The following is a 60948-nucleotide window of genomic DNA, read 5'->3' as shown; positions in this document are numbered from 1 at the left end:
AATGAATCAAATCTTATATTCAAGAGATACTTGGAAAATAGTTTGCCTTTGGTTAGATTGTGGACAAGCTGTAGAGAGAAACACTTCCTTAGGACTTAAAATTTTTAACCTTTAACACCTTTCTTTCAGTAAACACCCTGACCAACATTGGTGAGTAAAAGGGTGTTTGACTTATTTGATTTTTGAAGTTGTGTTATACATGTCAACTGACATGTTTGAGCTCAAAGTACTGGCAATATTGAACTGCAAAGTGTTTCACAATTTCTAAAGATATTATCAAACTTTTGATAAATGCCCATTTTCTTTGTAAAGGATTAACACTTAATAAAGAGTTAATGAGAGGCAAGGAAGAGGGGAGGGAAGAATCACAAATGAAATAGTTTTTTATGAGTTGCAGAATCATCTAGTGAACCCATTTCAAGCACTTCTAGCTAGTTGCACTTATAAACTTGCCCATCTCTGCAATACACGACAGACAAAAGCACATTGGGAAAAGCACATTTGTGTGTGCAAGTTGGGAATTAGGCACTAATGTCATCCTTCCTGTCAAGAGTAACATTTCTGCCTATGAAATGTAATCTATGTAAAATCTTCCATGAAACAGTACAATCTGACATCTTAATATAAAAATGTATACTTTTGTTACATTAAAGTATGGTAATGTTTTGTTCCTGTAATACAAGCTGAATAAATGGAATTATAATACAAAATATTTTAATAGTCTTTCATTTGTGAATAACCTAATAACTCATTAAGATTTTGAAATTATGACAAACCATTTAATTTTTCCAGGGACACATGCTCTTCAGCTTTGTTAATAAATTAATTTTAAAATGCAGATATCACCTAGGTTTGAAGAGCCATCACAAATGGCCACAAACAGCAGAATCATTACTTCCAGTTGGAGAGTGATCACTTGATTGATACTGGCAAAAAAAAAACATCAAGCTTAAGAACTGTGTATATTCTAGTCACACGTGAAATGCTTAAAATGGCAATCTTTGGATTTACTTACTTTGTGCAGATTTACTAGTTGCAACCAGTCCAACTAGCAGAAAGTAATAATTTCAGTATGATACAATCTGCAACTTACTGTTCAAATACCTTAGCATCACCAAATCTAACACTTTTCTATTATAGATGCAAGATGAAAAACATCTCTATTCTTTTGAGCTTTGTTTTACGATACTCTTCTGTAAACTATCCTGGGATATTCTTCTTCCATAAAAAATGGTTATATTAAAATAAACTGGATGTAATAGCCATAAAAAATAAACTTGAATTGCTTTCGCCAACCTGTTTTGACACTACACTTTGCTTAACATGACAAGGTGTTATGTTCATGTTTGACATCTGCTAAATGTGTACTCAGAAAGCAAGGCAGTTTTCATCAATAGGCAATAATTCCAAATTTTAGAACTTACGTTCAAAAGCCGCATCCTCCATAATCCTCATTCTTCAGGGAGAAAACCGAAGAGTTTTTATTCCCATTTTGCATCCAATGGATACGAGGCTTTCAAGATTATGGAAGGTTATACAGTACTTCAATTGTTTCTACTGGTCAGAGAGTGCCAAGGTTTATCATAAAATTACAGTTTAAAGGTCTTCATTCTACTTGGAAGAAATTCTATGCCACATGTCACTACTAAAGTGAAATTTACAAGTCAGTTTGAAAGGGATTTCAGAAGAAAAACAAACTTATTTTATAACTTAATAAGTGGATTTGGATTGACTGGTAAAAATAACACCAACGTTAATAACTGAAGAACAGGAACAAAAATAGATGTTCTCTTAGCTACAAGTGAATTTCATTCTGAAACCTAATGGATAGTAGAAAGTATTTTGACCCAAGAAGGACAAAAACTTTTTAGCAAACTTCCATATTTGGCAAAGAAAGTCACAACTCAGGCTGAAAATAAAACTCACAATAACATTGTGCTCAGATTATTCATTCAATGCAGCGGTGTACAAAATGAACAATGCTAGGTACAAGACCCATTTCACAAACATAGAATGTTTTAAATTTGATTTGATTTTTAGAATGCAATTTCCTATCAAGGTCCACCTCCCCCTATACAATTGCAGTCACAAATGTTAGAGCTAGTTGGGATGTATTAACTTATATTGGTGAATTTGAATTTTAATGTATAATATTTCACTTCAAAATTGAAAAATTATACGTAAATCAAATACACAATTAGGTTTTTAAATCACAAAGTCACGCTGAAAGCTGTGTAACTGAATGAGCACATGAATAACCTTAAAGGCAAACTGTTTTGTCTAAAAGCATTGTCACCAATTTATTACAACCAGTGAGTTTAACTAATGGAAAGTCTGAACAGTTCAAGTACTCCACCAACATGAGGTTAGATGGAGAAGTGCATTCTTTTCAGCCTCTGTACTATTAAAGCATTCATTTCAGCCTCTGTACTATTACAGCATTCAGCAGATTGGCATCTTTTAGGGTTTCGTTCTCATTTGTCAGCTCTTTACTAGGGAAGGTAGTCATCAGCACAAAAGGAGTATAAGCCAAAGCTGGGCGGGCGTCGATAATAAAATGTCGAACATCCTGAATCCTGTAGACAAGAAAACATCTGTCAGGTTTCTTAAAATAAGGCATAAAAATCAAATTTCAGACTCTCTAGGGTGAATTCTTCAAAATTTCCAGAGAGTACCATCATGTCCCTATTGTTATTGTGTCAACAAATCTAACCTTAACTAAATTACAATGAGTAATTAACTCTCACCCCCCCTTCTATATGTAAATAGAACACCTCATTTACTATACAAAGAAATCCCAATACAGATGGGTTTTGAAATTGCACAGCTTTTTTTTAATATTTAAAGTGGCATGCTGCTAGATTTACACCACAATTTTAATTGCATAAATCCTTTGAAAAAAAATCCATGAATCAGAATTATCCCATCTCACAGACAGAACTATCCACTGGGCTGACATCAGGGATTGGTTGTAACTGATTTTGGAACTCCGAATATAGGAGGAGAAACATATTCAGCCTGAGTTCTGACCTAGGAAACCAGTCATTTTCTAAAGGTTATAAAAGAAATCCAACTGAATATTCAAACACTAAGTACCAATATATTAAGAGTCAAATAGTTCAATCAAAATCCTAAACCTGAGATGCTGACTTGAGGGCTTATTCAAAAATAAAGAATGATGAACAGACTCTGCAATTGCAATACTTAGTAACCAGACTACCTTTACAGTGCCCCAAGCAACATCATTTCCGCAAGATGGCACTGTGAGAACCAAGATTTACACCATGGGAAGATTGCATTTGCCGATCCAAGATGCTTTTCATGAAATCACCTCTGCATTTCATGAACAGAATTTTGATAAAGTGCTAATAAAATAAAATTATTTCATTCTAATCTCAACTGTTATATTTAAAAACCAAGTTACGCTTTTTCTTGCATTGGGATTCAAATACAAACAAAACTTTGCTTAGAACTTTAGCAATTAGGTCTAACAACATGATAATTATTGAAAGGGAAAAGGAAAGTATGCATGCCTCTTCCTACAACTTTATAAAATTCACTATTTTCCTATAATCTGAATAAGGCACATGCTTGCTACATAGATCAATATAAGAAATTTGGTTTCCTTTTTGTGCTGACGTATGATGGAGATACAGTACTACTTGCCTTAAATCTAAAGGGCAGAGAGATACATGAATGCTGTGATGTCTTCCACATGAAGCTCAGTATGTGTTATTGATCAAACCATACCCAACGCAGGACATGCCAGCAATCAAGGTTAAACTGACACTGAAATTATGGGTCCTCTTTAAGTACCAGTTGGCCTTCAGTACCAGAAATATACAGTTAAGAGTCGGCGCTTTTAATAGAGAGGTAGAAAGAAAAATAAACCAATTTTTTTTCCCCTGATGAAAGCTTCCCATGCAATGGCAAAGCCAACCAAATGTAATTTTCTATATAACATGAGGTAATACAGGAGAGATATGGGAACTAACAGGATACAATTTTATACATAGGCTAATATAAGACATTAACTCACTTACAAAATCGAGAAATGGCCTTCAAAATAACATTAGCTTCCATCATCTTACCTATGCGTATGATTAAACTTCTGAACAAGACGGCCTCCATCTGCAAGTCGAATCTGGATACTGGTGGTTGGTTCTGATTCATTTAGATTTACAGAAGAACTGGCCTTTGCTTCATTTTCCGCTTGCTGCGCTGGAGTAGTTGTAGTTACTAGCTGGGGTGTGGCACTGCAAAATAAAAACAGGGTTGTTTACTGTGTAGATCACACCTACTTAATACTAATGCAAAAATAGCAACTTCTCAATTAAGGGGCATTAAACAGAAATTTTACGCAAGTATGCTTTTTTAAATCTAGTCTAAAATGTAAAATAATAGAGCTCCAAAAAGGTTTAAGCTCAAATATCCCACAACTAAGATGTCCTTCATTCTGGTCCCACAGCAACAAAACAATTAGCAGCTACTTCTGGCAGAAAAATAAAGCAAGGAATGCCATGTTCTGATGAACAGATTTGACCTCTTACAATGTACACATTCAAATGAAAGGTGTACTTTCACCATGAAAGTTGAGCATTACACTCTTCTGGAATTGGAGCTGCAGCACAATCAGGGAACCGGTAGAGCAGTAATCCTCATATGAACAAAGCATGACATAAGAGTACAGAAAGGGAAGAATGGGTGGGTAATAAGATAAAGTGACTTGATTCTTCAGGAAGCTCTATTAGAGAATATGTTTCCCAACCGCTCTGACTAGAAATATGTTGTGCAATAAAAAATTCTGGATTTGCTGTTGACTATTAAATCAAAAGAATGGAGATTACTGCAAGTGTTCAAATAGACAGATCATGCCAATAGGGATTTTAACCAACCTACTATAAACTGGGAAATCCCAAGTGGTATGGAATCTCAACGAGTAAATGTTATGCATGACTGCTTTCCGTGCCAATGTGCGAGGGACTCCAGGAGAGACATCTTTATCTAGTGAATAGCAAATGAATCAAACAGTACATTATGAATGGAAGTAGTGGCATCCCATGGAGAAAGCAACCATAACATGATTATATTTTTAAAAAATTGGAATAGAACTAATATTAAGTGCATGTTTAAGAAGGATCAACTTCAGGGAAATAATTATAAAATCAGTAAACCTCAGCTGGGATTAATCAGATAAACTTAAGAATGCAACTGTTATGAATACAGCATGTGCTTATGTATACTGAATGAGGCAACACTATGATGAAGCCAGCCAGTGGTGTAATGCCATCAGCGCTGGACCTTCAAGCCCAATGGTCCCAGATTTGAATCCAGCCGGCTCTTTGCATGTTTTCCATCCATGCTGGGCTGAGTGTCAAGCGAGCAGCTCGCTCTTGTAAAAAAAGAAAATCAGACAAATGCTAAAGAAATTGCAAAAAAAATGCCACCCCATGCACCACAATAAGGGAAATATCATGGCTCTCACTCATGACAAAGCTTCTTTCTGGTGTGCTCAGATTTGTTTGCAAATCTTAAACTGGAACTGCAACTAATGCAGTGACAATTATTTATTCATTTGTTTTGTAAAGCACCTTAGCAATTAAGGTACATTTTCATATTTTTGGCTAAATAGTGCAATTTGTAGTCACAGGCATAACTAACCACAGTATTACTTGCGTCTTCCACTGAATGACAAATCACTGAAGCTCAACAACTGTTGATCCTTGAACTTGTATACATTTGGTACTAATTAGATCAGGCAGGATTAAATAAAAACCAGTATTTCAAGTTACACTACTATTACTTTGAAAGAAATATAAGCACCTACGAATGAAAGGCAATTTATTCACCTTCAACAAGATTAATGGCTGGAATATCCTATGTTAGATTTGTTGAAATAGCAACACGAATTTACATGTTTTTGGTTGCAGAAAGGGTGGGTGTAGAGCTACTCAGTTTTCATAAAAACAAACACCCTCCCTTCTACATTATTAGAACGTCTTTGACAGAGGGTCTTGTATATGCATGCAAAGATTGACAGGATTAGAAAAAAAAACATTCTGCAACTTTCTCTCTCCTCCTCCTACTAACCACCGACTTAGCCCTAGAGGTCATCTCATGACAACTTAATTGCACGTTACACCACAATCTCACATTCAATCTTTCTTGCTAACCAGCTCTGATAATTCCTTAAACTTTTATTGAGTACAACTATAACTTACAGAAAAAAATATATAAAACAAGCAGTGATCAAGATTAGGCAAACTAGGAATAGAAACAGATGAAAGAGGTACTGCAGATGCTGGAAACCTAGAGCAATAAAAACAATGCACTCGAGGAGCTGAGCAGGTCAGGAAGCATCTATAGATGGAAATAAACAGTTGGTGCTTCAGGTAAGACCCTTCATCAGGATCCGATGAAGGGGCTCAACCAAAAACGTCAACTGCTTATCCCTATCCATAGATGCTACCTGACCTACTGAGCTCCTCCAGCATATTGTGTGCATTGTGCTAGGAATAGAAGCACATATACTGAACCCAATACTATCCAAACCAAATTTCTTCCTAGAATCCAGAGACTCTAAAGATATATATCTAGCAATCTGATATTTAGTTGGTGTTTAGATGTTGACATTATACAGATACAGGTGGCTGTACTTTTAACAGAGCTATGTGGGAAATACATTAGGCAGAAGGTAAGGAGGTAATTTGGCTTTTCATGAACAGAAGCAAGCAGATAGTTGAGAACTTTTGAAGAGGTGAAAAGCTCCTGCTACAGGAGTAGATGCAGAGGATTACAGTACTACTAACATTATACAATATTTAAAATGGGAGAAATGGATAACTAATTATAAGCCAATTAGTTTAATTTCAGTGGCAGCAAATTCATGGAATCAATTCATCAATTTAGACATGCAAAGGTTAATAAGTTCAGTCAGCATATACCTGTTAAATAAAACAAAAACTGCAGATGCTGGTAATCAGAAATAAAAACAGAAAACACTGGAGGTACACAGAAGGTCAGGCCACATCAGCAGGAACAAAAAGAGAGTCATTTTTTCCAGATTGAAGACCTTTGGTGCAAACTAAGTGTCTTCAACCTGAAAGTTTATTTTAAGTTTTATTCTTGTAGATTGGCTCAACCTGTATTTAACAAATAAAAACACTTTGTTTTTATTTATTAATTGCAGATTGCAACTGAATAACCTAATAGGGTTTTGTTAGGAGATTACAAAGGGTGGATAACAACAGTACACTTGGCATAATCTACACTGAGTTTTAGCAAGGCTTTTAAAAGTTCATACTTCCAAGGTTGATAAGAAAACATAAAAGCTCACGAGATTCATAGGAAAGTGGTACCTTGGATCCAAAACTGGCTCAGTAGCAAAGAGTAATGCTGTTTTTCTGACTGGGAATATATTAATAAGAGTGAATAATCATCGTTTGATTATTGCAGGGGCGTGCGAAAGATTCCATTATACAAAAACTGGTTCTGTGCTAACAGCAAGGAGCAAAACTATAGTTAGATATAAATGATCACTTTTGCAGAAATAGAAAATCACTAATCCAGAAAAATGGAAGATAATGTATTTAGAGAATTGCAAAGATTAGGGAATGCAAAATAATTGAGAACAAACAGAGAGGTATAGAGAAACAAAAAGCATTTGAAAGTACATCCATGCATTATTAGAAGCAGTAGAACATCAGATGAATAAGGCAATTAGTAAGACATGCAGAATGTTTCCCTTTATTAGCCAAAGCACAGAGCACAGAATACTAAAACTTGATATCACACTTGACTAGATAGTCCATGACGGGACCACTGCATACAATTCTGTTCACATTATAGGAAAGAAGCACTTCCATTAAAGCAAGCAAAAAGGGAATGAATAACAAGTTGTTAGTGTTGAAAGCTGCAGCTATGAAGATAAACTGGATCGGCAGGAATTGTTTTCCTTGTAACAGAGAAGGCCAATAAAAAATTTTACTGGAGTAGTAAAGTGAATAGATAGGATAAATAGGAAGGGCCCATTTCTATAAGTAAAATGATCAAAAATTATGGGGGCTAGATCTAAACTAACTGATAATTATCCAAAGAAGTTTGGAACTCACTGTTGGAAAGTGTGGTAGACGCAAATCCTTACCCCACTTAAAACAATATTTTGATATACACTTAAAGAATCATAACATACAAGGACCTGGACCAAGTACTGAAAAATTAGATTAAGCTGGTTAGTGTTTCTCATTCCACTACGTGTCAGACATAATGGGCTAAATTACCTTCTCCTGAGTCTTAATTTTCTATGATTAAGGAAAACACTGGAATTGTTGTCTTGGGAGACATAGATCAAATGGCAGAGCGTATACCCCATCTATATGGGGAAAGGCAAAGAAATGGGAAAGTAACATGGTGCTTACAGCAAAGGCTGAATTCAATAAAGGCTTATGATTTGAACATTTTCTTTTGTCTTTCCAGGTGCTTCGGTATAACTTGTAAAGCTGACCAGTGTAGTATGAGCACTTTATTTCTATATATAATGTGCTATTAAGCTCCTGCCAACGTACCATCAGGAAGGATACTGCATTAGTTTACTCAATTTCTCAAAGAAAGAAGAATTCCTTAAATGCTCACCATCTGTTACATAATTATTCCCCCAGAACATATTGCATAAATCTGCTGGAGAAATTTATAGTGACTTCTAAATTAAATCCATTTAAAACAGTGTTTAAATTATTGACTTTTTAAAGAAATGTGTGCAAATGACTACCATTACCTCCCCAATTTTTGTCCTTCACCTCCAAATGCCTTAAATATAGGCTTAGACTTTACATATTCTTGATCCCGATGATCTTCCATGTCCAGATTTACCTGTCCACCTCGAGCCAATCGCCGCAGCTCCAGTGGAATCTCACTGCAAAGGGCAAAATGCAGAGATACTTATTCCAAAATATTCAAATGTGAATCAACATAAATAACTAAAACTTACCTTCTGTACTCAATGCTCCATGCAAATAAAAATAAATGCCTGGATTTTTGCAGTAGTAATAAAAAATAAATTACTCTTAAATTGATAGCTCAAGCATGGTTTAGAAGTTGTGATTTAATGCAGTTCCACTACCTGCAGTCTGCTCCAAAGGAATCAAAGGAAATCACTTGAACCAATGTTATAAGTTAAGCATTGTTAAACTATTAAACATAAACACATTGAGTGACATGAATGCCTCCATACACAAAAACACAAAAGAAATTCAGCAGGTAAATGGAATGCTGTATTAAAGTGCAAAGGGAAAGGTGGGTGGAGTAACAAACTCTTGCTGAACTGTATAGAGTTCTGGTGAGACCATACCTGGAAAGATGAATTATACAGTAGTTCTTCCCTTCTATTTAATAATGAAAATATCTGTGGAGCAAATCTGAAATGAAGTATCCCTCCTTAGAAGAAAGTACATTAAACAGCCTTAAACCCCCAGGAGTTAAGAATGAGATGCCCAATTTGAAATACGTGAGATTTGAAGAGGCTTGATAGAAGATACTGTGACTGTCCATCCATTGGTGGCTCCATCTAGGACTGAAAGCATGGTCTCTGGATTTGAAATCAATGACTTAAAAACAAAATAAATCCTCCTAATTGTGACTCTTTGGAATTCTTCAACCTAGAAAATATGGCTGTTGGTTCAAGTTCAAGGTTCAGATAGCTTTTACGTGTACAAGAGAATCAGGAGTCAGACAAGAAAGTGAAGTTCCAAACAAATCATCCAGGGGTTCTTGTTTCTAAGATAGTTATGTACAAACTAATTCTACAAGAAAATATTCTTACACCAGCTTTAAGTTTTTATATGGCATACTGCACCATAATTACTGCTCATCAAATTGTCTGCCCTAAACTAATTTTATGTATGGCAATTGCCTCATGAAATATTTTGAAATGAATGATATGAATTTTAATTTGTTAATCTAAGACAGTAGATGGAGTTCATTATGAAATGACTGTTGGATTAATTCACACCTGCAAGAGCAAGCAGCACAACGACCTGCAAAAAAAAATTCAACCTCATGCATGTCCTCTAATTGCCACTAGATGGCCCATATTTGCAAAATGCCCCTTTTATAACAAACCAAAAGCATTTTTACCAGATTAGATGAATTTCAGACATTTAGCTCCTGCATCCAGAATTTATCTATTACCAATTATCTCAGAGAAGTTACTTTGTACAAGAGTCATTTGTAACCAAACTACAGCAAGAAACCACTTACCCTCTCCTAATAGATTCTAAAAACTGAGCATTTGTGGGGTCAGTGTAATTCCTCAGCTCACCATCATCAACACTGAAACCACTTTTCCAAAGCTTCAGTACAACGTGAACCTGTTGAATAACATTCAAATATAAACTGAATTCAGTAAAATCAACTTTTAAATTAATACCTAAATCATCATTAGCTTTAAGGCAAACTGATCCCTTCTCTAAACATTGGTCATTTATTTATTGACTTAAAGATTCCCAATGAGTCAGAACGTACCTATACTTAACCCTAGCTTAACCAAAGGAAAATTTACAAAGACCAGTTAACATACTAGCCTGTACATCTTTGGACTGTGGGAGGAAACCAGAACTGTGGGAAAAAGATACCCTCGCAGGGATGACAGTGGAACAACAATGGCAGGTACTTCTGGGAATAACACAGAAGGTGCAGGATCAGTTCATTCCAAAGAGGAAGAAAGAATCTAAGGGGAGTAAGGGGTGACCGTGGCTGACAAGGGAAGTCAAGGACAGTATAAAAATAAAAGAGAAGAAGTATAACATAGCAAAGGTGAGTGGGGAGCTAGAGGATTGGGAAACTTTTAAAGAGCAACAGAGGATAATTAAAAAGGCAATACGGGGAGAAAAGATGAGATACGAAGGCAAGCTAGCCAAGAATATAAAGGAGGATAATAAAAGCTTCTTTAGGTATGTGAAGAGGAAAAAATCAGTTAAGACCAAAGTTGGGCCCTTGAAGACAGAAACCGGTGAATTTATTATGAGGAACAAGGAAATGGCAGACGAGTTGAACAGGTACTTTGGATCTGTCTTCACTAGGGAAGACACAAATAATCTCCCAGATGTAATAGTGGCCAGAGGACCTAGGGTAACAGAGGAACTAAAGGAGATTCACATAAGGCAGAAAATGGTGTTGGATAGACTGATGGGACTGAAGGCTGATAAATCCCCAGGGCCTGATGGTCTGCACCCCAGGATACTTAAGGAGGTGGCTCTAGAAATCATGGACGCATTGGTAATTATTTTCCAATGTTTTATAGATTCAGGATCAGTTCATGAGGACTGGAGAGTAGCTAATGTTATCCCACTTTTTAAGAAAGGAGAGAGAGAGAAAACAAGGAATTATAGACCAGTTAGCCTGACATCAGTGGTGGGGAAGATGCTGGAGTCAATTATAAAGAATGAAATAGCGGCACATTTGAATAGCAGTAACAGGATCGGTCAAGTCAGCATGGATTTACGAAGGGGAAATCATGCTTGACTAATCTTCTGGAATTTTTTGAGGATGTAACTATGAAAATGGACAAGGGACAGCCAGTGGATGTAGTGTACCTGGACTTTCAGAAAGCCTTTGATAAGGTCTCACATAGGAGATTAGTGGGCAAAATTAGAGCACATGGTATTGGGGGTCGGATACTGACATGAATAGAAAATTGGTTGACAGACAGGGAACAAAGGGTAGGGATTAATGGGTCCCTTTCAGAATGGCAGGCAGTGACTAGTGGGGTACCACAAGGCTCAGTGCTGGGACTGCAGCTATTTACAAAATACATTAATGATTTAGATGAAGGGATTAAAAGTAACATTAGCAAATTTGCAGATGACACAAAGCTGGGTGGCAGTGTGAGATGTACGGAGGATGTTAAGATAACGCAGGATGACTTGGACAGGTTGGTGGGTGGGCAGATGTATGGCAGATGCAGTTTAATGTAGGTAAATGTGAGGTTATCCACTTTGGTGGCAAGAACAGGAAGGCAGATTACTATTTGAATGGTGTCAAGTTAGGAAAAAGGAAAGTACAACGAGATCTAAGTGTCCTTGTTCATCAGTCACTGAAAGTAAGCATGCAGGTACAGCAGGCAGTGAAGAAAGCTAATGGCATGTTGGCCTTCATAACAAGGGGAGTTGAGTATAGGAGCAAAGAGGTCATTCTGCAGTTGTACAGGGCCCTGGTGAGACCACACCTGGAGTACCGTGTACAGTTTTGGTCTCCAAATTTGAGGAAGGACATTCTTGCTATTGAGGGAGTGCAGCGGAGGTTCACTAGGTTAATTCCCGGGATGGCAGGACTGTCATATGTTGAAAGATTAGAGCGACTGGGCTTGTATACACTGGAATTTAGAAGAATGAGAGGGGATCTGATTGAAACATATAAGATTATTAAGGGATTGGACACGCTAGAGGCAGGAAACATGTTTCCGATGTTGGGGGAGTCCAGAACCAGAGGCCACAATTTGAGGATAAGGGGTAGGCTATTTAGAATGGAGTTGAGGAAAAACTTTTTCACCCAGAGAGTTGTGGATCTGTGGAATGCTCTGCCTCAGAAGGCAGTGAAGGCCAACTCTCTGGATGCTTGTTAGAGAGAGCTTTTAATGATAGCGGAGTCAAGGGATATGGGGAGAAGGCAGGAACAGGGTACTGATTGTGGATGTTCAGCCACGATCACAGTGAATGGTGGTGCTGGGTTGAAGGGCCGAATGGCCTACTCCTGCTCCTATTGTCTATTAACACCTGAAGGAAACCCACGTGGTCACAGAGAGAACGTACAAACTCCTTACAGACAGCGCTGTAACAGCGTCACACAACCGCTACACTACTGTGGCACCTATACTAATGAATTCCAAGTACCTACCTTCAGTGAAGGCTACAAACCTACTTCCTTAAGATGTCACACAAGTCAAACCCCAGTAGCGTGCTAAATAATAGCCGATTTAGCTCAAAGGATGCTAATAATAATGTTGGAAATTTTAAAAATGTAAGAATGTTTAACAAAGTCCTCATGAAGTACAGATATTTGGGAAAAGACTACCTAATGTTCTGTTTTGAACAACAGTTTTCTTTCCGTGAATGACTTTGAATACAATATTTATTTCTAGTTCCTTAAAGCTTCAGCTGACTTTAAAGGGTTTTAATATTCATTCTAAGTTTCTTATTGATCGGAAGCTAAAAATGCACTTGAAAGCAACTAGCCTCTTTGCTACTCTATTTATAAGGATCCTGTATCTTTGTAGTTATAGCAACCCAGGGGTAATGGGTTCAAAATTAAGCAAATCTGATAAATGTAATTGGTTTATTCGTTTAGAGACAGTTCTTCCACTGCTACCTGATTTTGCTTCTCGTGACTCAAAATCAAACTATGCAGTTAGGTAGAAATATCTCCACTTCAGTGGTGGGGGTGGGGTAATAAATTCTGTCTATACATGTGCCTGTCTAATACAACAATAAAGTATACAGAAATACGCACTAGTTCTGAAGGTGTGGAGAACACCTGACTTAACTCCCACTGGAAATTTGTTTAGTGTTATTTGATGTTATCATGTAAATTGCTCTATAGAATCGACCTTTTATTGGGACAATACTTTTCAGATTATACACAAATAGCAAAGCAAAGATTGACATATACAAATTATGTTTCAAAGTTATCCATATATATCATTATCTATTCACACCATTGTTACCAAGAAAATGACAAATACCATTGTTTCCATTGTAGTTTCCACTATCAAGCAGAAATACTGGTATTACTTAAGACAACATGCATTTTCTTGGAACACTTACATCTTGTGCTGTTTCAGGTCTCCGCTCTCCTGTAACATATGCAGACTGTTCTCCCTCAGCTGCACCCAAACGGTAACCACCACCACCAAATGGCTTTAGAAAAGACAGAAAATAAAATTTCACAGCTTAATGAAAAAAATTAAATACACTAATATTTTTATTGTAGACAAAACCAATGTATTAACTCTCTCAAACAACATAGGTTAATAACACTTCTAAAACTGAAACTGCAAGCAAGCATGATACCAGAACCAAGCAACAAGAAATCCTCTGAGTCAATGGTGAAATATAAACCCTGTAGTATAGGACTGATTTAATTTAGTTGTTAAGGTGCTAAAATTGGTCTCAGCAGCACCTGGCTGGAAGGTGTTTCAGAGGAGACTGAAATGCCCATGTAATGAATGTTTAATGATAAAGCTTGACTGCAATGCCCAGCAAGAATATCCCATAGCTGAAAATAAAGAATAAAAATTGACACACTTGTGAGAACAGAAAGTGCACATGTACTGCAAATAGTCTGAATCTCCAAGTCATTAAAACAAAAGTTACAAAAATTATTTTCTAGATACTACCCCAGTATCAATAAATCAAAAATTCCAGAAAGGACAGAAGCATAACAGACGTCCCCAAGGTCTTTGATAGGGTTAATGTCAGAATGCTTCCATGTCAGTAAAATGAGGACAAATACCAGTTAGTCAATAATCAGTCTAATAGCAATGTGATACGAAACCCCTTTACTTAGAGGTTAAAATGTGAAAAATCACTTAATAACTTCTTGAATGGACAATGCACCCACATTTTTCTTTCGTTTTTGTTCTCTTTTTGCTCTGCTTAATTAAATTTCTATATACATTTCCTTATTGCAATCTGGAGTTTTTTTTATTATGTATTACACTGTACTGTTGCTAAAAAAAAATTTCATGATATATAGTCATAGTCATACTTTATTGATCCCGGGGGAAATTGGTTTTTGTTACAGTTGCACCATAAATAATTAAATAGTAATAAAACCATAAATAATTAAATAGTAATATGTAAATTATGCCAGGAAATAAGTCCAGGACCAGCCTATTCGCGCAGGGTGTCTGACCCTCCAAGGGCGGAGTTGTAAAGTTTGATGGCCACAGGCAGGAATAACTTCCTATGACGCTCTGTGTTGCATCTCGGTGGAATGAGTCTCTGGCTGAATGTACTCCTGTGCCCAACCAGTACATTATGTAGTGGATGGGAGACATTGTCCAAGATGGCATGTAACTTAGACAGCATCTTCTTTCCAAACACCACCGTGAGAGAGTCCAGTTCCATCCCCACAACATTACTGGCCTTACGAATGAGTTTGTTGATTCTATTGGTTTCTGCTACCCTCAGCCTGCTGCCCCAGCACACAACAGCAAACATGATCGCAATGGCCACCACAGACTCGTAGAACATCCTCAGCATCGTCCGGCAGATGTTAAAGGACCTCAGTCTCCTCAGGAAATAGAGACGGCTCTGACCCTTCTTCTAGACAACCTCAGTGTTCTTTGACCAGTCCAGTTTATTGTCAATTCGTATCCCCAGGTACTTGTAATCCTCCACCATGTCCACACTGACCCCCTGAATGGAAACAGGGGTCACCGGTACCTTAGCTCTCCCTCAGGTCCACCACCAGCTCCTTAGTCTTTTTCACATTAAGTTGCAGATAATTCTGCTCACACCATGTGACAAAGTTTCCTACCGTAGCCCTGTACTCAGCCTCATCTCCCCTGCTGATGCATCCAACTATGGCAGAGTCATCAGAAAACTTCTGAAGATGACAAGCCTCTGTACAATAGTTGAAGTCCGAGGTGTAAATGGTGAAGAGAAAGGGAGACAAGACAGTCCCCTGTGGAGCCCCAGTGCTGCTGATCACTCTGTCGGACACACAATCATATGCCAGTGATATTAACCCTGATTCTGATTCTAAAAAAGATGGGGGTAATTTTACCCTAGAATCAGATGCAGACAAGAAAAATAAATTGGATGAAGTACTATAGAACTTAGAAGATCACTAAAAATGAAAGCCCACTATTAGAATTTATGAGGAAGGTAAAAAACAAAGCATTTAAGATATACTAATATGCATCAAAATCATTAACTTAAATCCCTTTACTGATTTGATATTTGCATGAAATGAAATAAGTGAACAGTTTATTATCCAGGGAACAGGGCAAATTCTTGAAGTAGATCTAATCAAATTCTGCTTCAAAATATTGTTTCTAAGGTACACTCGTCCACAAATTGGAGATAAACATTTTTTAAAATATCCCCCTGAAAAAACAACTTTCAAATTTTAATGTGAAATAATATATTTTACTTCTCCAATCATAGTACACAAAGAAAAACTGCCAGAAGATAGCATAATGCACAGCTGCTGGGAGATAAAATTTACAACACTGCCTATTCTACTCATAGTCCAGCACAGGTATATAATTGAACACTACTATAAAAATCAGCATTTGTATAGTATTGGTACAATTGTAGGGCACCATAACTGGTGGAAACATACATTATTCACAACCACCAACTTTGACTTGGGGTTCACTACAATAGATGGGTCTGACGTGATGACGTTTTATGCCAAGTACTGTTACCATGCTTTGTGTTCAGTTTTTTTTAAAAAGAGTACAATAAATGAGTTGTTACGGTTTTTCTTAAACATAAAACAACCTCACGCTGTTTTATTTCTGAAAACCTATACTGGTCTCCCTGATACTCTATGACAATTCCAGAGTTATTGAATATTTTGGCCAACACAGTCACTTTGAAACTGGCAGAGCTCTGGAAGCAAACTGCCGTTGTTTGGCTTGTACAAGTCGAGGCCCAATTCGCGCTGCAAGAAATCACCACCAACACCACCAAATATTTCTATGTAGTAGTGTCACTCAGTAACTCCACGGCTGCGAGAGTGGTGAATCCACTAGAACATCCGTCTGAACCTGATAAACACCAACTGCTGAAAAGTCACCTTTTACTGATTTTTGGACTACCAGAGTCTGAACGCGCCTAACAGTTGCTCTGCTTGTCTCTGTTCGGTGATGCTAAGTCTTCAGAGCTAACGGACGACATGCTGTCTCTTCTGGTAAATTACCATCCTTGTTTTATTGTTAATGAACTCTTAATGGAGCAAATGCCTGATTAAGTTTACATAGCCCTCACTAATGCACTCATAAAGATTATAGGCAGTTTGCTAAAATGATTGATAGTCTACACTCAGTGCGCAGTGGTACATCATTCCTCTTCCTTTTTCTACCTCAATAAGCCCAGTCAGCAAAGCCAACATACAGATGCCTGCAGTTGAGAAACAGACAATGCTGGGCTTGTGTTTTTACCACGCTTGCTTTGGTACCAATGCTAGGAAGTGCCAACCGCATTGCAGCTTTGATAGTGGCAGAACGGATCATCAGAAGTCTGTGAACACCATGGGGTCCAGCTGCCAGTGTCATCTACTGTTCATTACGGACACCTTTTCAGGGCGACGCACCCTGTGAGACTCGGGTGCTTAAGTGAGTGTGCTGCATCGCCTATTGTTGAGAAGGCAAAGAGCGACAAAACCTTGCTGGAGGATGCCAACGGCAGCAGGATCCAAACTTATGGGACACGACTGGTGACGTTCTGCTTCAGTGGGCAATGTTACACATGGGACTTCGTCCTGGCTAAAGCAGCTATATCTCTGCTTGGTGCAGATTTCCTGTGTGCCCAAGGGCTATTAGTTGATCTTAAGAACTGCCAGATTGTGGATGTCAAGGTCTTTTGGTCATTACCCTGCTCACCCAGCAAGTTCCTCACAACGACTCTGGCAAATGTGTGCACAACTGCAGGTGAGTTTTCTCTACTGCTGGGCGAATTTCCAAACCTCACGAAGCCCACATTCTCCACTAGTCACTAGACATGGAGCCGTGCGCCACATTTCTACAACTGGCCCGCCAGTCCATGCCCACACATGTAGACTGGACTCAGAAATGCTGGCAACCGTGAAGGCTGAGTTTGCCAACTTGGAAAGACTTAGCATTGTACGTTGGTCAAATATAGCTCCTAGGCTTCTCCGCTCCATATGGTCTCTAGGACCGCTGGTGGTTGTCGCTCATGTGGCTATTACCAGTGCTTTAACGAGGTCATCACCCCCGATTGTTCCCTGGTCCCACACATGTAGGACTTTTCAGCACATTTAGATCACAAGATCACAAGACAAAGGAGCAGAAGTAGGCCATTTGGCCCATCGAGTCTGCTCCACAGATCCCCCAGGAGCTAAACTATTCACCCATCTAGTTCTAATTTCCGGCTTTTTTCCCATATCCCTTGATACCCTGACTAATTAGATACCTGTCAATCTCCTCCTTAAACACCCTCAATGATCAGGCCTCCACAGCTGCAGGTGGCAACGAATTCCACAAATCCACGACCCTCTGGCTAAAAAAATTTCTCCTCATCTCTGTTTTAACTGGGTACCCTCTAATTCTAAGACCATGGCCTCTTGCCCTGGACTCACCCACCAAGGGAAACAACCTTTCCACATCTATTCTGTCCAACCCTTTCAACATTCGAAATGCTTCTGTGAGATCCCCTGTGTGCTTGGAGGACATTCCCAAAATGGCTGTGGTAACCCCATTTGGCCTCTGAGATTCTGCACATGCCATATGGGCTGAAAAATGCAGCACAAACTTTCCAAGGGTTGATGGACTCTGCATTAGAAGACGTAGATTTTCTTTTTGTTTCCCTGGATGTTGCCAGTGCATCCAAATCTGAACATGCATCTCATCTCCGCGCACTTTGAGAGCTTAAGCCAACATAGATTGATTATTAACCCTGCTAAGTGCTAGTTTGGATTGTCAACAATTGACTTTCTCACCCATCACATCTCTGCAGAAGGTGCAAAACTCCCTCCATCAAAAGTAGCCACTATGACGGATTTCCCACCGCTCCGCAATACTAAAAAAAACTACAGCAGTTTTTAGACATGATGAATTTCTATCACCTCTTTATTCTGAAAGCTACAGAACTTATGCTCCCTCCTGTATAGTGCACTTAAAGACAGTACCCTTAATCATGTCCTTGACTGGTTAGCGAGCATGGCAAGAGCATTTGATGACATCAAACAAGCTCTTTCCAACACAATCCTACTGGCACACTTGCTTTCCAAAGCACCTATAGCCATTACTACTGACACTTCAGACTATGCTGTGGGTGCTGTGCACAAACAGTTGGTTGAAGGCATGTGGCAGCTGCTCCCCTTCTTCAGTCAGCAGCACCATGCCCCCGAAAAGAGATACAGCACGTGTGACCATGGGCTTCTCAGTTTCTATCTAGCCACCCGCCATTTTTTTTGTCATCCAGAAACCCAATTTCACAGTGTTCGTTGACCACAAACCTCTCATGCACACAATGGCCAGAATATCAGACCCTTGGTCTGCACGGCAGTAACACCAACTGGCCTACATATCAGTGTTTATAACTGATACACAACATATCAAGGGGATAAATAATGCTGTGGCTGATCGCCTCTCACACCAAGCCATTGAGGCCATACACAAAGGCTGACTATGACAGCATGGCAGCCGACCAAGCTATTGACCCAGAGATCCAGATTTACCGAATAGCAGTCATGGGCCTGCAGTTGGCTGACAACAAGTTCGAGGAAGCTGGGGTTTCCCTCCTATCCAGTTGCCCTTACCCATACTGCGCACAAACTGGAGGTGGACTGTTTTTGATTCCATAAATGGCTCCTCACATTCGGGCCGGAAGGCCTCACAGAAACTGACTGCACGAAGGTTTGTGTGGCATGGCCTTAGAAAGGACATGCGTGATTGGACTACAGTCTGAGTGGAGTACCAGCAGGCCAAAATTAACCATCATGTTCAGGTGCTACTGGCACCTTTTGAGGTCCCTGAATGACAGCTTAGCTATGTCAACATGTACAGTGGCATGCAAAAGTTTGGGCATCCCTGGTCAACATTTCTGTTACTGTGAACAGTTAATTGGGTAGAAGATGAACTGATCTCCAAAAGTCATAGAGTTAAAGATGAGACATCCTTTTCGACATTTTAAGCAAGATTAATGTATTATTTTTGTTTTGTACAATTTTAGAGTGAAAAAAAAGAGGGGAGCACCATGCAAAAGTTTGGGCACCTCAAGAGATCTGAGCTCTCAGATAACTTTTACCAAGGTCTCAGGCCTTAATTAGCTTGTTAGGGCTATGGCTTGTTCACAGTCATCATTAGGAAAGGCCAGGTGATGCAAATTTCAAAGCTTTATAAATACCCTGACTCCTCAAACCTTGTCCCAATAATCAGCAGCCATGGGCTCCTCTAAGCAGCTGCCGAGCACTCTGAAAATTAAAATAATTGATGCCCACAAAGCAGAAGGCTATAAGGAGATAGCAAAGCGCTTTCAGGTAGCCGTTTCCTCAGTTTGTAATGTAATTAAGAAATGGCAGTTAACAGGAACGGTGAAGGTTAAGTTGAGGTCTGGAAGACCAAGAAAACTTTCCGAGAGAACTGCTCGTAGGATTGCTAGAAAGGCAAATCAAAACCCCCATTTGACTGCAAAAGACCTTCAGGAAGATTTAGCAGACTCTGGAGTGGTGGTGCACTGTTCTACTGTGCAGCAACACCTGCACAAATATGACCTTCATGGAAGAGTCATCAGAAGAAAACCTTTCCTGCGTCCTCACCACAAAATTCAGTGTCAGAAGTTTGAAAAGGAACATCTAAACAAACCTGATGCATTTTGGAAACAAGTCCTGTGGACTGATGAAGTTAAAATAGAACTTTTTGGCTGCAATGAGCAAAGGTATGTTTGGAGAAAAAAGGGTGCAGAATTTCATGAAAAGAACACCTCTCCAACTGTTAAGCACGGGGGTGGAACGATCATGCTTTGGGGTTGTGTTGCAGCCAGTGGCACGGGGAACATTTCACTGGTAGAGGAAAGAATGAATTTAATTAAATACCAGCAAATTCTGGAAGCAAACATCACACCATGTGTAAAAAAGCCGAAGACGAAAAGAGGATGGCTTCTACAACAGGATAATGATCCCAAACACACCTCAAAATCCACAATGGACTACCTCAAGAGGCGCAAGCTGAGGTTTTGCCATGGCCCTCACAGTCCCCCGACCTAAACATCATCGAAAATCTGTGGATAGACCTCAAAAGAGCAGTGCATGCAAGACGGCCCAAGAATCTCACAGAACTAGAAGCCTTTTTTAAGGAAGAATGGACGAAAATCCCCCAAACAAGAATTGAAAGACTCTTAGCTGGCTACAGAAAGCGTTTACAAGCTGTGATACTTGCCAAAGGGGGTGTTACTAAGTACTGACTATGCAGGGTGCCCAAACTTTTGCTTTGGCCCCTTTTCCTTTTTTCTTATTTTGAAACTGTAAAAGATGGAAGTAATCTTGCTTAAAATATTAAAGAAATGTGTCATCTTTAACCTCATGCCTTTTGGAAATCAGGTCATCTTTTACTCGCTTACAGTAACAGAAATTTTGACCAAGGTGTCCAAACTTTTGCATGCCACTATAACTTCCTCTCCACCACCCCCACCCCCCAACAGTTTCACACACATCCTTACCATGGTGTATCATACCACCAGTGGCGAGAGGTCATTCCTCTAACATCGAAAATGACTGCTGATGTGGCTCAGGTGTTTATCAGCACCTGGATTGCTAAGTTTGGCACCGCATCAGATATTTCCTCTGACCATGGTCCCTAGTTCATATCAGATCTCTGGGCTGTGTTAGGCTACATCACACCATGGCAAATCACCCACAGTCCAATAGCCTATGTGAGTGCTTTCACTGCTCCTTAAAGGCTGCTCTGAGGGCTTCCCTGATGGATGAGTGTTAGCATGAGTCTCCCGTGGGTCCTGCTGAGGCTCAGAACAGCTTCAAAAGAGGACCTGCATTTGGAGGATTCTGTTACCACGCCCGTCATCATGACATGACCATGAATGTCAACACACCTCTGGATGAGCCAGAAGCCTCTGCTGTTCCTCCACTCATGGAACATAGGACTCGAGCAGAACGGCTCGTCCAAGCGCAAGAGAGGCTCACAACGCTGGTTATAGTGAATTCTGGGAGTGGGGGGGAGTCCTGTGTAGGGTAATGTAATTGGTGGAAACATACACAATTCTCAAAAATTTGCAACCATTGACATTGAGTTAGAGTTCATTTTAAGAGACTGGTCCGACTTTGATGTTGTAATTATCTAAAGTATTATTACTGCTGCTTGTGTTCAGTTTTTTTGGAGTACAATAAATGAGTTGTTACTGTTTGTCTTAAACAAAACAGCTCATTTATTTGCAAAAACCTACACACTTACTATGATAACTGTCTAGCCAATCAGAAACCTACAAGGCACTTATAGACCGGGAAACTTAATGTGCATACCTTAGGTTTACTGGTTTCTCCAGGACTTCTGCCAGCTCGTTCAACAGCAACTGCACCATGTTCCTTTGCTCCTTTAAAAAGGTCTTCTACAACTTCATTTGAATTCTTCTTTTTAGGAGGACCAACAATTTGTTGTCCACTTCTTTCTGAACCACCGGCATAAAATCTTTGAAACAGAGAACATATCTCAAATCATTTGTTATGTACTGGTGACTTACAGAAAAATTAAAATTTCCTTGTATTCTAATGATCAATTGTATCTCACTTAATAAGGCCAAAAATATTCAGCAACCACAAACCGTTGCATTAAAAAAAAATCCAGAATTGGATAGCTATTTGATTTCCCGGTACAGATTTAGCTTCAATGAGCCCAAACCGCATGCTATGCTCCAATAAAAGGTAAAGTTAATAAAACATCATCATCATGTGCCACATTGTATGAAGTGGGCGATCATGGTCTTCCATCTGTCGTTAATCTAAGCATTCCCAACGGGGAAGACACCCTTCACACTGTTGTTCTTATTCTTTTCTCTATCTATGACCATGATTGTTCCTGACAAATTTTTCCACAGAAGTGGTTAGCTGCTCCCTTCTTCTGGGCAGTGACTTTTTTAAGATGGGTGACCCCAGCCATTATCAATACTCTTCAGAGATTGTCTGGCTGGTGTCAGTGGTTGCATAACTAGGACTTGTGACATCCACCACCTGCTTCCATAGCTTCACATGACCCTGACCGGGGGGTGAGGGCTAAGGAGGCGCTAAACCTTGCCTAAGGGTGACCTGCAGGCTCACAGAGGGAAGAAGCACCATCCTTTGTTAACGATGTATCGCCACCCTGACACTCAGTTAATAAAACAGAGGTACATAATCAAGCATCATATAAGCACCGAACCCCATCTCCACACCACAGTAAGCAAGCCAAACAGTGTGCTTAAACATATTCAATGCATACAATGGAAGCTCCATTCAAGAGAATACTAATTTCAATGGTTGCAAAAGAAAATCATGAAAAGCTAATATTCTATCCCTTTGAGCAAACTAATCTACACATTGTTATTTTCACTAAAAGATTTTTAGTTTAAAGAGTTGTACAGTTCAAAATAAACTCATCTGTGCCTTTGAATATATAATTAAGACTGAAAGTAGTAATTTTGATGACCAGTTGAAGTAGCATGCATGCATATAATCAAATGAAATAGGCAATAAGCATCAGAGGTCATGGACTTGGTACCTAGTTGGGCAGATGCTGTTCATCGGCAGAATTCAATTGCCTATTTAAAGTGTTTGCATATTTTAAAACTATTACCTTCTTCCACTTCAAAAGAGCACAGCTCCATGCCTCACCAAATTTTAAAATTCCCCACCCATAGATAACTAAAACCCCTTCAGGTTAAACTTTGAAAGCTACATTATTCCACTCATTTTTGAGGTCAGACTGAATACTCCACAAGTGTTGAGTCTCAGCAGTGGAAACATCCCCCAAAATATGAAGAGAAGAGCACAATTAAAAAGACTAATAAAAACAACTGCAACTCAATTGTCAAGAGCACGAAGGTATTGACTGCCTGTATCTCACCCATAAATCACACACAAGAGTCCACGTTGGCTTTTCTGTACAGCTCACTACTTTTGTTCTAGAACTGTAATGTTTTCATCTCACTGCAGATATCCATTTAATTATGCAAGTCCAGACAGTTAGAAACTGAAAACATAGAATTCAAAAGAAAATCTGAAATAAAAAGAGGCTGGTGGTATTCAACAGACCAGGCAGCATCTCTTTCCACAGAATTCAATCTGTCTGCTGAGTAGTCCCAGCATTTATTTTTTTTTAAATTATAAATGAAAACATGTTTCCATCAGAGGATTTTAATGCAGAATACAAATACCAGAATTTTTTGAGATTATTTATTTTACAAACCTTTGGCCTTCATCCTCCTCTTCATCCTTCTCTTCATTCCACAAATCTCTGAATGAGGTTACTCGGGCATCACTACAATTGCAACCAACACTTTACATCAATTATGTAAAGGACACTTACAATAATCTGCACACTGTTTTATCAAACAAATGATTTAATCATATGCCTATCCTCCTTTAAATGAAGTAATATTCATTATTAGTTACTTCTCTGAGGGAATATGAAGTTAACCAATGCACAGAACACTATCATATATTATAGCAGTGAATGATAAACAGAAATTAAAATAATAAAACATTTTACTTAGCAAAACTCAGTGGGAAAAAATACAGGTTCTTATAAAGCATTGATGTAATATTATAAGTGATTATAGTAGGTTGCCAGTACATTTACTCTACAGCCAATTCACAATATACGCACTTATAAAGAAAACTTCTCTCTGCTGTTAAATAGGAATTGATTTGAGGTACATTATTTATAATGGGATTGTATCAATTTCTTTTCCTTTTAGTTCTCTTGCAGATGAACTCTTAAGTTCATTGAGCTTTGTACGCATTTGGCCTGATTAAATGGGGTTTATTGTTCCATTCTCCCATAGGCTTTACTCAACATAGCAACTGACAATTCCCCAGTGATGAGCTTGTTTTTATTCAAAATCAAAATACATCACACTATATCCCAAGAAGCAATAAGAAGCATCAAAGTTCTCTCTGGATGGGCCTCCGGCTCAGTGAGAAGATGCAAAAAAAAAAGTGACACCGGCAAACAGAGTGGCAGGTGTAGATAGAACAGTCTAAAATAAGAAAGATGTCAATATAACATACAAAAGCAATTAAGTAATTCATGCTCTCAACATTACCACTGACTAATATTGTTACAATGTTTAACTCAGAGAATTTCTTTTTGCATTATGCAGGGGCTGGGAAAAATTCTGATGTTGTTTTGTCACTCCGTGTCAAATATTATCACTCACAAAACTGGCCACAACATAATTTGGAAGCACTGAAGCAACAGAGCATTGGAACAGTTTTAAGCTAACTTATATTCCCGTAAAGATATAGCTATAGATTCAACATTCAGATCTTGGAAAACTAACTCTAATTTCACTTTTTATATTTGTTTGCCTATAACCAAAGTGTCCGAAAGGGAAATTAAACACATTTTCAATACCTGATACTCACTGTAAGCAAACAGTATCCCAAGGGCAAAAAACCTCAAATCATAGCTGTTAGTTCACTAAGGATAAGCATAACTTACAATACCAGCAAAAGAAAGGACAATGTTATTTTGCATGACCACTATAAATTTCAAATGTCTAGTCATCATCCAAAAATTGCAAATATTGGATTTAAACTTTCAGCACTAACTATATATGCATCTAGGGGTAAAAACACCAATAATAATGGCACATTACTAACAAATAGAAAAGAACAGAGGGGACCTGAAGTGTACATCCACAAATCTCTGAACGTAGGTCAAATAGTTAGGTAATTAAGAAGAAATACAGGTAATTGCCTCCATTGGTCGATGCATAGAATACATAAGCAAGAGTGCCATGATAGAACGTCACATTAGTTAGATTAGGGTTAGAACACCATATACATTTTGCAGCACCACACTACAGGAAGGATATGATAGCACAAAAGAGGATGCAGGGGAGATTTGAGGAGGTGGCCAGGCTGGGGAAGTGCAATTACATGTAGAGACTGTCAAGGCCAAAGTTGCTCTCTTTGGGAGAAGAAAGGGACCAAGGAGAGATTATATTGGAGGCAGAGGCAGAAGAACAATTACCATTAGCTGCAAAGTCAATAACCGGGATGGAAAGTTTTGGATTAATTGAGAAAATAATTAATCATTGAAAAGTGAAAATTGGATTGTTGCCAGAAGGAAAGTCAGAAACAAAATTCTCAATCACAAGTGAACTCAAAAGACCAGAAACAACAAAGTTAAGGGTTAAAAGCCGAGAAGAAAGATTATGTCAGAGTATATTCAGCCAGCATGAACCTATTGGGCAAAATGACTTCCTTCTATACCACCAAACTCTATGAACGGTCAAAAAAACTGATATATGTGGCATATCAATGCTTCAATAGGTATCGATGACTAAAAGACATAAGAGAATAGCACAGGGGTGGGTAAGGTTAAAGAATCACAGAAGAGTACATTAATGCTCTCACCTCGGCACATTTCTGGAACCGCTGCTAGATTCAGGCTGAGGTAGCGTTATGACATCATCACCACCATCTTCAAAAAAGCTTCCCAGTGCCAGCTATAAATATTCAGAAGCACACAATACTACATTAACTTTCTTGGAGGATCAAATTAACTTACTGATAGTTTAAAAAAATCACCAATTTTATTTTAAAAGTGGCATCAGGATCAGTCATGAGCCTATTAATCCTTTAAGTCGTACAACACAGTATTATGAGATAGGTATTTCAATGGCGATAAAAAGATTAGAAAATCCTGCACAGTTGGAACCTTGTCCAAAGTCCAGCAAACACAAATCAGTATATTAGCAATTAAAACCAGAATGAGCTCATTCAAACATATCAACATTTTGAAGTCCTAAGCATTGCAACTTTGCAAGCATACCTTTTAAAAATTAAGATAATTGAATCCGCTTCCACCACTCTTTCTCGCAGTGATATCCACATTATAACTACCTAGTGGGTGTAAACATTTTGCCCCATGTTACAGCTTTCTTCTTTTATAAATTACCTTTCACTGATATTGTAGCATCTATTTTACTTTACCCAGGTCCCTCACAAAATTCAAAATATCGTTAATCCTAAACTTGTATCTTTGGTGAATAACCCAAGCTTCTGTGGCACGTCCATGTAATTGTTCTTCCTTTCCAAGGGGCGATTTTAACAATTTCTTTCTTGGTCCTTCACATTCCCTGAGGGTCCAGCCAGCATTGACAGTGCAACTACTTTTTGTTTCATAGAGGTTAAACATTGCATTCTTGTGTTTATGCTTCCATTTATAAAGTCCAGGATGCTAAGAATTACACTATTCACAATTGCAAGAAGGTACCAGCAGAATTCACTGTACTGCTGTATTGTTTGCTGCACACCAGCATGAACCTCTCACACTCATGCACTCAAGACCATGTGAATTACCTACACTAAACAAGACTACTCTCAATTAAGGATAACTTTATTAAAAACTGGATAAATTAAACCATAAAGCCAATTGATCAATGTACTTTGCATGCAAAACTTCAACTTATAGTGCTAGTAAGGAGTTGCTATTGATCTACACCAGCAAGAAGAAAGTTCGTTCATGGCTTCTGATCTTCAACTCTATCAAGAGACTTCTGCTAGAAGCTGTGAAACTAGATCAAAACAAAGGACAGTTCATCCGTGATTTTGACTATATCAGAATACATTAGTAATATTGACTTCGTAAACTAACAATTGAAGAACAGCCATTTGACAGAAATAGCAAGAAAACAGCTGATGTTATGGAATTAAAAGTCTATGGATCACCATGACTCAGCAATGGAAAAGGTCATTACCAGAACAGAACAGGACCAACTCTTAGACTGGCATGGATCAGCATTACCTTTAATGTGTTTAGTTCTCAAACTGTCTAAAATGTTTCATTCAGATGAATCATTAGCTTTACCACATACTGTTAATACATTCAAAACAGGAGGGGGCAAATGAATTCTGTGACTGTTCCACTCACCATGACTGTAACTGCTCATTATCTTTGGAAGTGCACAAAGTATGAAAATATTTGCAATCTCAATGGTCACAGTTTGCATCAAACATCGACACCACCACCAAATTTATTTTTTCTTCACTGCAGCATTATCTTCCTTTGTGTTTTCTCATCAATTTCATAGATTTCCCCTTCAAGGTTTAATATTCACTTTCAATTTTTTTTTCCCATTTGGTAAGGAAAGCACAGAAATTACATCAAACATGGAAACAATTTATAACTTGAACTGTCAACTCTAATTTTATTTCACTTGCTTATATCATTTTGTTTCTGTCAAGTGGTTATCAATCTCTCTTTGGTAATGACAAACTTGTTAGAGTCCAATTGCAAATTAAATATAGTTTGAAACTTTCACTTTCACTTTGCAGTTACCAAGTTTAAACCTCCCTGTTATGCTTTCAATTTTTAGGTATATAGATTTTGAAAACCTCTACTTGATCCCTTTTTAATTTAAGTTTCATTAAAAGTTACGTAACTATACATTATCAGTTGAATTATTATTCTGACTTAGAAATAAAATTTCCTTTCTTCATTACCAACTGAGTCAAAAAGACAAAATCATTTTAACCAATAATAGTGTGGCAACTTCACCACACAGAATGCAGTTCTTCAACGTAATTACTCACTATTGTACCACCTTCCTGAGGCAATTAGTACTAGGTTTGCTCACAATGTCCACAGCATACAATAAATATTACACCCCAAAAAAAATCGGTTATTGTATCATTGCAATTTCAACCCTTGTTAAAACAATTATTGGCATTCAGGAATCTGCTTTACCCAAGCAGCAGACTACATGGTCACCACACCACTCTCAAGGGATAACCACCCACTCTATTAAAACTGTGATCCAGCATTTGGGTATTACAAAATACTCCTCTTACTAAACAAGTAAACTACATACTCTTGTCACAGTATTTGGCTCATAGACTTAATAGAAGAAGGTGAGAAATAGAACTTCATATCCATCAAGAAAGACTAAAATTCTCCAAGAGAAAAATAAACTGAGAGGTGACTTCAATAACATGGTGGTTTTTGGTTAGGATAATCATTCCAGCCAGAGACCAGAAATATGGATGCTAAATGTAGGATAGAAATCAATCAAAAGTACGTAATTTAAGATAAAAGACGAAGGGTCTCGGCCTGAAACGTCGACTGCACCTCTTCCTAGAGATGCTGCCTGGCCTGCTGTGTTCACCAGCAACTTTTAAGTGTGTTGCTTGAATTTCCAGCATCTGCAGAATTTCTGTTGTTTGAATTTAAGATAAACTTCGTTTCCTGCTATATAGTGTGATTGACATGTAAAATTTGTAACAGCTCTCTGTAACTGCAACTTGCAAAGCAGGACTTGGGGGAAATCACAGAAAAAATCAAAGGGTAAAAACACTGAAAGCCTCAACATAAACAAGGGACTCGCGGGACTGACTTGTAGAATGGAAGGCCCTGTCCCGTGCGGCAAATGCTATAATGCTACGTACCCACCATTTCAAGGACGATAATGGAATCAAATCAGGTGTGCAAGACCTTGCACTTTTCCATCTACAATCATCCCCCAGCTCAGAACCACCTAGGCATCAAACCTAGATCTGCCGCGACAGGGGTCCTTGGGCCTGGATCCCATAATGCCCCTGATATTGCTGAATCACCACGCCATCCTCAACCTCTCCCCGGGAGAAGTGGGAGATGAAAACGGCGAGCATCACCCTACCCCGAAGGGGGATCAAATTCAGGGAGAACCGCACTAACCCGGCGCCATTTAGCGGTACACTACTACAGGCCCAAACGCCAGCCTAAGCCGGCAGAGCCCTGATTGCGGCAACCTACAGCCATCTTCCCTCCACCCCTCGGACACCGGCCTTACCTCCAAGTCCCAATCCGCGGACTCTAAATAGAACCGCGCCCGCTCCTCCTCTGCGCCCGTTACGGTCACGAACTCACGAATAGCTTCCTGCTCCGGCAACGCCATCTCCCTGTGGCACAACCGTACTGTTCCCTCCGTCCCCCCACACGTAAAAGCTCACGCTAAAAGTTCCGTGGGAAACAAATGATCCATCTACGAACAGAGTACTGTACACAAGGAGCTCGGACGAATGACTGCAACATTGTGTATGCAATTGTCATTGGTAACGTCCTCAGCTGTGATGCAAATAAAACAGGTCCAAAAACTTGCAGTCGCAGATGATCCCTTTGCTGGTTGCTTGCTGTTAAATCATTATATTCAATTTAAATAATCAGTTTATACAGTACAAAGAAATGAGTTAGATGTACTAATTTTTTTTATAAATACAATTATGATGTACACTAATTTTCACAGTCGGAAATGCATGGTGAGAACCTCCGTTTACAAGATTGGTGGGATGTTGTGGGACTCATTGGCGTTGTTATTGTAAAAGTGCATCGGGTTGGATTCAAGATTCTTCACTACATGAGTGTAAAGGAAAACGAAGTGTTTGTTGCTCAGGATCCGACGCAGCACCGCCAGAGGGGTGTAAGTGATGTGGATTTTCTTGAAATAGATGAACATCTCCTTTGTCTTATTGGCATTGAGGAAGATGTTATTTGCCTGGCACCAGGCCTTGTGCCCTTCCACCTCCTCTCTGTGGGTTGTCTCATCATTGTTGGCGATAGGCCCCGCCATCAGTGAAATTGGCAATGTCATTGCTTGGGTCTTTGGCCGTGCAGCCTTGTGTGAGCAGAGTATACAGTATAGCATTAGGCTCAGCACTCAGCCCTGACGGGCACTCACGTTAAGGCTGATGGGGAGAGAGGAGTGGTTGTGCATCCTAACTGTCTGAGATCTGTGGGTTAGGAAGTATAACATGTAGTTGTACATTAGACCAGGGAGTATGAGTTTATTTGCCAAGATCTGTGGGACAATAATCTTGAATGCTGAACTGAAATCCAGGAACAGTATTTTGACATGTGTCCTTGTTTGTCAGGTGTGGCAGGGCCAGGTATATGATAGATGCTATGGCATCTGTCACAGAACAGTTCTGTCTGTAAGCAAACAAGACAAAATCTACAGATGCTGGCAATCAAAGCAATATGCACAAAGTGCTGGAGGAACTCAGCAGGCCAAGCAGCATCAATGGAAACCAGTAACAGTCACTGTTTAGGGACGAGAATCTCCAGCAGGACCGATGAAGAGTCTTGGCCTGAAAGGTCAACCATTTTCTCTTTTCCATAGATGCTGCCTGGCCTGCTGAGTTCCTGCAGTATTTTGTGTACATTGCCGTCAGTAAGCATTTGTGGCAGTAAGCATCATTGAAAGTGGTGTCACAGGTAGATAGGGCCGTAAAGAAAGCCTTCATAAATCAAAGTATTGAGTACAGGAGATGGGATGTTATCTTGAAGTTGTATAAGACTTTGTTGGTGAGGCCTAATTTAGAGTATTGCAATTTTGGTCACCTACCCTATAGGAAAGATGTAAATAAGTTTGAAAAAGGTACAGAGAAAATCTACAAAGATGTTAGCACGGCTGGAGGAAATGAGTTGTAAGGAAAGATTGAATAGGTTAGGACTTTATTCCTTGGAATGCTGAAGATTGAGGGGATAGGAATATATGAAATTATGCAGGGTTTAGATAGGGTAAATGTAAACAGGCTTTTTCCACTGAGGTTGGGGGTGTGCCCTATGTGTCAGGTATGGAGTTTTTGAGCTGTACCCATACCAGCCGTTCAAAGCACTTTATGATGATTGGTGTCAGTGCCACCAGGCAGTAGTGGTTTAGTTCTGAAACTGTAGAGTTCTTTGGTACAGGATCATGATGGCTGATTTGAAGCACGCAGTGACAGTAACCAAGATAAGGTGAAGTGCTGAAGATGTCTCTGATGGGACATTTTTTTTTGGGAGGGTCAATAATGGAGTTGGGCAGTGTGTCATGTATGGTAGGGAGGTGCGGTATATGTCAAAGATGCATGCATATCCACAGTCTGAGATGAACTTTAAATATACTAGGCCAGCCTTGGAAAGTGCTCCATATTTAGAGGCTTCCATGTACTTGAGCTCTTTTTGTTTTCCACATACTAATCTGTATTTACTGAATGCTTCCTTGCTGAAAATTAATAATAGATAAGGACCTAAACCTTGTTTTGTGGAGAAGAATGGTGTGAAAAAGAATTGAAGCTACCCAAGGTAACAGAGCTGTAGAATGCATTTAATATTGCTATGCATATGAGGCTGAAAATTCACAATCAGCCATGTAAATTTATCCTTTGGACTTGAAACGACAGGATTTAAGTTCAGACTTGAGGAAGGAGAAATAAAGAGAAGTGCATGTGAATTGCCAAGTATCTTGTAAATTTTAAAGTTGCAACAACAAAGTCGTAGAAAAGTACAGCAAGAAACAGGCCCTTCAGCCCATCTAATCCATGCTAAACAATTTAAACTGCTTATTCTCATCGACCTGCACCCGGAGCATAACTCTCCATACCCCTACCATCCATGTACCTACCCAAACTTCTCTTAAATGTTGAAATCAAGCTCGCTGGCAGCTCATTCCACACTCTCACGACCCTCTGAGTGAAGAAGTTTCTCCTCATGTTCCCCTGAAACTTTTCACCTTCCACCCCTTAACCCATGATGTCATACCCAACCTCAGTGGAAAAAGCCTGTTTACATTTACCCTATCTAAACCCCTCATAATTTCATATATTCCTATCCCCTCAATCTTCAGCATTCCAAGGAATAAAGTCCTAACCTATTCAATCTTTCCTTACAACTCATATCCTCCAGTCGTGCTAATATCTTTGCAGATTTTCTCTGTACCTTTTTCAAACTTATTTACATCTTTCCTGTAGGGTAGGTGACCAAAATTGCAATACTCTAAATTAGGCCTCACCAACAAAGTCTTATACAATTTCAAGGTAACATCCCATCTCCTGTACTCAATACCTTAATTTATGAAGGCTTTCTTTACGGCCATATCTACCTGTGACACCACTTTCAATGAATTATGGACCTGTACTCCCAGATCCTTTTGTTGTACGACACTCCTCAGTGCCTACCGTTCACTGTGTAAGGCCTACCCTGACTGGTCCTACCAAAGTGCAACACCTTGCAGATGTCAGTATTAAATTCCTTCTGCCATTTTTCATCTGATCCAGATCCCACTGCAACTCGGGTAGTCTTCCTGACTGTCCATTACACCCGCAATCTTGGTGTCAATATTAAATTCCATCTGCCATTTTTCATCTGGTCCAGATCCCACTGCAACTCTGGTAGTCTTCCTGACTGTCCATTACACCTGCAATCTTGGTGTCATCTATAAATCTGCTGATCCAGTTAATCACGTTATGATCCAGATCATTGATATAGATGACAGACATCAACGGACTCAACACCAATTCCTACAGCACTCCACTAGTCACAGGACTCCAGGGTCAGAGAGGCAACCATCTGGCTTCCCTCACAAAGCCAATGTTTAATCCAGTTTACTACCTCATCTTGAATGCTAAGTGGTTGAACCTTCTTGACCAACCTCCCATGCGGGACCTTATCAAATGCCTTATCTACTGCCTTGCCTTCATCAACTTCCTGGTAACTTTCTTGAAAAGCTCTATAATGTTGATTAGACACAACCTACCATGCACAAAGCCATGCTGACTATCCCTAATCAGTCCATGTCTTTCCAAGTAACTCATATATCCAGTTGCTTGTAATACCTTCCAAGATCTTTCCCTCTACAGATGTCAGGCTCACCAGTATATAATTTCCTAGTTTATTTTTAGAGCCTTTCTTAAACAGTGGAACAATATTAGCTAACCTCCAATCCTCTGGTACCTCACATGTCACTACGAATGATTAGATATCTCTGCTAGTGCACTCTGCAATTTCTGCACTTGCCTCCCACAGGGTATGAGTGAACACCTTGCCAGACCCTGGGGATTTTCCACCCTAATTTGCCTCAAGACACAAATACCTCTTCCTCTCTAATCTGTATAGGTTCCATGACCTTGCTGCTGCTTTGCCTCACTTCTACAGACTCTGTGTCCATCTCCTGAGTAAATACAGATGCAAAAATCCATTAAGATCTCCGCCATCTTTTTTGGTTCCACACATAGATCACCATTTTGACTTTCCAGAGGACCAATTTTATCCCTAGCAATCCTTTTACTCTATCCCTTGGGATTTTCCTTCACCTTGTCTGTTACGGCAATCTCATGCCCTCCTGATTTCTTTCTTGCAGTTCTTATATTCCATAAGTACCTCATTTGTTCCAACCTGCCTATACTTGAAATGTCCTCCTCTTTTTTAACCAGGGCCTCAATATGTCTTGAAAGCCAAGGTTCCCTAAACCTTTTATTCTGATAGGCACATACGGGCTTTATACTCCCGAAATTTTACTTTTGAAGGCCTCACACTTCCCAAGTACACTTTTGCCCTAAAACAGCCTGTCCTAATGCACACTTGCCAGATCTTTTCTGATGTCATGACAATTGGCTTTTCTCCAATTTAGAATTTCAACCTGCAGACCAGACCTATCTCTTTCTGTCACCTGCCCTGTCTCATTCCCTATTAGAAGATCAAGAATCGCACATTCTCTCATTGGGACTTCTATGTACTAATTTAGGAATCTTTCCTGAATACGTTAGACAATCTGTATCCCATCTACTCCTTTTACAGTATGGGAGTCCCACTCAATATGTAGAAGGTTAGTATCACCTACTATAACAATCTTGTGTTTCTTGTGACAGCTTGCGATCTCTCTACAAAGTTGTTCTGCTAAATCCCACAGACTATTGGGTGGTCTTTAATATAGCCTCATTATTGTGGTTATATTCCTCATTTGCACCCATAATGCCTCAGTAGATGAGCTCTCCAGTCGGAGCATTGCTGTAAAATTTTCCCTGACCAGTGAAGCCACCCCTCTCCTTTAATCCCTCCCACTCTGACATGTCTAAAACAACAGAATATTGAGTTGTCAGTCCTGCCCCTCCTGCAACTAAGTCTCAATAATGGCTACAACATCATAATTCTAGATGTTGATCCATGTCCTGAGCTCATCGGCCTTTCCTACAACTTGCATTGAAATATATGCAGAACATTAGTCAAACATACCCAACCTTTTGTCTGAGCTCTTAACAACATCTATCTCCACAATCTTCAGAGAGTGAAGAGGTTGTGGAGACAGATGTTGTTCAGATGTCTCAATTTTAACACCACATCAACTGCCTCTACTTTAGCGCTCCTCTCTCCAATTCTAACCTCACTCCCTCTGAACATGCTGTGCTCCACTCTCTCTGCATTAATCGCAACCGCACCATCAAACCTGCAGATGAGAGGGGTGCTGTAGTAGTCTGGCACACTGACCTCTACTTTGCCGAGACTAGGCAGCAACTCCCTGACATCTCCTCTTACATACTCCTTGAACAGGACCCCACCAAGAAGCACATAGCCTTTGTTTTCTGCACCGTCACTGACCTTACCAACTCTAGGGATCTCGCATCCACTACCACCAACCTCATAGTTCCTTTACCCAGCACCTCCTACCCAAGATCCACAAACCTGACCATCCAGGTAGACCCATTGTTTCAGCCTGCTCCTGCCCCACTGAACTTGTGTCTGCATACCTCGATTCTTGTTTTATCCATCTTAGTAAGGTCCCTCCCTACCTACATCCATGACACTTGACACAGTTTTGATCTTTTCAATGATTTTAGGTTCCCTGGCCCTGATCATCTCATTTTCACTCTAGATGTCCAGTCCCTATATACTTCTGTCTCCCATCAGGAGGGCCTTTGGCTCTCCGCTTCTTTCTAGGCAACACACCCAACCAGTTCCCCTCCACAACCACTCTCCTCCATCTGGCAGAACTGGTCCTCATCCTCAACAATCCCTCTTTCAACCCTTTCCACTTCCTTCAAACCATGGGCACTCTCACGGGTCCTGGCTATGCCTGCCTCTTTACTGGCTACATGGAATAGTCCATGTTTCAAGCCTACGCCGGCATTGCTCCCCAGCTCTTCCTACGCTACATCGATGACCGCATTGGTGCTGCTTCCTGCTCCCATGCTGAGCTCGTCTACTTCATTAACTTTGCCTCCAACTTCCACCCTGCCCTCAAATTTACCTGGTCCATTTCTGACACCTCCCTCCCCTTTCTTGATCTCTCTGTCTCTGTTGCTAGAGTCTACCTACTGATATCTTTTATAAACCTACCAACTCTCACAACTATCTGGACTGTACCTCTTCCCACCCGGTCTCTTGTAAAAATGCCATTCCTTCTTTCAGTTTCTCTGTCTCTCCCTCTCCCTCATCTGCTCTCAGGATGAGCCGAACATTACAAAACAGCTGAGATGCCCTCCTTCCTCAAAGAAAGGGGCTTCCCTTCTTTCACCATCAACACTGCTCTCACCCACATCTCTTCCATTTCACACATATCTGCCCTCACCCCATGCTCCCGCCGCCACACCAGGGATAGGGCTCCTCTTGTCCTCACCTACCACCCGAATAGCCTCCGCGTCCAGCACATAATTCTCTGTAACTTCCGTCATCGCCAAAGAGATCCCAGCACCAAGCACATCTTTCTCGCCCCTCCGCTTTCTGTTTTTCTCAGGGATTGTCCCCTACACGACTCCCTTGTCCACTTGTCCCTCCCTACTGATCTCCCACTGAAAGAGTAATCTTGCCTGGTCATCTGCCTGTCCTTCCCCAAACTAGTGAGCCAAATGACATTTTGCATATTTTCTGAGTTGAATGCTATTGGGTAATTTAGTGAGGCCAGCTAATTCAAAAGGAAAAGTAAGACTGAGTGGATGGTAAGTTTATGATGAAACAGTTTGCAAGAGACTAGATGGAGTTGGCAGGATGCAGAGAAAAGGGGGGGGGGCTGGGATTCAGCAACTGTTTGAGGCAGATTCTTGCAAACTGAAACGAAATTGACTTAATTTTTGCAAAAGGTGTGTGTTACATGGATGGCAGGGTAGAGATATGTTTCTACCAAAGGAGGTGGAAGGAGCTCCTTCCTTCCTCTAGCCTGCAGGTCATCCTTGGGCAAAGTGTAGTACCTGCTTAGCCCCCACCCCCTGATCAGGGCCACTTGAAGCCATGGGTGCATGTGGTGGATGGTTGTGTGAGCAGCTGGTACATATCACTAGTCCTGGTTATGACACCAGGCAGACAATCTCTGAGTATTGAAAATGGCTGGGGTCACCCATCTTGTAAAGACACTGCCCAGTAAAAGGCAATGGGAAACCATTTTTGTAGCAAAATTTGCAAAGTGCAGTCATGGTCATGCATCCTCCAATGCGCTGAATATAACTAGTAATTAAATGCCTATCTGAAATATCAGCCCCGGCTGGATCACCTGGAGGAGGTTGTATGATGTTGAAAGACCCGAAACACCCGATGATTCCAGGAACGTCACTGAAGATGTGTCCAGAAGCATCAATAGATGTATGTACACAGCTTACACCGAGTTCATCAGTGACACCCAGGAAAGACTGGGTGACAACCGCGAAAAGAGTGGTGACGACTGGTACTGGTACTGTGCCATTCAGAATTAGGTTTGTATGTGGCAATATTTCTGTTAGCTGAAGACAGAATGTAGATCCATTTAAGATGTGAATGATATAAAGTAAGATACCAAAAGTTTTTCCCGTTATATAAAAAGGGTAACGGAGGTGAGGGTTGATATCGGACAACTGGAAAATGATGCTGGTGAGGTAGTAATGGGGAACAAAGAAATGACAGATGAAATTAAGGGGCACTTTGCCTCAGTCTTCACTTTGGAAGATATTAGCAGTGTGCCAAAGGTCCCTGGGTGTCAGGGAGCAGGAGTGAATGCCATTGCTATTACAGAGGTAAAAGCGCTAGGAAAATTCAAAGGTCTTAAGGTGGATAAGTCACCTGGACCTGATGGACTACGTTCCAGAGTCCCGAGAGAGGTTGCTGAAGAGATAACAGATGCATTGGTCATGATCTTTCAAGAATCATTTGGTTCCGGCATGGTCCCAGAGGACTGGAAGATTGCAAATGTCACTGCACTCTTTAGGAAGGGAGGAAGGCAAAAGAAAGGAAATTATAGGCCAGTTAGCCTATCCTCTGGTTGGGAAAAGAGTTGGAGTCTATTATTAAGGATGAGGTTTCAGGGTACTTGGAGACTAATGATAAAATAAGCATGGTCAGCATGGTTTCTGTAAAGGGAAATCTTGCCTGATAAATCTGTTCAAATTCTTTGAGGAAGTAACAAGCAGGGTGGACAAAAGAGAGGCAGTGGATGTCATTTACTTGGATCTTCAGAAAGTATCTGATAGAATGCCACATATGAGGCTGCTTATTATAAAATCTTATGGCATTATGGGGAAAGATACTGGCATGGATAGCGGAATGCCTGGCAGACAGGAGGCAGTGAGTGGGAATAAAAAGGGTCCTTTTCTGGTTGGTTGCCAGTGACTAGTGGTGTTCCTCAGGGGTTAGTATTGGGACCACTGCTTTTCACCTTGTCAATGATTTGGATAATGGAATTGATGGTTTTGTGGCAAAGTTTTCAGATAATACAAAGATGGGGAGGGGTAGATAGTGAGGTGGAAGCAATGTGTTTGCAGCAGGATTTTGACAAATTGGAAGAATGGGCAAAAAAGTGGCAGATGGAAAACAGTGTTAGTATATATTTGATAATGCATTTAGGTAAAAGAAACAGTAATGCAGACTATTACCTAAATGAGGAGAAGGTTCAAACATCAGAGCTGCAGAGTGACTTAGGATTTCTTGTGCAAGACTTCCAGAAGGTTAATTTAAAGGTTGAGTCTATGGTAAAGTAGGCAAATGCAATGTTGGCATTTATTTCAAGGAGAATAGAATATAAGAGATAGGAGATAATTCTGAGCATTTATAAGATTGTAGTCACGCTGCACTTGGAGGATGGTCAACAGTTTTGTGCCTGAAATGGCCTAATTCTGCTGCTACATCTTATAATTTATGTAGTCTGAGGCCCCACACTTAGAGTTGCAAGTTGTGTACAAGGGCAGGATCCAGAATGGGGAAGCTGATTTGTTCAGACTTAACTGCTTTGCATTGAGGAATGGTGTCAGCATTATCTACGGAGGCTTGTATTTGGATGTGGAGATAATAGTGGTGCATGAACATTTTTATTTCTAGGACTGATTCATGAATTACTATGAACTCTGAATATTGAGGTGTGTGTTTTCCCCTTAAGGAAGTACTTACCGGAAATGGAATGTTTGGGAATAAACCACAAACACAAATATACTAACCCATTCTGCCATGCAATACTCTGAAAGAGATTGACAGAACACTTATGAAGAATATTTTCTTCTTGGTGTGGGATCAAAACTAGGGGAGCAGTGAGGAGTGGTACGGGGCAGGATGTGCACAGATGTTATCATCTCTGGGAAGGGAGTCTGTCAATCAAGACTGAGATGGAAAGCTTAGGATTTCTCCACCTTTTCAGTGGTTTGGGTGCTCTGATGTTATGAATATGATACTTGGAGACAATGGAGTGTTAGGAAATATGGTGATCAGGCAAGAAAGTGGAGACGACTTGGGAACAGCCATGACCTTATTAAATGGTGGAGAAGGCAGCGGTGATCGTATGGCTTATTCCAGCCTTTGTTCCTTACCTCTTAAACAAGTTTCGGGTTTCTCAGGAGTTTTTCCTGTATTGCTCTATCAGAAATACTGGTTGTGAATGAAATAGTGTGTGTGAGTGAGTGAGTATAATATATATATACACACACACACACACACACACACACACACACACATATACACACACACATACAGTAATTCACATTTTTTCTATTTATTGCATTGTACTACTGCTGTAAAGTTAACAAATGTCACTACATATCCCTGTGATATTAAATCTGATTGTGATTAGTGTCCAGACCTAAATTTAATCTTAAACAGTCACCTAATATTTTTGTTATTTCTCATTTGCAATGAAGTTTTGAAGTCTGGATAGCCCCTGATTTATGCTACCAGAGAAAGCCCTCCCTTGACCTTCAGTGCTTTTCTCAGTTATATTAAAACATAGTTAGAAACCATACACTTTGTTCCAGGGTTGGCGTCACATATTGGCCACACCTGATAAGGATCGTAAGATCCCCTCAAGGGCATGAGTGAACTAGGCTGGATTTTAATGACAATCCAATTGCTCATTACCTGCTTCCAGCTTTTTTAAAATAAAAAGTATAGTGTTTTTTTTAAACTCTTCACCTCTAAATTATTAACCCAAACCACTTAGTCTTTTAGTCTTTTATTGAAAGTAGTCACTGTAAAACCTTTTGTATTATGTTACTAACCAATACAATGCAAATTCAAACTGTAGGTTGAATTTAGCTAGACAGATCATATATAATATTGATTATAATTCAGATGCCTTAATTTCTTTACAATGGTTATCATGTCCATTCTCTAAAAACCAAAACAGAAAGATATTTTCTCACAACAGGTATTGATCTTTAATTTAAAAAGTAGCAAAACAGCAACTTGCAAACTTATTATATAATTACAAAAGATCTGTCTTAAGAAAACAGATACTTAAAAACAATTACAAAACATCAGAAAGAATTAATATAGTTTTAGCTCAAGATGAAATATTAATGCTACAACAAAAAAGGTAATACTAATTTCTGAAATTTGAGACACAGCAGATTAATGTCTAAGATAGGAATTATTTTCATATTTAGGCTAACCTTCAGGAGGATGATCTGTTTGTACCCTTTGGTTTATCCTGTCTTTTCCCTAAAATATCAATAACCTGTGTACATTTATTTTATATTTGCTACTGTTAAGTATTCAAACAGAAGTAAATTTACACAGTTATCCTATTTCAGATTATTTGTAATGATCTTATAAATCAAGGAAGATCTACTTTTCTTTTAAATCACACAAGTCCTTCAGTTTATCTCAACAGACAGAAAATATTTTAAGTGAAATTGTGCAGTCTTATTTTCACAGTGTAGGATAAAGACAGCCCTTTAAAAAAGTTTAAACAGCCTTTTAAAAATAGGCAGCCAATGGCAGTAATGAACAATAAAGCTCAAGTTTCACAGAATGCAAATGAAATGACAAATGCCACACCAAAGATAAGATTATGAAGTCTCAGTTCATGCTTCTTCTCCATTGTCCTAGTATCTTCTGCCTTAAACAGGTGAAACTCTCTGTGATTCCTTTGCTTCCCTGCAGCTGTACAACCATTTAATGACTCTGGCATTGCGTTCAATGATGGAGATCCCATATGGAATGCGCTCATTTGGCTTCTCTTCAATTGCATTACTGCACTGAGAAGGACCATACTCAGAGCTGAGGTTACTAGCACTGTAGAGTTTTAGGGACACTATGTCAGAGCTGGCTCGGGCCAAGCATTCCATCCCCATGTTCTCCAGCTCCTCAGGATCCAGACCACAATAGTTGAAGAATCGCTCCAGGTTGGCACTAACTCGTGAGTAGCGGTCACTGAGATCAGATTTGGACCTGTGCAGTGAGACTTGTTGTCGATTGGTCATATCGGGGTGAAGTTTCCCTGATGAAGCCCTGGAACTGGAAGATGGAAGTCTTGACTTGGGAAGGGAAGGGCATGGCGGACTCCTGACACGCCTGCTCACACTGGGGCGCACATCCACCCGCCTTACTGCTGCATTGTGGGCTGGCGCAAGGATGTTGTTGCGTAGCTCAGACCCAAAGTGACTCACAGGCTCCTGGCCACCGTGGTTCTGTAGGTCTCCACAGCCTGAAACCTTAGCCTGTTCAGCAGAGCTAGACTGTTTTGTTGGTGAGTTTGGTGACTCATAAATGAGGATTAAATTTCTTAAGGTCTCCAGGTTTAAAGCTCCTCTCCAATCAGAGTTATCTGTCCTGTTGGCCCCAGCAATGGAGGTTTTCCTGGGACTTTGGAGGGTCCTTTTGACCTTTGGTAACAGGACAGGTACACTTGGTTTGACTGGCTCCTGTCGGGTACTTGCTACTTGCTGGCTCTTCACGTATTTTAATTTATCAGCCTCCAGTCGTTCTACAGCACTTGGCTTCCGGCTGCTGCTCTCCATCTGCTTTCGAAAATAATCTGGCCCCTTGTTCAGAATCCGGAAAGGGATTGGTGGGGTGAATGTAGAGGTACCAGAGACTTGTTTCAGCATTTTTTTTATATTCTTAAAAAACTTAATCGCCTTCTGTTTCTTGTTACCAAAAACCCAAGACTTAGTATCCACTTGTACTCAGCAGAATCGGGACATCATGCTTGACATTCAGTCCAGCCCGTTGAATGCATCAGTAAAGCTGCAAGCTTCTTCACTCTGTGTTTGCTAATTATTCATCAAATTCTTTGTTCCTTCTTTAAATTAGTTTTTAACAGCATTGAGAATGTCTCTATTTAGCAGGTATTTTCTGAAAGGCATGAAGAATATTAGTACAAGACATTAGTATAATAGCTTGAAATCTCTTAAAATCTGCAAAGTTCTAGCAATAGCTGCTTAATAAGATACAGGTCATTTCAAAAGAAATAAACTCCACCCACTTGCCCCTAAATCTGCATCATCAAACATTGATTGTTCTACCTGTATCGGTCTCTGCAATTTCTGATGAAGTCCACTTCACTAAGTTATACTGTGATTAACAAGCATATCAATATTAAGCATTTTTGGGTGTTTTCCCAATTTTAGAAAAGCTAATAGGTCTTTATAGAGATATAATTTAATATGTACTTAAACAGCATTGATTTTAGACAGCAAAACTACAAACAACATTGGTTGAGCAGTATTAATGATGTTTGTTAAAATAAATGCACTATTTCCTTTGGAATTGGGGATTATCATTAACTTTTATCAATGATTATCAAGTTATACCCTTGTAGCACTAAACTACTGCTCAATCATAGATAACTGAAAAAGCATTTCAGAATGTATATTGTATACATTTTTCTGACATTAAATGTACCTTTTAAACCAACAACAAAAATCAGTGGACACAATGGATTCCAGTGAACGATATAAAAACTCAGATGGTGAGCTGTAATACCACACCTAGTGGTATAGTTTACCTTCACTACATTGCCACTGGCTATACCTCTCCCATCTGTTGCATAAAAATAGCTGGGATAGGCTGGGCCAGGACAGAGCCAAAGTCTAAATCCCGCATTGTTTGCCAAGTAGTGTAATCAGAGCAACATTTTCCATAACAAAACTAAGTAAGCCTATTATACAGAATAAAAACCAAGAAAAACTGCAGATGCTGGAAATCTGAATTTAAAAGCTCCAAAAATTTACTGTCTCTCTTTTGCAGATGCTGCATGATCTGCTAAGTTTATCCAACATTTTCTCTTTTATATCAGCTGGTGTACATTTTTCCATTGAATTTCTTTAGCATTAATTTAGAGACAATGATTTGTTTACAAAATTTCCCATAAATGCATGAAATTTGTGGATTAAACAAAATTAAACCCAAAGTGGATTTTAATTGTTGGTTTCACACGCACGTCAGTGTACTCAGAGGATTCTTAATATCTTACAAAGTCCATTGTATGATGGACTTGCATACCAGAATCTCAAACAATGAACATGTAGCTGATCTAAGGGTTAATCATAGGTGGAACTTTGCATAAATATTGTTGCAGATCAGACTGTAATAAATCATGAGATACAAACCTTAAAATAACTGGCTTAGCACTTTTTGCAATCCAATGCTATCCAAGTAACAATTATTATTTACAACCACTTAAATATTAAAATCTTTTACATTCAACTCATCAGAATCATACTACACCTGTAGCTGTGCTTCTTGTGTCTTGTTTAGAACTCGTGGATCAACCAGATTTTGTGTTATCTATCTTTGGATTCATAATGTTTATCCTGATGGCGATTAAAGGTATTGTATTAGTTCTCCTAACGATCAGACCTCAGACAGTCAGGATGCTCCTCCCTCCCCAACAGCCTCAACACAGCTGCCGCCCAGGGCTGTGTGCCGAGCCCAGTGCTGTATACTCTGCTCACACATGACCGCACTGACAAAATATCTGAGCAATCACATCGTCAAGATCGCTAATGACACAACAGAGGTGAGGCTCATCACCAACAAATATGAAATGGCCTACAGAGAGGAGGTAGAAGAGCTCTAGGCCTGGTGCCAGGCAAATAACCTCATCCTTAATGTCTGCTGAGCCTCAAGTGCATCCTGTGTTTCCCACGCATTGCACTTCTACTGATTCCCCTTACTGCTAATTAAGATGTTGTCCCATTTAGGGCAGATGCTGCATAACAGTTTTGTTGTGACCTTTGCTGACCTTCCACATCTCTTTTAGTGATGTTTTTACTCAATGGTGTAAACTGCCTTTTCTTTATACACAATGCTCTTCATAATTTATCAAACAAATGTCATCTAAACTAGAAACTGTTTTGTGATATGACAACATTTATAGTGCAATCTGTGCAGACGTATGGTGTCCGGATGCATTATCCTCTCTAGATCGACTGAAATGATCCAGAAGTAACTTCCATACTAAAGTATTGTTTCAGAGGGTCCATTCTCCAATTCTGGTACACTATACATCTACTGTCTATACCTTTGTAGGCAACAGACAATAGTAAAGTCCTCTGGCTATCAGCTTCATGTTTATTATCCAAATGTTCTGCATGGAAATCTTCCATAATCTTGCCTAGCAATCCCTTTGTTATCACCACCCCATGTCCTCAGCATGGCTAACATACAATCCATTTCACTTTGGATGAAATTGCTTCATGTTGTCCTTCTGACTATTTATCCACTTAGTGTGATTACTCGTCTTCCTCAAAACAGGTCTTTTAGCTTAGTTCTAGCTTTTTTCATTGCTATGACAAGAAGTTATTCTCTAAACTTGTAGAATAAAAAGCAATTTTATGTTAGTGACATTATCTTCATATAACTAGTTTCAATAAGGCACCAGTGTAGAGATTTGTGGATGCTCTATCCCCAACACCAGTATTATATCGAGCAAGTGGGGTGCCCTACTCTGCATCCTTGATGCTGCTGCCATTAAAGTCTTGTGGTCAGTAAATGATACCTTCCCAGCAAGAATCAGGAAAGAACTTCAAAAGTACTTTACAATACCAGCTTCTCCATGTGAACATAATTCATTTCATTTTTGTCAATACGTATAATGCCAAAGGGTTATAACCATGAGATGGTAATCGCTGCCAAATTATGTGCTTACAAGCCTTGCACACAAGTCTTAGAACGTAGTAGACATTGTAATTAAGGGTGAAAGGTGAAAAGTTTAAGGGGAACACGAGTGGAAACTTCTTCACTCAGAGGGTCGTGGGAGTGTGGAAAGAGCTGCTAGTGTAAATGGTGCATACAAGTTCGATTTTAAAGTTTCAGAAGTTTGGATAGGTACATGGATGGTAGGGGTATAGGGGCTCTGGCTCAGATCAACGGGCGTAGGCAGTTTAAGTGGTTTGGCATGGACTAGATGGGCGAAGGGCCTGTTTCTATGCGGTACTTTTCTATGACTCTATAATGGACCAAAATGAGCTCTCTGCTGATAATTTTCTTGCACAAGTTAAGCACCATTTGCCATGGTTTGTTTCTCAGTAAAAGATGAAGTAGAGTTAACACACGGCAAGGCCAGCTTTTTCTTTAATTATCAATGGCTCACAAAGCTAAATAAATCACTTGCTTCTGCAGAAGGGCACATTTACTTTTCTTTGAAGTGTAACACCATTTTGACGATCCTTTCTGAAAGCCTCCTTAAATTTTTGAAGATTTTTCTCTTCTGTGAAGGTTGCATTTAGAATACTACCCTTATTGCATAAATGATGTTGGGTCCCAAAAACATTACTAAATGTAACTCAGTTGCCTATAGTACATTTCCTAATGTTTTTATTCTACTTGGTGATCTGATACACAAGTATAATTCCTTACGGGTGTTGATTCTGCTTTCTTCACCTACATTAAACTGGCATGGGTCCAAAACATGTTTAGTGGTGACATTTGTCACTACTAAATCAGCATACAAACATTAAGATGTGGGTACAACGTATTCTTCATCATCCACCCAATATTAGCAGACATCCCACCCTGCAAAAACCCATTTCAGGGAGGTAGCACCCCCACCCCCTGCAACCCCATATACCCCCTACCCCTGGTCGACCTCCAAGGGTAATACTTTGTTTAGTGATTTTTGTCTAATCTGTAAACCAAGTTGGGTATATGCAGAAAATGTGACATTAAAATATGTACTTATATTATCGTATTTATTCTATTACAACTTTAAGCAAGTCTACAATGAGTTTGGCCTCATCACGTAGGACATCAATAGAGTAGCTCCTTAGCAGCTAGCCAGCTAGTTTAAATAGTGTTAGCTATGCTAATGAACGAATGACACCTGCTAAACTCACCTCAACATGCCTTTCACATTTTAACCCACCATGGGCAATAGAAAAGTCACTGTTGCAAACAGTGCAGCGAGCAACACTGTCATTATTTTTGAGGTCGTCTGTAAAGCCCGCCCACAGAGAAAACTGATAGGTCTACTTAGCACGAAGAGAGACCAATCAGGATGCTCACTCTCCCTCTCAAAAAAAATCGATTTCCAGGATATTGTATATAATTTACGGGCATCAGAGAGCCACTATCAATATGCAGGAGACTCCCGGAACTTCCAGGAGAGGTGGGATGTCTGTTAAGGTTCTGTTAACAGACTCTCTCATGTCTGGCCCATCTGTGATCAAAGTCATCCAATCATACTATAAGACCATAAGACATAGGAGCAGAATTCAGCCATTTGGCCCATCGAGTCTGCTCTGCTATTCAATCACTCCCAGCCTTCTCCCTGTTTCCAATCAAGAACCGATTAAGCTTGGCCTTAAATACGCCCTACGAACTGGTCTCCCCAGCTGCCTCTGGTAATAAATTCCAGAGATTCACCATCCTCTGGCTAAAGAAATTTCTCTGCATCTGTTTTAAATGAACACCCCTCTATCCTGAGGCTGTGCCCTCTTGTCCTAGAATCCCTGACATGGGAAACATCCTTTCCACATCTACTCTGTCTAGGCCTTTCAACATTCGAAAGGTTTCAATGAGATTCCCCCCCTCCCCAATCCTTCTAAATTCCAGTGAGTACAGACCCAGAGCTATCAAACATTCCCTGTATGATAACCCTTTCATTCCTGAAATCATCTTTGTGAACCTCCTCTGAATCTTCTCCAATGACAGCACATCTTTTCTTAGATGAGGAGTCCAAAATTGTTCACAATACTCAGGGTGAGGCCTCACCAGTACATTATAAAGCCTCAGCATCACATCCCTGCTCTTGTATTCTAGACCTCTTGAAATGAATGCTAACATTGCATTTGCCTTCCTCACCATTGACTCTACCTACAAGTTAACCTTTAGGGTGTTCTGCACAAGGACTCCCAAGTACCTTTGCACTTAAGATTTTTGAATTTTCTCCCCATTTACCGTGGCACTTTCATCAAAATTGTGTGCCATATCAGTTTGTAGAGTTCTCCATCTAGGTTAAGTTTTACAATAGGTTAATTTCACATTTAGTTTCACACTTAACTACAGTGTCCACTTTATTTTGTACAGTATACCTGCTCAATAATGCAAATATCTAATCAGCTAATCATGTGGCCTCAACTCAATGCATAAAAGCATACAGATATGGTCAACAGGTTCAGTTGTTGCTCAGACCAAACATCAGAATGGGGAAGAAATGGGATCCAAGTGACACTTATCATGGAATGATTGTTCATGCCAGATCAGGTGGTTTGAGTATCACAGAAACTGCTGATCTCCTGGGATTTTCACACACAACAGCCTAGTAGGCATCAGTTCTGTGGGTGAAAAAAACCTTGTAAGTTAGAGGGGTCGGGGAGAATGGCCATACTGGCTTAAAGAGACAGTAACTCAAATAACCACATGTTACAACAGTGGTGTGCTGATGAGAACTCTGAATGCACAACACTTCGAACGTTGAAACTGACAGGCTACAGCAGCAGAAGGCCATGAAAATACACTCAGTAGCCACTTTGTTAGGTACAGGAACTACCTAATAAAGTGGCTACTGAGTGCAAACTTGGCCACAATATAATACGAACATGATACATTCCATTATTTTTATGAAGATACATCAAAATAGCGCCACATGGAGAATTCATAAAAAATCCATTTCTTTAATGCTGTTCTTTAAGTAGCATGATTCACAGCCTCTTGCCTGGCTATGCACGTTAAAAGCTTGCAATGCTAAGAATCAGGGAAGTATCAATAATAAACTTATGCAATATCCCATCATGGCCGGAGCACCTGAGGTGCAAGTTGGAATGTAAAGTTATCAGGCATTAGGTCGGAAGAAATCAGCATCTAGAGAATGGATCACTGATCTGGTTCGTCATTATATCTGCGCTATCTCTGCTGATAGCTTCTTCAGGGGATCCCCCAACAGATAAAGGTTAAGGTTATCTATTAAATTTATACACAAGTAAATCTTCTTCCTTCTGGGAGAATCTACTCTCCCATGTGTTTTTCCCCCCATTATAAATTCACATCTGATGGGGGGACATCAATGTCAAATAAGCATTCCACAAATTCTGAGGTCAGTGTTGTGTGCCTACTGTTCTTTACAGAGACACATGGAAACAAGGCACCCAAAATTTCAGTGTGCACTCAAGTTTCTGTTTGGATTCTGCAGTCAAATTTACACCTCCATTTAATTCTGCACCATAACAATCATATACTTGTGATTGAATCACTTCATCTTAAGTCTTCAACTGTTTTCAGAACTTGAGAGCTCAAGTTATAGGGAGATTTAAGCAGGTTAGGACTTTAGCCCATAGCCAAAGGTCACTGAGGGATGACCTTGTAGAGGTGCACAAAAACATGAGGGTCAGAGTAGATAGGGTGAAGGCACATTGTTTTTCTTCCAAGGGTAAAGTAACTAAAAACTAGAGGGCATAAATTTAAGATGAGGAGGAAAGACTGAAAAGGGGCATGGGGGCATCTTCTTCATGCAGCGGGTGGTGTATATATGGAATAAGCTACCAAAAACTGTCAATAAGACAGATACATTTAAAAGACATTTGATAAAGTACAAGGGTAGGGAAGGTTTCGAGGGATATGAGCCATGTAACACTAGCTTGGGTCAGCACCTTGGTTGGCTTGGATAGTTTGGGCCAAAGGACCTGTTTCTCTGCTGTATTGCTCTATGATTCTAATATTAGCTTTGTTGTACTAAGTATACCACAATGAATCTCGTAGTTCTTAAGAAATGACAAAATTAGACCAAGTAAGAGATAGAGAGAAAAGGGTAAGCTGCAATAAAGTGAAGCAGATATAGATATACTTACGTAAAATAATAAACTAGAATAGTAACATAAAATGCATCTTTGTGGTTAGACGAATTTACTTGATGTTAAGTCCTTTGTAATTTCTGCTATAATTTTACATGATCAGATTTCACTTTCCAAGTTTAATTTGAAGTAATAGTCTTCTCTTACTCACAGTGCTGCTAATTACCATGTCAAATCCCTGAATGCTGGTTTTAAGTTCAAAGAAAGACAAATATATGCTCTAGAAAATGACCCAGGAAACCATATCCATATAACACGTGAGCAAAGAAGTAATGATCATTTTGGTAAAACAGTGTTTTATTTAATCACCTGCTGTGAGTGTCATTGGCAATACTAACATTTATCTGCCCTTTTTCTAAGTTCCCAGAACTGAGCTAGTAAAGGTCAACCACATTGGTGAGTCTGGAATTGTATATAAAAATGAGATAAGAATGGCCGACATCCTTCCATGAAGTATATTAACCATCTTCCATTACTATTCTTCTTCCTTGTATGACTATTTAGATAGGTGTCTATCAATCCAAACTTGTCTTTGAAATTGCATTGTCAGTCAATGGTTATAACAGATCAGAAGCTGAAATGAACCAACTTAATAAACACTGCTACAAGAGGTAGACCAAAGCCAGTCCCACATGACTGGTCACTCATCTTCTCACTCCCCAAAAATATCAAAACTAATTTGTCCATCTAATTATTCTTGTAATGTCAATGCTTGCCTTATAGTGGTGGTGCGAACACAGGAAAGAATTGTGTGTATGTGCACTTGTGTTCAATGTCTTTCTGTTGTGGATGGTGCTGGAAAGAAGTCCTCTGTTTAAGATACACAACAATTGGAGCAGGATATGAAGTAAAAAAAATACGATACTAGATACAGAACAAAAATCTTCAAATCTGCCTAACATTATTTCAACTAGAAGCTCATTTCTGCCATGGCAGATTTTTTGCAACACACCCAACACGCTGGAGGAACTCAGCAGGTGGGGCAGCATCCGTGGAAACGAATAGTCTATGTTTTGGGCTGAGACCCTTCGTCAGGACTGAAGAGGGAAGGGGGAGGAGCCCTATAGAGAAGGTGGGGGGAGGGTGGGAAGGAGAAGGTTGGTAGGTGCCAGGTGAAAAACCAGTAAGGGGAAAGATCAAAGGGTGGGGGAGGGGATAGGCAGGAAAGGTGAAGAAGGAATAAGGGAAAGCACAATGGGTAGTAGAAGGAAGCAGAACCATGACAGAGGTGATAGGCAGCTGGGGGAGGGGGCAGAGTGAAACTGGGATGGGGGAAGGGAGGGGGAGGGAGTTACTGGAAGTTGGAGAATTCAATGTTTATGCCAAGGTGCTGGAGACTATCCAGATGGTATATGAGGTGTTGCTCCTCCAAACTGAGTTTGGCCTCATCATGGGAGTAGAGGAGGCCATATGTGTGTACATATCCGAATGGGAACGGGAAGCAGAGTTGAAGTGGGTGGCTACCGGGAGATCCTGTCTGTTGTGGCGGACGGAGTGGAGGTACTCGACAAAGCGGTCCCCCAATCTGCGTCGGGTCTCACCAATGTAGAGGAGGCCTCACCGGGAGCACCGGATGCAATAGATGACCCCAACAGACTCACAAGTGAAGTGTTGTCTCAGCTGGAAGGACTGTTTGGGGTGAGAGAGGAGGTGTATTCACTGATTTCACTGTATTCAGTGAATTCACCTATTCAATGGTGTATTCACCATTCCCTGAATGGTGGTGAGAGAGAGGAGGTGTAGGGACAGGTGGGAGATCCGTGGGGAGGGACGTGTGGACCAGGGAGTCGCCGAGGGACTTTCCCCTATTCCTTCTTCACCTTTCCCGCCTAGCCCCTCCCCCACCCCTTGATCTTTCCCCTTACTAGTTTTTCACCTGGCACCTACCAGCCTTCTCCTTCCCACCCTCCCCCCACCTTCTTTATAGTGCCCCTGCTCCCTCCCTCTTCAGTCCTGACGAAGGGTCTCAGCCCAAAACATTGACTCTTCGTTTCCACGGATGCTGCCCAAACTGCTGAGTTCCTCCAGCGTGTTGTGCGTGTTGCTTTGACCCCAGCATCTGCAGAGTATTTTGTGTTTATGGCAGATTTTTTTCCACTTCTCATACAAGATATCTTGTGAGCCATCAAAATGAGAGTATTAACAAATCCCGAATTTGTAAGGGTTTGTATCATAGGCCTTGACTACCAGGAAATGAATTGCCACCACTCAAATGTACGATATAGAAGGGAATTTTATCCTTTTAGCACACTCTGTAGTCTGGAGTAATTTGAAAGCAGGTGTCAGAGGTGTTTAACTCTCAGCCATGTGATTTGATATTCCCTAAAATCCAGCCAGTAAAATAGTCATCTCAAAAGGTCCAAGTATTGCATCTTATTTTCTTCGAATAAGATCTTCGATTTTCTTGTATTAGCCATAAACAGCTTTAGGCCAATAATTCAGAGAAGCTCATATCAGCTTCACTGCAGAGATAAAAATGTGGTAGTCTTCACCATTTGTGGAAAAGCCAAGCTTCCCAGTTTAAATCTAGGCCAATAAGTGCTTTCCCCATTTCAATGAAACAAAACCATTTATACAAAAGCCTGTATCACAGTGTCCCAAGGGATTTCGCAAGGGTACAAACAAAAGATATCCTTTCTAAATCTGCGGAATGAAGGTCTTAAAAAAAATAAATTGCACAAATAATTGGTCAGGAGGGAGGCTGAAAATAATGTGACTATACCAGAGTTCACCAGACTTAACACAATGAACTCAGTAATACAAAATTCCTGAAATGACCTGTAATTCTTCTGATATCTTAAGATATTCCAGGGCATCTCTAACAATAAGCTATTAAAAAGAAAATGATAAATATTTTGTATTAATGATTTGCTCATGGTGTACAGTATTCATAAAGTTCACACGGAGGTTAATTTTTGACAGCAAGTCCTACCCAATTAATGTGGAAGTTTATTAGAAAAAACAAAGATTTGTGAACTTAATTTAGCAAATACAGCACTAAATTTATCCCATTTTCTTTTCTGAGCAATCATTAGATGTCCACTGAATTTGGTTTAAACTGGGATTTATTTTGGAAGAAAGCAGTATATTTATTGTAAATTTCCTTAATACTACTCCAAAGTTTTGGATACAACTGCGAAATAATAGGGTCTTTTAAGAGACTCTTTGATAGGGCATGAAGCTTAGAAAAATAGAGGGCTGTGCTAAGGAGATTCTAGGCATTTTCTAGAGTTGGTTACAAGGTCAGCACAACATTGTGGGCCGAAGGGCCTGTAATGTGCTGTAGATTTCCATGGTCCACGTTTCAATGAACAATACCTCACTGAGTCAATTCATTTTTGTTCTACACATTGATTTCATATCTGATACATCTGCCAAACTAATGGTTTTATGAAAAAAACTTACCATTCTCTTTTGCTGTTACTATTGAAACCATAAAATAATACTGAAAACACTGCTAACCAAAAGACCTAGCTTTTATCCCCAGTGAAATGACGCACAATAAAGTACTTCCATTATCACAACATGCAATAAACATTTTACAGTAATATTAAGTTTTGGCATTAGGTAGACAATACAAATTTAGACATAGATCCACAAACCAGTAATGGAATTGACATTGACTTTATTATTTGCTTTGTTGCTGTTGATCGAGGGCGACGTATTTGGTCCACGTTTGAAAGCCAACCGTCCACGGTTCACGCCTCCTTCAAAAATAGCGCCTCCAGGATTACAGCTCTCCTGAAATTTGACCTAGGTTCCGCCCAGAATACGTTTTCCGTTTCTATATTAAACTGTAAAACAAGATTGGCAAGTCTCAGGTATGGCATCAAATGCTAAGGCAGCCAGCAGGTCAGACTGCATCTATGGAAGTGAATAAATTGTCCACGTTTCTGGCCGGACGCGTCGACTGTTGATTCATTTCCATAGACGCTGCCTGAACTGCTGAGTTTCTCCAGAATTTTGCGTGCGTTTCTCTCATTTCCAGCATTTGCCGAATCTCGTGGGTCTGGTCTCAGGTATGTTTGTCCCGTGAATTTTCCTTCACACAACTTTAGCTGGAATGACCCGAGCAGTCACCTTGGGGGAAATATTTCACTTGCGCACTGGATTGATTTGAAACAGCGAATAAAAATGGGTGTCCTATTTCATTAATCCCAGAACACGGGAAAAAAGCTGTAACTGGCAGGCTAGATGGTTCCCAGGGTTAGAAAAGCCTACTAATGCCTAGAGTCGACGGTGATACGAAGATAGACAGTCGTACGGAATCCAAAAAGTGCACCTAGACACTCGCTGGTGAACAAGACCATCCTTTGTCAATGGTCGCGGCGATAAAAGATAATCAGAATTCGAGAAATATAAATTAAAACACAATAAATCAAGCGTTTTGTTTAAACAGGACCCAACTTATATTTCGTACACAAGTACAATACAGTATTAATAGGGCGACCGCAGTTGCTCCTCGTAGCTCCGTACCTGAAAAAAAAATCGTTCCTCGCTCTGTGTAACGAGCCGCCCAAAGTGGTCTGACCGTAGAGTGTAACAACCTACCTGCAAATTAATCGTTTTCCCTTTACCACAAACGCCGACGAAGTGGACTGATCATAAAAGCTCAAGTGAAGAATGACTGGCTGATCCGAACGTACAAGTTCCAGATTCGGTGCTGTGTCTGGACTGGTTTCATGTGCAGTGCGATTCGTCCGACAAAGAACTCATTTCCTGTTAATTTGTGGGCGGGGCGGCAACCTATAAGAAATTAACCCTTACATTTCCCCGACTATACTATTGTGGTTTAAAATTGCAAAGATGAGAGGAATTGTCAATGGTCTTGCCGACATTCTTCATCGATATCACGTCCCCTCCCCCCACACCCATTCCCAGTCTGGATGGGGAACTCAGAAATTCTGTCAGTTGCGTGAACGTTAAGGTACATAACACAAAGGGAGTGGGCGAAAAGCCCGAACGCTTTTTCTCTTCCTTCGCTTATTTACTCCTGTTGGCTTTAGTATTACGCTCCTTATCACCAGACCTGTTTCGGGTATTTCACTTCACTCTATTCCAGTCACCCTTCTAGCTCCTGTCTGCCGCCTTTACATTTCCAGCGCGAGGGACTAGGGGCGTGTAAAGCACTTGCATAAGTAATTGTGCATCTCACTAGTTTAACCAAGAGTTGGTAGAGCTAATTGCTAACTATCCGAGTGCATTTAATTATAACATTAAAACCTCCTTTTGTTGTAGGAAATATTCAGATTCTATCTACAGTGAAGCTGACCTCAACTAGGCGCTCCTAAACGCCACGCCTGAACACCTGGAGGAAGCTGCCGAAAACCAAATCAATCTTTAAGAATACCACATAGTTGGCTAGGTGCTGGAATTCGGTTTTTCTGAAGTCCTGCGCCAACTTAAGCCAAACCAAAAGTCCCACAGTAATCCTTCCTCCTTGGGGCTTGTAGAGAGTCATCACATTACAGAAAGAATATTGAATATTGGGCTATGCTTTTAATTTTTTTTCATGTAAAGTCGATCTTAGTGATTATAAAGATGATTCTTTTTCCCAGCACCTGGCGCAATTTCCCCCACCACAGCTAATTACCCAGAGATTTAGCTCCGACGCAGAAATATCTCGCTCATCTTTTATTAGTCATAAGCAGAGCTCCGAAACGAATGTGGAGGAAGCTCATTATCTAATTGCATATCATAGAATGCAGAGCCAATACAGTAACGATGACAAAAAAATCATCAGTTGGCAGATCTGAACTTGAATGCTCCACACCTATCCGGCATCCAGGGAGGACAGCCAATGAAACGTGGCAGAGCTCTTCCGGATTCTACCGTTTCCAGGCAGAGTTAAAAATACATACAAAACTAAGCATTGTGGGGGATGAATTCCTTCAGTATATTAGAAAAATGGCTCCAAGCTCTGTTAAATACAGTGCAGCGGCATGGTGTTTTGTAGTCAACCTTTGAAAGCATAAAACTGGCCAAGATTCAATAATGTGTACATATTCTGAAAGAAAAATGCCACAAAAGGAAATCAGAAATGGCTGAATAATGTTTATGTACCATCACTGAAAATCATTTACTGGGATATTTTATGAGGTGTGCTTAATATTTTAATCACCATCCTTGAATGATATGATTTAGCTTTTCAGATCAAATAAGAACTCCTAAAGGACATGCAGAAATTATTTGGGATTTTTACAATGGGAAACAACACTTCATTGTCATCATTACTCAAACAAGCTTTTCAACTCCAGGTTTAGTTTTACTTTAGCTGTGGTGGTGTGATTTGGAGTTGTATCTTCAAATATTTAATACAGAACTTTAACCACTATCATACCTCAGCACATGCCATTCAGCTATCCTCTCTGAAAGCAAAAAAAAATCAGTCTTGTGAAATGTATACAGTAAACTGCAAGAAAGGAAAGAAAATACATTTGATTAAACTTTGTATGTTTCCTGCAGTGGTATTGTTCACAGTAATTTCCAAGCTAACATATGAGGCAATGAATTCCACTGGACTCTGAAGGAGTTAGCAGAGACCATGCACAGAGTGAAATTTCAAAACAAAATAAAAACAGGGAAGAGCACTAGGATGAGAATGGTGTCACTCAGTTCAGCAACCCATTCATCTGAAACATGATCTGTGTGCCATTTGTTTTTGCATTTCATTCAAGCTTTTGACAACTATGAAACTGTAGCTGGTTATCCAAAGAGGGAGATCCACATTCTTTCTATCCAACAGGATGACAAAAAGGTCTGTTTGAATAAACAGTACTCAAGCAAATGACTAAATTTATTAACAGGAGGAATTCTGCAGATGCTGGAAATTCAGGCAACACGCATCGACTGTAGCTCTTCCTAGAGATGCTGCCTGGCCTGCTGCGTTCACCAGCAACGTTGATGTGCGTTGACTAAAATCATTAATTGGACTTAATGTTTACTAACTTAGAAGGCTTTAATTAGCACCAATGCATGGGTCAAATACAAGAAAGTTATGACCTTCATCAATGGCCGTAACCCCAGAGCAATCATCCCAATATGTACTACTGCTCTTTATTTAATTGTGGAATCATTCATTATGGCGAAAGTAAGATCAAGCTTCTGTGTTTCAACACTGACACTCTTTTGTCCCCATAGCTTTATTCCTCATTTTCAATAAATAATGAAGTTTCTCTGTTTCGCTGTTCTTCAGACTTAAATCCTTCACTTCTGTTATCATCATCCTACCTGCCTCTCTTTTTTTTCTCGTTCACAATGGTATTCAACTATTATTTATTATTATTTATGTTTTTCCTCAGTTCAAGCTGTAAAACTTGAGGCACAGGCATAGTCAAGCACACTTATTTGTCAATTGCTAGAAACTTTTGGACTAAACTAGCAGTGTTTAGTATCATGGCTTTCTGAAGGTTTACATAGATATTGCTGTGTAGCCCTGATTATTTAGTGTTATTATGTAGTGCCTTTGGAATGACACCAGTAGTAGATATTACTATCAACACAATGTATACCTTGTTCATGTTCCATAGTCTTTCAACTTCCTCTTTTAATTCAGCTTATTTCTGGTGTGTTTCACTTTCTGATTTCTGTAAGTTAGGTGTGTTTGGAATGGCTATATCTATTAAATAAGTTGTTCTTGCTTGTTTATCCAGTATTATATCCAGATGGTTATTATGGATTGTCCTAACTGTAATAACTGATTGGTCATAATATAATTTGTGGTAATCTGACTCTAAAACTGGATCAGGCTTGTATTTATAGTTAGGTGTGATTTCATATTTTTGAGGCAAGATTTTGATGAATGATGTTTGCCTCTTGATTGCACCTGTGTTAAACTGCTACAGAATCCTGTAATGTGTTAGATTGTTTCTGTTTCTTTATCTGCATTTTCTACATTTATCATCTTGAATTTCTTCGTCTTTTATTATGTATTTTTGAGATTTGTTTTGTGTTAACCACCTGGTCATGTATTACCACGAGGAACACATCTGGTTCTGGAAAGAGATCTCCAACTCTGAGCCAGGTGTTCAATGCTTCCTTGTCAACATCTAGTCTGCTCTAACAACAGGAATTCTGCAGATGCTGGAAATTCAAGCAACACACATCAAAGTTGCTGGTGAATGCAGCAGGCCAGGCAGCATCGCTAGGAAGAGGTACAGTTGATGTTTCAGGCCGAGACCCTTCGTCAGGACTAACTGAAGGAAGAGTTAGTAAGAGATTTGAAAGTGGGAGGGGGAGGGGGAGATCCAAAACGATAGGAGAAGACAGGAAGGGGAGGGATGGAGCCAAGTGCTGGACAGGTGATTAGCAAAGGGGATATGAGAGGATCATGGGACAGGAGGCCCAGGGAGAAAGACAAGGCGGGGGGAACCCAGAGGATGGGCAAGAGGTATAGTCAGAGGGAGAAAAAGGAGGGTGAGAGAAAGAATGTGTGTATATAAATAAATAACGGATGGGGTACGAGGGGGAGGTGGGGCATTAGCGGAAGTTAGAGAAGTCAATGTTCATGCCATCAGGTTGGAGGTTACCCAGACAGATTATAAGGTGTTGTTCCTCCAACCTGAGTGTGACTTCATCTTTACAGTAGAGGAGGCCATGGATAGATATGTCAGAATGGGAATGGGATGTAGAATTAAAATGTGTGGCCATGGGATGTGGTCTGCTCTGCTCTGATCATGGGGATGTCTTCCATGGAGAGTCAAGCTCTTCCATTGGTTAACTTTCTCCAATACTTATTATTTTTTTTCTTTTTGCATTTGCACGGTTTGTTGTATTTTTTCCATTGGTTGTTTGTCTGTCCTGTTGGTTGTTATCTTTCATTGATTCTGTTCTATTTCTTGTAGTTACTGTGAATGTCCACAAGAAAAGTAATCTCAGACTTGTACATGGTGGCATATATGTACCATAATAATAAACTTACTTTGAACTTGAACTTTGAATTTGTTTTCATTAGGAAAATTACCACTTGTTCCCACAACCAATTCTCCTCAATCTTTGAACAATCAACCTTTTATCTTTCCATGCACTCTGACAATATTGTTATTTCCTCTTGATACATCTGGGATTATTTCATCCCTTACAAAATTGCTATCATCAGCTAACTCTAAAAGTAAGTTTACAGTAGTTTGCAATATTACTGCAACTAATTACCATGTTCAATCTAACATCTTACTTTCCTAGCTTTTTAGATCCACTATCCAAATACTGCATATTTAAGTCTCTCTAACCTAATCTCTCAGTCACAAACAACAATCCTGAGAGAGGATTATCATCATAAATTATCTAAAAATCTAACTTTATCTTTTGACAGGCTCTGGGATATGAAATACAGAAGAAGATGTGGGTTTTCACATGGGACTGGCTTGAAATTTATACTCTTGCACCCTTCCACTATTTTCCAAAAATGGTGTGCAACATGAGGTTGTGGAGCCATATTCACCCCATAATATTACGGGTACATATGTACCTGATCCTCCAAAAACTGCTAAATTAGATTCCACATACATAACTGGAAGCATCCCTGCTTTTCACTGGCTGCTTTTTAGAGCAATTATTGATTACCTCACTCTATCCTTGTATTCTTGTACTTACCCTACTTCAAATATTTATCACAATTCTCCTTAGGATCTGCAATATGGATAAATAATATTCCCTTAGCCATTATCTGCATGAAAATTTCTCATATTCCAACATTACTAAGTGTAATAAACTTCCACGAATCTTATATGACATTTCTCTAATGGGCTGTTACAGTTTTAGCTCCTCATGCCTGAAATTCAGTATAAGAATCTGTCTCCTAATTTATCTATAAAAATCTCCACAAATGTGTTATATTCTATATTAGAATGGAATTAGTTGCAGTAAAGAAGTAGCATAATGATTTGTCATTGGGATTGCAATAATACAGGCTGCACAGCCTTATTAACAATCACACTATCTTTTAACAAGTCTGTACAGTTTTGGATTAAACAAAATATTTTAGAATCTATGCCAATATGATCTTGATTACAGATTCTAAGAATTTCCCATTGATATTAGCTTAACCAGTCTACATTTATTCATTTAATCCTCTGTCCTTGATCAAGAGTCACAGCAAGTAGTCCCAAGTGTCACAACACATATTTGCATATCTTTAGGGATGCAAAGAATAGTCTTATTTTATACTTCAGTTTGAATGTAGAAAGAGTTGCTCCAGTTGCTGGCTGTAGAGAAGAGTTAGACACTAATAAAACAATAACAATATCCCACTTCTGTATTTACACTGGATTTACGGAAAGTTCTGAATTATCCAGAAACTACTCTTGTAATGGAAATTTTCCCAGACTTGTTACTCATGATATTTTTAGTTATCATGAATATAATGTTAATATACAGCAACAACAGATCTATTTCCATTTAAATAACTATTAATTTAAAGCACATTATAGAATATATATACCTGGCTTTCATCCAAATATTTGTAGGCTTATTTCACCATTGCTTCAAGAGCTGATTATAATTCTTTTGCTCCTCAAGATATCTGGCACCAGCTAAACACTAACAACATTTAAAAATGTGCTTTACTCTCAAACTGTATTAATCAGCAATCTACATAGATAATCAACCACTAGCTTCTTGTCTATGAGAAACCAGTCAAAATCTATCCCATAAGATTCTTTCAAGTATTGAAGACCATTGTGAGGCATCTTAGAAAGTATACAATGGCAATCAATCAGCTTGATAACTATCTTGAGGATTTCAGCCAGGTTGGCTAAAACTAGCTTGCTTTTCCAGAGGACTTAATTGAAAAACAGTATTTTTCAATTGTTCTTTTGTAAAAAATCTGTGTGGAGACTGTGGAAGAATTTATTGCTGCAGAGAAAAGGCCTCATCCTAGTGTCAGTTTATCATGCAATAGATCAGACTCTATACATCCAGAGTATTATATAGAAAAATTAATACAGAACCTTTGAAAATATGGTGTATTATCTTTTATTTGCATAGGATATTTTCACAGGTTGTTTGTCTTTTGCTGAATAATTGCAAAACCTTTTGTGAACTTGTAATCTATTCTCACTAGGTTACCTGTGCTATTTCAATCATTGCACAGATAAGGCAATGATAGAGATCAATACATATATGTGTAATTACAAAAAACATTTTTACTTCATTGTTGCATTGTACTTACATTTAGAGGTATTGGGTACTTGAATGGTGATAAGTCAGTTATTAAGTTGCTTCAATAAGAGAGAACATGAGAAGTGTTTTGAAAATAAATCCACTTTGTTTTAATATCATTTTATTTGTGATAAATTCTGAAAACCATTCTTTACACATATTGGCCTGTGCCATTAATTTTCCATTTTGAAAAGGTATTTCCTCGCTGCTCTACAATCACAGCATGTGCTAACATATGTTATGTCATATGCCTCATGAAAATTTAAACAGCTTTATTGCATTCAGCATGTAACTGCTTCAGAAAGAGCACCCTCTCTGCCTGTCAGTTAATATGCAATAGGCATACTCATAGCGTTGGAGGTCAAGATTTAGGTTGTGCACTGGATGACCATTGACTGCTGTAGCCCTAACAGATGGAGATTTACTGATGTCATTGTAATTATAAACCAGGGAATTACCTTTTGTCTGTTGACAGCTGCAGTTTAATACATGTTGATAATGGCCCTCTCAAACTCAGTCTGTACTCTGGCTCGTGTCTGGCTTATTTCCAGACTGCCAGCTGCCATGAAAACTCCCTCTAGAAAGGTGCAATATGTTTAGCAATGCAAAATTTTGGAACTGAGACAGACCAGACACTCTAGC

General features: G+C 39.5%; 2 protein-coding genes across 5 annotated transcripts; both read right to left on the bottom strand.

The window, feature by feature from the left end:
* Nucleotides 1-1933: 1933 nt before the first annotated feature.
* Nucleotides 1934-29931, bottom strand: nsfl1c (NSFL1 (p97) cofactor (p47)). Its single transcript, XM_072240601.1, has 9 exons — nucleotides 29730-29931; nucleotides 26314-26405; nucleotides 24137-24208; nucleotides 22219-22384; nucleotides 13815-13907; nucleotides 10255-10364; nucleotides 8774-8911; nucleotides 4092-4256; nucleotides 1934-2576 (listed from the first exon to the last, which is right to left on the bottom strand). The coding sequence occupies exons 1-9, from the start codon at nucleotides 29832-29834 to the stop codon at nucleotides 2414-2416; spliced, it is 1104 nt and encodes a 367-aa protein (XP_072096702.1). The 5' UTR covers nucleotides 29835-29931; the 3' UTR covers nucleotides 1934-2413.
* Nucleotides 29932-40110: 10179 nt separating this feature from the next.
* On the bottom strand, nucleotides 40111-53855 carry LOC140208347 (protein FAM110B-like). 4 transcript variants are annotated; one of them, XM_072276963.1, is made up of 4 exons: nucleotides 53701-53855; nucleotides 52752-52943; nucleotides 43589-43674; nucleotides 40111-42214 (listed from the first exon to the last, which is right to left on the bottom strand). In XM_072276963.1, the coding sequence occupies exon 4, from the start codon at nucleotides 41965-41967 to the stop codon at nucleotides 40978-40980; it is 990 nt and encodes a 329-aa protein (XP_072133064.1). In that variant the 5' UTR covers nucleotides 41968-42214; nucleotides 43589-43674; nucleotides 52752-52943; nucleotides 53701-53855; the 3' UTR covers nucleotides 40111-40977. The 4 variants fall into 4 exon arrangements, with proteins under 4 accessions (XP_072133064.1, XP_072133052.1, XP_072133059.1 ...); XM_072276951.1 differs by lacking the exon at nucleotides 43589-43674; XM_072276958.1 differs by lacking the exon at nucleotides 43589-43674 and having other exon boundaries at nucleotides 52774-52943.
* Between the last annotated feature and the right edge of the window lie 7093 nt (nucleotides 53856-60948).

The sequence above is a fragment of the Mobula birostris genome, chromosome 2 (assembly GCF_030028105.1).
Source record: "Mobula birostris isolate sMobBir1 chromosome 2, sMobBir1.hap1, whole genome shotgun sequence".
NCBI classification, from domain to species: Eukaryota; Metazoa; Chordata; class Chondrichthyes; order Myliobatiformes; family Myliobatidae; genus Mobula; species Mobula birostris.
Note: the sequence above shows the minus strand (reverse complement) of the source record. Positions and strands in the feature narration are given on the sequence as shown.

Bases quoted from the DNA above. Each gene is read 5' to 3' on its own strand.
- nsfl1c (XM_072240601.1), bottom strand. From the start codon at position 29,834: ATGGCGTTGCCGGAGCAGGAAGCTATTCGTGAGTTCGTGACCGTAACG. The intron at 8,912-10,254 runs GTAAGTGGTTTC...TGCCCTTTGCAG, and splicing joins TTAGAATCTATTAGGAGAGG to TGAGATTCCACTGGAGCTGC. The intron at 2,577-4,091 runs GTAAGATGATGG...TCTTGTCTACAG, and splicing joins AAGTTTAATCATACGCATAG to GATTCAGGATGTTCGACATT.
- LOC140208347 (XM_072276963.1), bottom strand. From the start codon at position 41,967: ATGCTGAAACAAGTCTCTGGTACCTCTACATTCACCCCACCAATCCCT.